The sequence below is a fragment of the Chelonoidis abingdonii genome, chromosome 1 (assembly GCF_003597395.2).
Source record: "Chelonoidis abingdonii isolate Lonesome George chromosome 1, CheloAbing_2.0, whole genome shotgun sequence".
Classification (NCBI taxonomy): Eukaryota; Metazoa; Chordata; order Testudines; family Testudinidae; genus Chelonoidis; species Chelonoidis abingdonii.
The window spans coordinates 243,562,036-243,633,932 of record NC_133769.1 but is presented as its reverse complement, the minus strand read 5'-3'; the positions used below and the strand labels follow the sequence as shown (position 1 = coordinate 243,633,932).

General features: G+C 44.3%; 1 protein-coding gene across 2 annotated transcripts; it reads left to right on the top strand.

The window, feature by feature from the left end:
* The first annotated feature begins 14,725 nt into the window (after positions 1-14,725).
* On the top strand, positions 14,726-51,882 carry LOC116820191 (CD99 antigen). 2 transcript variants are annotated; one of them, XM_032772496.2, is made up of 9 exons: positions 14,726-15,130; positions 36,289-36,327; positions 36,762-36,806; positions 41,160-41,207; positions 42,142-42,192; positions 44,672-44,713; positions 45,242-45,352; positions 46,736-46,792; positions 48,948-51,882. In XM_032772496.2, exons 1-9 carry the CDS (start codon positions 15,070-15,072, stop codon positions 48,971-48,973), a joined length of 480 nt encoding a protein of 159 aa, XP_032628387.1. In that variant the 5' UTR covers positions 14,726-15,069; the 3' UTR covers positions 48,974-51,882. The 2 variants fall into 2 exon arrangements, with proteins under 2 accessions (XP_032628387.1, XP_032628388.1); XM_032772497.2 differs by having other exon boundaries at positions 14,728-15,130; positions 41,163-41,207.
* The last annotated feature ends 20,015 nt before the right edge of the window (positions 51,883-71,897 follow it).

Sequence of the window (71,897 nt, the reverse complement as noted above, 5' to 3'; positions counted from 1 at the left end):
ACACAATGACTAAAATATCTACTAACATATTTATAAACAGGATGCAGCCATTTAGTAATAACGATACTTACAAATACAAACAACGCATAACGGAACCAGCAAAATGTAGAAACTTTCTGTTGAAACACGTGAGCTGAGAGAGAGGCTTCGAGGTTGATTTCAGGCTCGGTTACAGGGGGTACACAGGGGTACACAGGATTCATTTTTCTTTCTCCTCTCCCTGCCTGCACATGGCAGGGCCAGCCTAAAGTACTCACTTAATGACATACAGAAGTGTCATAGGGGATGGGGCCCAAAACCTGTGTGTGTTCGTTTCTGAATTGGCACAAACAAATTTACACCAAGTAAGGGAGCAGGTGGCCTAAAATCTGGCTTGCCCAAAAAGGTGAGGTAATGATATTGTGTAGAATGCATTCAACCTGGAATGACAAAAGAAGATGGCCAGGCAATACGGTATGGGCAAGTTCTACAGATGCAGACAGGAAACTCATTCTTAACAGACACTTATCAGTCAGTTGGGAATCAATTTGGAGTGGCAAATCTTACTTTGATCCAAGTAGCCCAAAAGCAATCACTGAGCTGCTGCCTACCAAAGGTAGTGACTCTGGGAAATGTGCAGTCATAGTGGATGGTTTGCTTGCAATGGGTCCTAACTGTGATGGGGCGATTAGAGGAACCCATTTCCCTATCTTGGCCACCGGAGCACCAAGGCAGCCAGTACATAACCGGCAAGGGTACTTTCAATGATGCTGCGAGCACTGGTGGAATCACAATGGCGTTTCACCAACATCAACTGCGATGGCCAGGAAGGGTTCAGACAGCTTCGGTCTTCAGGAATACTACTTCTGTTAAAGCTGAGCAAGGGAATTACTTCCCAAACCAGAAAATAAAGTCGGGGATGTTGAAATGTCTATAGCTTCCCTTTGGGGGACCAGCCTACCCCTTGATGCCAGGTTCATGATGAATGCCATACACAGGCAGCCTGGAAGTAGTCAGGAGTTGGGTTCAACTACAGGCTGAGCAAGTGCAGAATGGTGGTTAGAATGTACATTATTTGGATGGTTAAAGGGATGCTGGCGCACGTTACTGACTTGCTCAGACTTAGCCAAACCAGTATACCGTTCTGTTATTGCTGCTTGCTTGTGTGCTCCACAATCTCTGTTGAGAGTAAGGGGAGGACCTGTTATGGTGGGGTGGGAGGCTGAGCAATCAGTGGGCCAGTGAATTATGTGCAGCCAGACACAGGGTGATTCAGAAGAGCACATCAGGAAGCCGGCTGCACATCAGAGAGTTTGAAACCAGTTTATGAGATGCGCCAGGCCTACAGTGTTGAGAGTTTCTGTTTGTTTCTCCTGATTGAAAACCTGCTTCCTTGATTGACTCATCCCTGTAAAGCAACCCACTCTCCGCCTTCGATCACAGCTGGCTTTTCTAAGGAAATAAAGTCACATCATTTAAAAATATGTAGTCTTTATTATTAACTGATTATAAAAAGAGGGAGGAGAACTTACAAGTACCTGGGTTAGGTTGGTGGAGGAGGATAGAGATGAAAAAGACACTTTAGAAGTCAAAATAAATGACCAGCCTTTTTGCTTGGGTTGTCCACTGGGTTGATGTGGGCGGGTGCACAGGAGCCTCCACCCCCACCCACGTTCTTACAGATCTGAATGAGGAGGGCTATGGAACTTGGGGAGGTGGGAAGGCAGTTATACAGGGGCTGCGTGGCCATTCTGATGCCTACTGCCATTTCCGAAGCTGCCACCAGATGCCGGATCATGTCAGTTTGATCATGCAGCAGCCCCCAAAGCGTTGCATCGCCAGCTCTGATCTCCTGCCGCCCACCTCTCCTCTCGAGGTTCCCCATAGTACACAATAACACAAGATATTAAGGTCCTTTCCTTCACGTTCATGCATTTTTCCTGTCCAGATACCAGCGTCCTTCCACTCATTCAGATGAGCTCTTTCATTGCAGGTTGATTCCATATTTCAGAGAACATTTCATCTCGCGTCCTTTCTTTGTCCGCGGCCTTATTCTGAGATAGCCTTTGGGATGGAGGAGGAGGCTTGAAAAAATTGCAGCATGCTGGAGGAAGGAAAAAAAGTGAGAGAAGTAGTATAAAAAGATACATTTACAGAGCAATTGCTTATACTCTTTCCGGTGAACAAACACTATCACATAATAGCACATGTGATTTCAGTACAAGGTTGCATTGCATCTTAATATTGAATGCCTGCGGCTTTGGGTGTAGAGATCACAGATGCAGGTCCGGCGCAACAGGATTACGGCTTGCTATGTGACCAGGGTAAGCATTGTCTTTTGCTTCTGCAACCTTCATAAAACCAGCACCCTCCTTTCCTACATACCAAGCAAAAGCCCGTTGAGTGCTGTTGGCTTTCCTGTTTCCCCCATCCAATTATCTGGATGATTGCTTTTACCCTCCCCCCACCGCATTGGACTGGTATCAGGGAGATCCCTGGCTAGTCAAATGCGAACATGCTCAAGCACCAATCCCCCTCCACCCCTCTCGCTTTGAGCTTTAACTGCAGGGAAGGATTTCTTTTTCAGCCAGAGGCAAACAGCCCAGTAGGAACGGCCGGCCTCTGTCCCCTTAATTAAATTCCCGTATTTCAACCAGACGTTACCATTGACACGATATCACTCTTCTGAGATAAGAGAGAGATAAAGAGATGGATGTTGCTTGAATGCCAGGCAAACACCGGGACCATTACTCTGCCAGGCTTGTATGCAATGATACCAGATTTACTTGCACTAGCATGACGTTATAGTCAAGTGTCCTACCATGGAGACGGAATAAGGCTGCACTACCAAGAAACCTTCTGGAAAGGGCTTTTGGAGTACCTTCAAGAGACATTCATGGAGATGTCCCTGAGAGGATTTCCGCTTCCATCCCCAGACCACGTTAACGCCTTTCCAGTAGCTGTACTGGCCTGCGAATGCATCTCAAGTCCTCAGGCCAAATTAATCATAAAAAAAAGCGTTCTTTTAAACCATGTTTATGTAATTAACAAAGGTAGCTCACCAAAGGTCCCTTCTATGGCTTTCATGGTCTGGATAATGCCTTGTTGAGGATTGACAGGGTGCTTCAATCAGGCTGATGAAAAAGATCCTGACTGTTGGGGAGACAGAGTTGCTGTGTGCTCTCACAAGGTCGTCTTCCTTCCTCCTCCTTCTCATCTTCCCTGTCTGCAGAACCTCAGTATGGCTCAGATACCCCTTCCTCGGAATCCACGGTCAGGGGGGTAGTCAGGTTGGCGCCCCCCTTTGATTGTGATGCAGCGCTACTCCCCTGTCGGGAGGCATAACAGATATCGATATTAAGAGCCCTTTATATCGAAGTAAAGGGCTTCGTTGTGGACGGGATGCAGGGTTAATTCGGGTTAACGCTGCTAAATTCGAGAAAACTCGTAGTGCTAGACCAAGCCCTAAAAGTATGTGTAATCTCAGTTTATCCACTAATTCCTAAAACCTTAGAAACAGTCAGGATTGGGTAGGAGAGCACCCTGGCTAGGTATTTACTGAAGGTCAAAATAGGTGAGGGGGTTTTTTAACTTCATTTATTCTGAGTGCAGCTAGGATATTTATATAGAATATAAGCACAAAGGTCTGTGGCACCTTATAGACTACCAGTGTATTGGACATGAGCTTTCGTGCATCTGACGAAGTGGGTATTCACCCATGAAAGCTCATGCTCCAATACATCTGTTAGTCTATAAGGTGCCGCAGGACTCTTTGTTGCTTTTAAAGATCCAGACTAACACGGCTACCACTCTGACACTATATAAAGTATGAATTTATTACAAAAATTACCTTTAAAATCCAGTGCTTCAACATAAATAATTCCAATTTAATTCAAGCTTTTTAAAGGCTTTAATGATGGTATATAATTTTAGCTTCTTTTGACTCTTGGCAAACACAGAACTATGCCCCTTAAATCCAAGTTGACCTATATACATCACTGAGACTATTTTTAAATCTGTTGGCCAATTTAAACTATTTAAATCTGGCCAGTAACTAGCACATTAGTCATTAGGTCAACCTTCTGTAGAAGTTAAAACTACATCATTTTCATCAAATTACCTTAAAAGAACGTTGCATGTTTCACTTCATCAAATGATTCTGAAAGATTGTTGAAATGAACAGTCTTTTCAAAACAGGATTTAACTTCCCTGCCAATGGTTTATAAAATTCTGTGGGATAGCGCTTGGGTCCTACTGCTTTCCCCAAACACATGGCATTGACTACCAGTCTAATTTTTTCTTCAGTTATTTCCTTTCAATAGGTCACACTGGAAAAAAATAGACATTCTTTTATATGAACAAAGGGTTCAAAGATTAGAACACCCTAGATTAATATAGAGATCCATGACCCTGATCCAAAGCCCCTTGAAGTCAATTGAAAGACTCTCAGACCCATATGTTCACAGGTATTTAGGTGTCCAACACCCATTGATTTCCATGAGAGTTAAGTGCCTAAATACCTTTGAGGATCTGGGCCTCATTGACTTCAAAAGGCTTTGGATCAGGCCCTAAATAACTCCAATATAGTTTTTATTCATTTTAATGCCTTGCTATTTGTCATAATTCTGTCTCTTTTAAATTCTTTAAATTATCTACAATTCTCTGTACTGGATCTTCTTTTTTTTTCTGCTTTATTAATTTTGCCATAGGAAAACCTTAATACACCATTTTAAAGGTTTCCAAAGAGTTGATTTCAGATCCAGTTTTCTGTAATTCTTTTTAGAAACAGACTTCTGACCCGTTTTCATTTTTTTTTTCTAATTCACATTTTTACATCCAGTAGAAAGTCAGTTTTAGTCTCTGATCTTGCAGAGGTCTAAGTACATGCTTAACCCTTTTGAACTACTCATGTGTATAAAGTTAAACAAGCACATAGGTTTCTGCAGGACCTGGGCATTACATATACTTAATGCAATGCACAAAAATCACACCTTAGTCCAAAAGATGAATAGTGGCTAATAAAAGTGTAAAAATAAAAAACAGATACGCAGGCAAATTAGTGCAAATTCATCAAGTGTAATAGGGTCCTCTGTGACTGGGCAGCCTAGTTGCTAGATTGCTGTTCTATGAGTCTGTGGGGGAGCTAGGGGGACCTAGACCCTCCCTCTCTACTGAGTCCCAGCCTGGGATCCTATATAGACTGACCCCCCCCGCAAACAGGGGAGATGGAGTCTCCCTCCTGGCAGGGAGTCAAGACCCACTTCCCTGGGCTACTTCCGAACCCTAATGTTGCTACTGAGGCCACGTCTAGACTACGTGCCGGATCGGCGAGTTAAAATCGATTGCTCGGGGATCGAAATATCGCGTCTGGTCTGGACGCGATATCTCGATCTCAGAGCGTGCTTAGATCGATTCCGGAACTCCAGCTAGACGACCGGACTTCCGGATTCGACACAGCGAGCCGCACGGTGAAGACGGGTGAGTAAATCGATTTTAGATATTCAATTTCAGCTACGCTATTCTCGTAGCTGAAATTGCGTATCTAAAATCGATTTAATCTCGTAGTGTAGACCTGGCCTGAGCCGGACCAACACAATGGAAAAAAGAAGAGAGGAAGAAGGAAAAAAAAGGAGCGGGGAGAAAGGAAAGGAAGAAGAAGACAGAGGAGTGATAAAGAAAAGGAAAGGGACAGAGACTAGTAGAGAGAAACAAACAATAAGACATGGCAGTACTAAGAACTATGGGTGAAAATCTGGCCCCATTGTTATCAAAATATCTTGTAACTAATGTGATTTCAAAGCAATAAATCATTCCCCCCCTCCCCCCGTTAACTAATTTTAACAGGTGTGGGTGGATGACTAACAGGACTGTGGGATACATTGCAACAACATATAAAAAGGGAAGGAAAATGGGTGTGACGATGAGGCAAGCCCTTCAATTCTGCTAGATTTTTCTTTGTATCATTGCTTCTTGGATGACACTTACTATGCACCCTTTTTATTCCTAGTGAAATTGTTCAAATTGTGGTCCCCAGGCAGCTAGAAACAGAGCCTAAATAATGATAGTCTGTATTTCTTTACACAAATTCTGTGTACCTTTAACGGTATTGTTTGCCTTACTCGCTTTTTCCACCCCACTCTTTTTGAACTTGAAAACAGGAAAAGTATGTGCTATATAACTTGTGTTTCACATACATAGCTTTGTTTTCTGTCTTATCATAGCAGTTACTTTTCTGCCGGATAGTAACTTCTTAATAAGCTGGAATTAAGTTTCTGGGTTTTTGTTTTTTGTGTTGTTTTTTGGGTGGGGGTAGAGAGAAGAATGAAAACACCAGAAGAATACAACATTAAAAGAATACAGCATTATGACTCTTTTGCTGAGCAGATTACGGCAGATTTGTTTTATTCAACCCCAGTATTAGCAACAAGTCCACAGACAAAACAGGTAAAATGTATGTAAGTAAAAAATTATGGATCTAGCTGCAATTATTACAAATGAATGGATTTTCCAAATCAAACTGGGAGGGCACAGACTATAACACAAAGAAGCCATCATTAGCTGTGAATTGGAGGAAAACTATTTTCTTTTCCTGGTATTAATAGACTGAAAAATGTGACAGGAAGCTTAGTCCTTCTTCCTTTCTTTAATTGACTTTTAATCTGTAGACAGCACTTTTCTCACAAAATAAAACTGGGGCCCAAGGTTTCCCATTAGTCTATCTATGTTTATGTATGTTATTGCTCAGCATAAATTTATTATGGGGTAATCTAAAACTTGTATTTGCTTGACTTCTTCTACACTCCATTATGATATCAAGATCAACAGCCACTCAGCTCATACCATTAATCCATTCTGTCAAATATATCTCAACTGTTTTAGATTTAAAAATTACACTACCTCACCTGCTAGCTTCTTCTTGTGTCTACCAGCACTAGAGCAGACTTAGCCAATTAGGAGAGTCTCTTACATGTAGGGCTCTACCAAATTCACAATCCATTTTGGTCAATTTCATGGTTATAGGATTTAAAAAATAATAAATTTCACAGTTTCATATATTTCAATCTGAAATTTCATGTATTGTAACCGTGGGGGTCCTGACCCAAAATGGGCGATGCGGCGGCGTTGCAAAGCTCTTATAGGAGGATCATGGTATTGCCACCCTTACTTCTGAGCCGCTGACTTCAGAGCTGGGCAGCCAGAGGGCAGCTGCTGGTCAGGTGCCAAGCTCTGAAGACAATGCAACTTCCAGCAGCAGCGCAAAAGTAAAGGTGGCAATTCCATGCCACCCTTTGCTTCCAGAAGCAACACTGCCTTCAGAGCTGGGCTCCCAGCTAGCAACCACAGAGCTTCCTGCAGCTGGGAACTTTCCTAGCTTCTGCACTACCCCAGTGAAATGGGCTAGTGGAAGGATTTGAGTCCTTGCTCCCACTTTCTTTACCCAGAGGCCTCCCTACCCTTGAGGACTCCCCTTGCACTCTCCTGTCTGGCGGAGTCCTCATAACTTCAACAAGGCTGGGCTCAGGATTCCTGGGGGGCTCGACCCCCAACCTTGCTGTGGTCACTGAGATCAGGGGCTAAGGTGTCCTCATTCCGGGTTGCTCTCTCTGCACTGGATGCTTTCCTGACCCACTGATCATTATATACGATTTAAAGCAATACAGTTTATTTAATTAACGATTAGTTTAAAAAGGAATAAGGAAAAATGGGAAAGATTAAAGGAAACACATCAGCCCGCTCTGTGGCAGGGAACATCACAAACAGTGTCTCTGGAACGTCAAGGCAGTTCACAGTCTGTTCCTTGTAAGTCCCAGGTCTCTTTCTCAGGATCTGGCTGTGCTGTACGGATGCTGCAGGTTGGACACTTGCCCTGGCGGTGGCCACATGCTCTCAGGCTCTACGTGGCAGGACCCTTCTACTCAGCGTCACCCCTGCCCTGTCAGGGTTACGATCCCCCTCCAAGTCTGGCCTGCAGGGCCTCTTGGCTGAGCCATCTCCCTGTGCTGGGCCTGCTGCCCAGGGTCCCTCTCGCTCTCCCCAGCTGCTCACCGCACCCAGCTCTGGACTGCTCCACTCTGCCTCAGTACAGCTGCTGCTGCTGCTGCTGCTGCTCTGCCTCCAGCTCCTTGGGCTGCTTGTCTGACCCCTCTGGCTCCTTGGGCTGCTTGTCTGACCCCTCTGGCTGATTGCTGCAGCTCCCCTCCCAGGGCAGGTCTCGCTCTCTGGGCTGTGCTCTGGCTTTTTGGGCTGTAGCTCTGCTCTTAGCAGCTTAGCTTGGGGCCCTGCTCTCTCCTTAGCTCGCCCCACTCTGTCTGCCCCAGGCAATTCCAGCTCACACGGAAGATGGGACCCTCTCCCCTACCCCCCCCCCCCGCCTCCTGACTCCTTGTTTAGCCTGCTTGTCCTGTCAAGTCAGGCTGACCTGGAGGGTTGGCCTCTCCCCATTGCCCCTGGGGACTGTCAATCTCAGGGTTTTGATTTCCCATCAACCCTTCCCCTTTTGGAACTGGGAGCTAGCCAACCAAAACACCCTCACTGAATGTTAGTAAGGGGATAACAGTCCCCTTACACAAATGCAGGGGACTGTAAATGTGGGAGATCCCTGAATGCAGAAGACTGTAATTTTTTTCCATTGGTTGTTGCTGCTTATGATTTATGTTACTTGCAGATGACAGGTTTGATATTAGGTAGTATCTATGCATGTCTCTTATGAAGTAATAATCTGATTATGCATGACTTTGGGGAGAAAGTTTATGAGATAGTGAAGTAGTCAAGCACCCAGCAGAATCTAATATGACAAAGTTTGGAAGGTGAATGGTATTCTGCCTAATGACATGTTGACAGAGATGAATGGTGAAAACCAAGTTTATTTAATACACAATGTGCAGGCCAACTGCCATATATAATCATATATGGAGTGATCGAAGCAGAGCAATAAAAAAAAATCACACACAGACCAAAACATGGCTCATTACCAGGCTATGCAGTGTACTGTGATTGGGTTACTGTTCTCTTCCTGGTTAGGGCATTGGGGGAATGCTGTGGGCTTGACGAGGAAAGAAGAGGCAATAGTGCAAAAGTCCAATACACACTGTTAGTGTCCCATGCCAGGAAACCATAGGGAGGAGTTGCTATATGGGGGATTTCAGGGGGAAGGTGCCACTGTTTTTTGTTACAGCAGTGCAGACAAAGAGGAGCGGGGGATTTTGTCCTCATGTGATGCTGCAAATGCCCATCTAACAATAACAGCGCCATTCATGGAAACCTGGAACTTTGTTCCCCCACTTCTAAGTACACAGAGAAAATCAGTAAAAATAATAGTAAAATGACCTATGTAAAAAGCTCCATTATCTCCCCAGTCCTTCTCCTCCCCAACTCATTCCTCACCATATCTGTGAGAAGAGATCTGGGGACATTTGTCGTAATCTCAGCTGCATCCTAGTTCTTGTTCTGGCACTCGGTGGTAGTGCCTTCTGCCTCCTGTTCTCTCTGCTATACGGTACAGATTGCCACAATCAAGACCGGATCCTGTGCACTAAAAATCAGCTCTCATTAGACAATATAAAAAGATCAGGCCTTCCTCCCTGCATTGGAGTGCCCGTTTATGGCCTAGGCCTTAGGTAAAGCACCTTGAGACTGTTTATCTTCTCTCAGCACCACTTTCTGGTACTTAGGATGCCTAACTGGATCAACAGTTCAGACCCCTGGTCATAAACCAAGATGTTCTGCATACAGTTCAAATTAGATTGTATCTCCTTATCACCACACACCTGGAGAAGCATGCTGAAGTGGGCCTCAGGCTAGCTTGTTGCATGATCTACTGGAGGCATCCTCTGTGGTGTGATTCAAAAGCGACTTTGGAAGCTAGTAATGAAATGCAGTGATTGCACAGGAGGAGTGGATGCCAGTGGGAGATTTAAGACTGCTGTAGCCCAGTTTTTACAGGTGAGAAATTTCCAGATAACTTTACCTTAGGACATTAAGATTAAAAAACAAAAACCAATCAATCAAAAAACCCACAAAGAAACAGCTGAGGGGGAAAAGTTTTCAATAACACCTAAGTGCCAGTGAAAGTCAAGGGCCTTCAGCACTTCTGAAAAATCTAACACCATAAGCAGCATGTGTGGCAGGTGAATCACAAAATCAATCAATGTCAACCAGTAAAGAGAGGCACAGAGAGAGTGACAGACTAACTCACTCCCTGAAAAGTTAAGTATGAGTAAAGGCTTCACCATTCTCAGAAATACACGCAGAACTCTTCTTTCTGACTCAGTTTTCCCTCAGTAAGTTCTCCACACACACAAATTATAAAATCAAGCAATTTCTGTTACAGACTGGCACAGAAGTTAGAGATTGTTATTGTTGCTCCTTTTTAAGAAGTCAGGAGTTGCTCTGATATTATGGTAATGGGAGCCAGGTAAGTACCTAAGCAGATAGAATATATACTCAGATGGTTCTCTTTTACACAATGTGTTCTCTGCCTCTCTCTCTGGTGATGGTTATTTTTCTTCTTCCTTCCTTTCTACTTAAACACTTGCAAGTTTCACATAGACTTTGAGTCTAGGCACCTTACCACAGGCAGGTGCCAAGACTCAAATTCTATGTGTAAAAGTTTCTTTTTAAGCAACATGTCAGTGTTTAAGTAGGAAGGAAAGAGGAAGAAAAATATAATTTAATAGCAGAGTTGGAGAGAAGAGACACATGCACAGTAAGCTAAGTTAGCAATTTTGTTTCATATTAAAATTCTATTATATAGCTATACTATATATTTCTAATTCTGGTGCCCATTACAGATTTGCAGAATGGGGAACATATCCTGTTACTGAAGAAAGAGCACCATGCCAAAAACAAAAGCAACTCCAAATTCTTTCTTGCTCTTATATTAGTCACGCTCAGATATTTAATTACATTCAAATTGAAATGATTTATTACATTAAAAATAATACTTTGTGGCAGAGTAGGATGTATGGGCTGCAGGTTTCAAAATCCATACAGTGAATTAATGGAAATTGAATTACAGTAGCTCACAGAAATAGAGAATGCTCCAATGAGACTGGTAATGCACCTTATAGACTCTATAAGGTGCATCACCAGTCTCTAGAGGTATGCTAGATCTTTCTGCCTCTGTTATTTATTTACTTGTCTTGTGTATTAAAGGAACCAACAGCAACTGGCAGTTTAATTGGAATGGTAAAGAAATAATTTAATTGAGTGCCTGACTTTAGTAATCCCTAGACGTTTATCATACCCTGAATGTAGGAATAGCAAGTGAATCTATTTAAATATGCACCGTGGTTTGACAAATAATACTTGAGGTCATGTTATGTACTAAAACAGATGGCAAAAGAGAGCAGCGTATTATCGTGCCATCATGGTGCTCTTATCTTAGCCAAAGAGGAACGATTTTTAGCTGGTATAAAACACCACTGTCGTCAGTGGAGCTACGGCAATTTGCATCCATTGAGGATCTAGCCCAGTGTATTTTGTTTTCAGAGAGACATATCTCAGAGCAGCTTAAATTACTTACAGCGTGGAAACTATAGTTCAATACAACAGGAAGCAAAGTGAAAAGCAATTCCTATAAGAGCAACCTTCTTCCTTCCGATAAAGTGACATTGTGGTATGGAGATATATTTCTTGTGAGAAAAGTGTTGGCAAGCTATTTCATTTAATTAACACTGTAATTCATAGAGCAGTATGGTAACTAAGTTCTTAATAAAATTCCTATTGTATATGGTTCACCTAGATGTGTTCTAGGTGATTTTTAAATGATAGATCACTTATACCAATACAATGGGATCATAAAAGGACAACATACAGAAGAAAAGATTACACTTTTTTATAGTGAACTCAGAGATCATTTATAAAGCTGTGTAAAAAACATGGTCTCAAGAAGGAATCAGAAGACATTTTTGTGGTGTTCAGAATCAGAGAGTACATTTCTGGTGTAAGGGGCAGCATGGAAAAAAAACAAATAGACTTTAAGTGGAGAAGGACAAAGGGGACACACACTAAGGCTATGTCTACACTAGAATGACATTTAGCTTCCATGTTAAAATCCTAGTGGAGAAAACACATTAACTAACACCACTTTCAAATATACCCTTTTTCCCTAGCGTAGACACAGCCTTAGGAGCAGATACAGCAACAGTAGGAACACTAATGAAAACAAGGTTTCTGTGGCCACAGATGTTTTTTCTATTGCATTATGTACACTGGTGCCTTGCGTACAATAGTGTTCCTGCTGTTGCTACCCTTGGGGGAGTGGAACAATTGGTAGCAACAGTGGGAAACTTTCTGTAGGCTTGATATTCTGCATTCACATAAGTAGGTTACTCTTTTTCTATAACTCTTGTGCATACATTTTTCCTAACAGAACTTTGACTATGTAGTTACGAAGTCCTTGCTTTTGTAGAGAGATCAGATCTGCTTACTTTGTGAACTACACTTGAGCTGTAGTGTCTTAATATGTCTGAGGTCATGAGGCAGAGACCACTAGAAGAAATCACACAACAGAAGAGATTAGCAAGGTTGGAACAATTCAGTCCAAAATTTGGCCTGGGGTTCCATTCTGTATGCACCCCTAGAACTAGCAATGTTTTTTCCATAGTACAGTTGTCTGACAAGATAATACAATTGTCACAATCTTTCTGTTGCCAAAGCGAGGGAAGGGGATTGTTTACAAGTAAGTTATGTTTCAATATATGTTTTATGTCCTGCCCTCAAGGATCAGCTGCTGATCTGACCTTCAAAATCCTGGGTGCATATACTGACTGAAGTGTCGCAGCTACTCCATTTGGATCCACTGCTGGGGAGTCCTGCTGAAGTAAACAAGATTCTGCACATGCACAGGGGTCTCTGCTAGCAGATTGAAATGCAAAATCTGTGTCTATCCCCTTTCTCTCCACTCCTAAATAAATAAATTTTAAAAGAGAGAAAATTATTGTAGTCCAGCTTTGTCTTTATTTTAAAATTTACTTGCAGTAAACTATAAACATGGACGTCCCTACAGCCTGGTTGCACAGAGGAATAAATATAATTAGAGGCCTGAATCTGTGCCAGAAGTAGTTTCAGCAGAGGCCACGGCTGTTCTTATTTGAATGTAATCTTTATACATTGATATTTATCTTAATATAATTATTTTGTCATAAAGACTTTCATATTGTTTGTTAGCTCTACCTGGAAAGAGGTATGGTTCAATCATAGAATATCAGGGTTGGAAGGGACCTCAGAAGGTCATCTAGTCCACCCCCCTGCTCAAAGTAGGACCAATCCACAGATAGATTTTTACCCCAGTTCCCTACATGGCCCCCCCACTGAGCTATCTCTCCCATCTGCAAGTGATGAGTGGGATTACTGATGTATGGCAGTGCACATTACAGGATAGGCTTTTAATATTGTATAATATCTGGGAAAGCAGGCAGAGGTAAAGGACTATATTCTTTGTGGCAAAGATATAAAACCTCTAAATTGTAACTTCATGAAGAAATATGGATTATTTAGCTGTGTTTAAATAAAAAAAGGCTTATATTTGTAAACAGTCCACCCACATCTGAATTCACATAAAACCCAAATATAGCACTTACATACTGTGACGTTGCACAAGAGAATTTTAATTTAGATTTGTGTCCTTTTAATTTAGTCATAAAAAGTCCAATCTTGCATTGCTTGTGCATCCCAAATTCTTTGCAACATCAAGGAGAGTTTCTGATGTCCAAGCAAAGGAGGAGCCAGCTCCCTGCAGGCAAGATTGGCAGGCTTCTTAACATATGTTTAATTTTAGATAACCTTTATCAGAAAATGTGGCTAGATGAAGGTGTGGTCTAGCCTAACAGACCTGTATTTCAACTATCAAAGCCTGAGAGAGGATTTAATTCACCTAGTTCATCTCTGTTGGGGATTTATTTTAAATATCTCCCCTCTTTGCAAGTAGGCCTGTGAGAGGTTTTAGAGCTACAAAACACAAGTCCCGATGTCCAACATCCCCCCCTCCATAAAAGTTTGAGTGCTTTTCATTGTTGGATTCCACCCATCCCCAGAAACAGCCCCAAGCATGAAATCTGAATCTGGCTTTTGACCCCTCTCCCCTTTCACTTCCTACAATGTCTGTGATTCAAGAGTTCCTCTCTTTTTTTCAACAGGTATGGAGACAAAAGGAAAGGTGTTTCCATAGCACACTAACCTGAAAGAAGCCAACCCCTACCAATTCACTATCTGGAGGCAAGAAACTTATACCTAGCAGAGTCATCTGAATCTGGAAGGATTAACAAGATAACATATTTTATTGTACAAATAAAAGATATTGCCTCACCCATGTTGTCTCTTAATAGTACCCTGGGACCCATATGGCTATAACTACACTGCATACAATCCAGGGAGGAGATTAGTTTCTTTGCATGTCCAGAAAAGCGCTCCCTGCTGCCGCTTTTGCCAGACAGCAAAGTAAAAAACCGGTTTTGGCACCTATTGCGTTGAGTCATTGCTCTCTCTCTGCACCAGTTTCTGGCTCAGATCTGCATTCTGACAACCTTCCTCCCCTCCCACTGCAAACCCTCCCTGTGCCCGTTAGCAGCCTAACATGCAGGCTGCTGCACTCTCACGCTATTTTCCGCAGCCCGGGGACAGCCTCTCCCTCTCTGCAGGGAGAGCCCTGCTGCGCCGCGCCGCGCCGCACCCCACCCGCTAGTCTCCCGTGACCTAAGGCGTGGCATACCCTGGCAGAGATGCACTGTCTCTTCTCGCGGCCGGGGAAGGGGGGTTGGCTGCCAGTTCGTCTCATTGGCTGCCTGGGGCCAGCTCTCCCTGCGGATTGGCTGCCTGCCTCTGGTAGGCAGGATTCTTGGAGAGACGGGACAGCTACATCCCCTTCTTTGGCTGCGGGGCTCGCGCTGGAATTGCTGGTTGTGCAGCAGGATCCCGCGCGTGGGGAGGGCTGTGGCTGCTGCCTGTGGCGCACCTGTGACCCACTCCTGGCGGGAGTCTGAAGTTAGTGGCTTGTTGGAAAGCAAGTTAGAAGAGTGTGTGTGTGTGTATTGGGTGGGAAACCTGTGGGGAAAGTTTGCACCTTAGTGTCCGGAGCGGCAGCAACGGATCATGCAGCGGGGGAGACTCGCCCTCCTAGTGTCTCTGGCTTTTCTTCTGCTCCACGTGAGAGGTAAGAAGGTGGAGCAGACGCTGAGGGAAGAGGGTCGCTGCAATGCACCTCGCCCCTCTTTCCCCTTGCTCCGACGGGGATCTGTGGCGGGGGTTTTTCTGTGGGCTGCGCTCCCCTACAGAGCCCTCCCGCCCTCTTGCCACCTAGGGGTGGGGGCTGGGAGCTGTGGCCCGCTGCCAGCATAGCCTGAACAAAGGAGGGGCTGTATTGGGGGCGGGCAGGAGGATGGTGGGGCGCCCAGGCCCCGCATGGCTGTGTGGCTCTCAGGGCGGGGTTGTAGCGCAGACTGGACAGTACGCGGAGCTCTCCTTTGTCGATACGGAGGTGCGCGCCCAGGGAGGCGGCCCGTGCCGGGACCCCTCTCGCTGTGTGCACGGACTGGCCGCCGCTAGGAGAGAGCGAGCAAAGAGCGGAGCTGCGGGGTGAGCCCCGGGCGTGGGTGTGCGCCCTGGGTCCGTAAATGGCTGGTCCACCACCTCCCACCGCGGCGCTGCTTCCCTAGGTGGGATGAGCCTGGTGGTCTGCCTCTGCTCCCCCCCGTGACAGCCGCTCACCTGAGAAGCCTTCGGAGGAGGCAGCCGGATTGGAAAAACTTCCTTTTCTGCGATTGGGGGCGTGCCACGTTTTAGCTGGCAACTCGGTTTTGTTTGTTTGTTTTTGCGGTGGAATTTAATCTCTGGGAAAACTGGATTTGCAGTGACGGCGGGGAAATCGCCTTAACCGTGGACACTGAACGTGGCGCTACTGGAAATGAGGCAGAGGGTGATGGGGAGGATTTACTAAGGGGCTGGCACATGGAAATAAGCCAAGTATATTATGTTGGGCCGGTTGGCCTGCTCATTGTCTGGTTTGGGAGAACTGAAAGGATCTGGGAGTTGTCTCTTCATGTATTGGTAGCCTGGGGAGGAGAAATGCTACATACTTGTGAGGCTGGGAAATCCTTAGCTGTCTTCCTGGGTGGAGTATCTAGCTGACATCTTTCAGGGAAGGTGGGATGCCTGAAGTGCATCTCATTCTCCCATTAGATCTGCACAGAGTAGTCCTCCTCACATTTGCCTGATGAACCATAGATACAGAAGGGGTAATGGGGTCACTTACAGAAGAGGTAATGTTGTCCTTTAAAAAAACGTGTACAGTATAAAAATGTTTATTTTTTTCACCTCTCACTTCATATATTGTATGTACCAAATTAGTTGATGTGTTTTCATTAATTTGTGCATAGGAGGAGGCAGCTTTTCTTGAATGCCACAGAAAGTTTTGGCACAGTCAGAGCTCTAAAACAGCTTCCATTTTAGGAAAGAAAGAGGAGTTACTTTAAGTCAGAGCAACAGTTACCCAGTTGCAAGTTAGCTTTGAGTTATCAGCACAATTACTATCCTATGGGGAAACTTCAAGGTAAACAAAAAAAAGTTGCTGACAATTTCCCTTTGATTTTAATATTCTTATGAGCAGACTTTTTTTAGCCTTGAAACTTTTGGCCACTTTTTTTGCACAGAATATTTATTTAAAAACAATAAGTTGAATGCTGGGCTTCTGATGCATTATTTGGAGAAGTGCAGCTACAATAGCTAAAACTACTTTATCCAATAAGAACTTACGTAAACTCTATGGCAGGCCTGCACAACATGTGGCGTGTGGCCCGCGGCAGGGAATCAAAGGGCTCTGGGCTGCCCGTAGTGGCGGGGAGCCAAGAGCCCTTTAAATTCCAGCTGCGGCCGGGATTCATAGGGCTCTGGGCTGCCCGCAATGGCGGGGAGCCCAGAGCCCTTTAAATCTCAGCCGTGGCTGGGATTCATAGGGCTCTGGGCTGCCTGCAGCAATCTCAGCCACGGCTGAGATTCATAGGGCTCTGGGCTGCCCGCAGCCGTGGGGAGCCCAGAGCGCTTTAAATCCTGGCCACGGCTGGGATTCAAAAGGCTCTGGGCTGCCTGCAGTGACGGGGTGCCCAGAGCTCTTTAAATCTCAGCCACAGCTGGGATTCATAGGGCTCAGGGCTCCCCGCAGCTGCAGGCAGCCCAGAGCCCTTTGAATCCCAGTTGCAGCTCCAGCGGATGGGTTGGGGCTGGGATTTAAAGGGCTCGGGCTCCCCTCAGCCGCAGGAGCTCTGGGCCCTTTAAATCCCTGCCCCAGTCCCATAAAGCTCCGGGTTCCCCCAGCCACCAGAGCCCTGGGTCCTTTAATTTGCCCCTGAGGGCTCCCAGCCACCTCTTCAGCTGGGAGGCCCTGATTGATTTAAAATGAAGTATCACCTCCCCACCCCTAACCTTCCTTTTTGGCCTACAGCTGTTTTGGTGCGGCGGTGCTGGGGAAGGAGGCTTTGTTTCTGTAGGGCTGGGCGGTGCTGGGGCGGAGTGTTTCCCGGGAGTGGAAGGTCCTGGGGGGGTGTTTCCACGGGGCCGGGCGGTTTCGTTCCTCAGCTGTTTTCTTTGGAGTAATGTGGCCCTTGCCGCTTTACAGTTGTGCAGGCGTGCTCTATGGGCTAAGGCCTGATGTGATACAAGGATATGTGATACAAATTGTCACTTACTTTGCACAATGTGTCACTTAATTACTTCTTGCAAGTATGGTATTATTTTTGCCACACCAAAGAAGGCTAGTTGATGCTACATAGTCATATATTTTTCCTGTCAAATATTTAGCAAAACTGTTAGTTTAGAATCACTTGTTGCCTCAGAGCTCCAGAGGACATGCCGTAGAGCAGGGGTGGCCAACCTTTGGCTTTGGAGCCACATGTGGCTCTTGAGAAGTTTAATATGCGGCTCCTTGTATAGGTACTGACTCCAGGGCTGCAGCTACAGGCGCCAACTTTCCAGTGTGTCGGGGGGGCTCACTGCTCAGTCTTTGGCTCTGCTCCCATTCCACCCCTTCCTGCCCCCTCCTCTGAGCCTGAAATACTCTTGCTTCTCCCCCCTCCTCCCAGAGCCTCCTGCATGCCACAAAACAGCTGATTGGGAGGGATGGGGGAGGTGCTGATTGGCAGTGCTGCCGGTGGGTGGGAGGCATTGGGAGCAGGAGTGGGGGAGCCAATGGGAGACTGCTGACCTATTGCTGTGGCTCTTTAGCAATGTATACTGGTAAATTCTGACTCCTTCTCAGGCTCAAGTTGCCCCCCCATGTCATAGAGAGAGAGAAGGATGTTAAGTGTTTGAGAAATCTTTGCAAGGAAGTAAATTGTTCTGACATGACGAGTAACCTTAACTCAGCTTGTTGTGCCTGGGGTTACAGTTCATAATGTGAGTGCATTATCCCAACCAAATGCATAAAAGACACAAATAAGATCTTTTTTTTTCAAACAATACTTGTATGCGAAGCTACTTTAAATAAAGCAATTTACATCAGTTTTCTAAATCATTTGATTTTAAAATATCATCAGTCTAAATCAGGTGAAGGTTTTGCAAAACTAATTTGAAAACTTGTGCTCTTACAACATTAGGCTAAAATATATCATAAATTTTGAAATGGTTTTTAAAATGCCACTGTCTGTAGGGTATCTTATTTGAATTTTCACTACTTTGTCAGTAGCAGTTCTGTAAGCGTAAGGCTCTGATCGTGCAAACACTTAAGCAGTTGTGTATCTTATACTCACACGAACAGTCCCATTAACTTCGGTGGGGACTACTCCTGTTCTTAAAGTTAAGCATGAGAGTTTGCAGCATTGGGGCTGGCACTGTATTTTTTTTATTAAATGTTGCTCTAAATGGCATAAAATATTTGTCATTCCAAAGGAAAATTTCTTCAGTGTTAACGATGTTATAAACACAGGCCAAAATTGTTTTAAAATAAGAGCCTAAAGTTAAGATCGCATTTAGACACATGCAAGTGAGATTTTCAAAGTGTGGAACTTCATAGCAGAAAAAAATCTTTGTCATAGCTGAAATTTTACTAACAATTAGAAAATTTAAGAAATAAATACAAAACGACAACCTCATCACTTTAAGACTATAAAATAGGAAGAATGTAATTGTGATTTTAACTGCCCTGGCCTCAACTGTTTACTGGTTGATAGTTGGTTTAAATTCAGACATTGAAAAAAATGGTCAAAATACAGTTAAATTATGCATTTTAATGTTGATAGCATGTGGGTCAAATTCCCCCATACATCATTCTGCAAATGTAGTTCCAAGTTAAATGAGCAGTTAATGATTGCATTTCCTTTGGATATTATTGCTATTTGCCAATTTCTGGGGGGGTATCATTTTATAGAGCCACACATACTGTACTATGAAGCTGAAAATGTTCAGCAGGCTGTTCTTTACCTCTGTCATTGAAAAGAGTTCAGTTCTATGACTCAGACTCTGAAGGCTTTTACTTTTTAGACTGATAATTTATATAAAAAGACAACTGTGCATGCTAAATCAAAATGACTTCATTGCAGCAGTGCAGAAGTTCTTTGAAGTCATGACTGTGTAGCTTGGCAACAGTTGAACACTCCTCATCTCTACGCTGCACAGTAAGAAACAATTTCTAGATATTAATGTTTGCTGTTACTACTTTGGCATGTCAGATGGGGTTAGGGTGACCACACAGCAAGTGTGAAAAATCAGGACTGTCCCTATAAAATCAGGACATCTGGTCACCCTACATTGGATGGCAACTATACTTAAAATATTTGTCCTTGTTTGACTCTTGTTACTGTGATCCATTTACTGAGGAAGGCATTATTTGTTTGGAGGATACAGTTTAGTACAAAGCTACTGTAATTGCCATGTCCTTTATTCATTTAGTATTGCAAGAAGATGAAAGTGTACCCAGAAATCTACTAGCCAGAGACCAATAGGACAAGAGTGTGTAAAGAGTATGAGGGGAGGGAGGAGGAAGGCAAGTCACTAGGAAGTTGCAGGGGTCAGGGTTCATCTTCAGCGGGTAGAAAAGGGGAGGGTACATGGGTTTGTACCTGGTTGGATTTACTTTTTTGTTAGAATGTGGGAGAGGGGAACAACACTTCATCTTCCATATGAATCTCTGGCTAGTGTTTAATAAATTTGAAATCTCAGGGCTACTGGTTGGGAAAGGAGCAAGTGGTAGAAGCAGCAGCACTGAAGTGCTCTGTCTGCAGACTTAGACAGCACCACAACGCTTAACTTTTGGAGGATTCTTTGCAATCATAAGGAGACTGCTAATGAAAGCAGAAATTATGTAGAAGCTGGTAAATTGCCACTTCTCAAATATCCAGTCTTAATTCCCTTCCCCTAAGTAGGTTTCTATCATCGATGTACAAAATGTCAAATGGACACTTAAAAAGAAACATATTTAACTGTACTTTTTAGAAAGCAAAAGTCATTAGTAACTCAACTAGTAATTCACTACACGTTAGTTGGTCTCTATCCTTCTCACATTTTGAGTCTCTTAATAGTCTTTCTTCTTGGATCTCTGCTAGCAATTTTATAGATATGCCCCACCCGACCCCAAATGTATGCTTGTGTATGTACAGTAGAACCTCAGAGTTATGAACACCAGAGTTATTAACTAATCAGTCAACTACATACCTCATTTGGAACTGGAAGTATGCAATCAGGCAGCAGCAGAGACTTAAAAAAAAGAAGAGAGAGCGAGAGAGGCAAATATAGTCCACTACTGTGTTAAATGTATACAACTACAAAAATAAAGGGAAAGCAGCATTTTTCTTCTACATAGTAAAGTTTCAAAGCTGAATTAAGTCAATTTTCAGTTGTAAACTTTTGAAAGAACCACCATAATATTTTGTTCAAAGTTACGAACATTTCAGAAAAAATGAAGAGTCCTTATGACACCTTAGAGACTAACACATTTATTTGGATATAAGCTTTTGTGGGCTATTTCAGAGTTACAAACAACCCCCATTCCCAAGATGTTTGTATCTCCGAGGTTCTATAACTTTCAGCTTTGTGCAGGATAGATGGTGAGAATACTTCATCCACAAGATCTGTTCACGAGAAATCTTTTAATCCCAGGTCTTTTCTTTTGAGTAAGAGAATTTTGGTCTAGGTAAAAATAAATTTTGGGGTGGGTTTTTGTTTTTGTTGTTGTTGCTTTTGCCCCCTCACACAGGATATCCATTGCCGTTTTTGTTGTCTGCTAAATCTTAGTTGTTTATCTGAATAAAAGATTCCAGGTTTTTATTAAACAAAAGATGTTTGTAAACTCCAGAGCTTATGTTGTCTGGATTTGATCTGTTGGCGTTTTAGTTATAACATTCTCTTCTCTCGCTGGTCCTTTTTATTTTAGTTTTAAACTAGACCATAGACATTCATTTCAACTTTTTCTTTATTCAATTTTTACTCTAAACTACTAAATTGTTTTACAAATAGAAATTAAACTGTGGGGTGTTAGAATGAGTTCCTGTCTGCATCCTGTAGAACTTGCCATACCGGTATTGCCTTGGCCTCTTCCTTTGTCATTCAGTGTTGAACGCATTCTACAACAATATGCATTACCTCACCTTTTGGGGGCGAAGCCAGACCTTTTGGCACCTGCTCCCCTACTTGGTGTAAACATCGCTTGTGCCAATCAGAAACGAACATACACAGGTTTTGGGCCCCATCCCCTATGACACTTCTGTGATGTCATAGTGGGTACTTTAGGTTGCCCTGCCATGTGCAGGCAGGGTGAGGAGAAAGAAAAACGAATCCTGTGTATCCCGTGTACCCCCATAACCGAGCCTGATCACCTCGAAGCCTCTCTCTCAGCTCACGTGTTTCAAACAGAGCTTCTACGTTTGCCGGTCGTTATGCGTTGGTTTGTATTTGTAAGTATCAGTTATTACTAAATGCTGCATCTTTGTTTATAAATATTGTTAGTAGATATTTTAGTCATTGTGCGTTTTAGGGTTTTGTTACTCTATAGCCTAATCAATCGCTGCTGCCCTACGCCTGTAAGCTATCCCAATAATTTAAAATTGATTAAATTTTAGTTGTGTGTGTGTCTGCAGTTTGATCGTGCGCCAGATTCTTCCTGTGATCCTCTTACTTACAGTCTGGTTGCCACGTGCGCCTGGTAAATAACAGGCTGCGATTCTGTGGCCTGGATACGTGGCATTCTACTATGGGGATACAAAAGTTATTTAATAAAGAGTTCTCTATCTAAGCTGGATCTGCAGTTTTAAACAGGAGCGTTCTGATAGGCTTCGTGGTTATGATGCCATTGTTAGTAGTACTCTTTCAATCTGTGGTGCTGTGCGACAGGCTTGAGGAGTGGACAGTACCGATATCAACCCTTATTTTGTGCTTCCTACTCCCTGCCCCACATTTGGATGTGTAACCTAAATTTGGGGGGCTGGGTATCGTAGCTGCTTAAGAGGTGCATAGCTGGAGTAGGGTTTGTGAAAAGTTCTGGGAATCTTGTGCAACGGCCTTTGGAAGCTGTGTTTGAGAGGAGTCTTTGGTCAGACCCACATTCTCAGTTTTTAATTCTTCCTCTTGTTTGTTCCTTTTTTCTGTTACACTCTCTTCACTATTTATATGTTGTGTGGGCCAAGGCCATATGGCTACAGTAAGTACTGGAACAGGTCTTGTTGCCCCAGGCTAAACAACTCCCTAGTTACCCTGGTAACCAAATGGCAGTTGCTCCAGGTTTAAATCAAACACCTGGAGCCAATTAAGATCTTTCTAGAAGGCAGTAGAGATAGCTACTTTAATTAGAACACCTGCAGCCAATCAAGGCAGGCTAATCAGGGCACCTGGGTTTAAAAAGGAGCTCACTCCAGTCAGGCAGAAAGGAGCAGGACCGTGTGTGAGGAGCTGGGAGTGAGAGAGTGTACTGCTGGAGGATTGAGGAGGACAAGCATTGTCAGACACCAGGAGGAAGGTCCTGTCATGAGGATAAAGAAGGTGTTTGGAGGAGGCCAGGGGGAAGTAGCCCAGGGAGTTGTAGCTGTCCTGCAACTGTTACAGGAGGCACTGTAGACAGCTGCGATCCACAGGACCCTGGGCTGGAACCCGGAGTAGAGGGCGGGCCCAGGTTCCCCCCAAACCTCCCAACTCCTGATCAGACACAGGAGGAGCTGACTCAGACTGTGGGTTCCACAAGAAGGGAAGATCACTGAGGTGAACAAATCCACTAATAAGCGCAGGACCCACCAAGGTGGAGGAGGAACTTTGTCACAATATCTTTTCCTCCTAACACTACTCATCTGCATTCTCCCTCTTCCACCAACCCCCAAACCTCACTGCCAAACCCCAACACAACGTTGTCACCCACATCTCCAAATCTTGTGCAGCAGTCCTGCATCCCAGTCCCTCTTCCAGCATCCTCCCTCCTAACTCCCACACATACATAGCCATCACCGCTTGAAGCAAACCACTCCATGATTCCCTCCCCACAGCAACTCTGCACCAAGGTTTCCCTTCTCACATATACTGCAGCCCTCTATCACTCTCCCATGCAGCAGCCTTCTCCCCTCTGCAACCCCCCTTCATTCCATCTGTCTCCCTGCCTTTCCCACAATGCACCTGGGAACCCCCACTGCTTCCTACAGCCACTCCCTACAGCAAATCCCTGGTTTGCTCTTGCTACCGTCTCTGTCTTCCACTGCCTTACCATTCATGTGGCTGTGACCAGGAAGGTAAGGGACTGCAGCAAGCCCTTTTGAATGTCCCATGTCTGCAGCCAACAGTGGTGAAATTTGTGGTGGGAGTTGCTTTTCCTTTGGTGACTAATGAGATTATCATGTCAAAGGCTTGAAACCTCATCGTGTTGCCTTGATCAACATGTATGCCATATTTCACAGCTAGGACATTTTCAGGACCACAATAAATCCCCTGGTGGCCCCAGGCTGTATCACACTGTGTAGTGTAACCCCTACACTTGCAACCAGATCATGCAAATTGATCTTTGAGAGTGGATGCTTATACCTGTATGGAGTCAGTTTCTGGGTATATGCAAGCATCTGGCCACACCTATTGATGGAGTCAGAGGAAGAGACTGGGGGATGGATTCTCAATTTATAATGGAGTAGAAATGAGTTAGGATTGTCTGAGTGACTTGCCATATATTTTAGTAGTTCATTGTAACTTTTGATTGTTTTCGTGGAATAATATTCAGAGTGTGGGATGGTTGCTCCTGGAGAAATCAGAAGTGGCTTTCAGAGATAAGGATGGAAGATTTAAATGCACAATTGCTGTAATTTCTGGGCAAGAGCCAGTAGTCAAGGTGCAGTTCCCTAGTAAGTGTTAAAATGTTGCAGTCACTTTCTTTGGGGTGGGATGTATGTTTACTGATCACAAAACACTTCATAGCTACACAGATAAAATCTTTATGGATATGGAAATTAAACTATCAGGATCTGGGTGCTGTCCTTTGTTATCATGAACCATGATTTACGTTAAATCATGGCTTATGACTTCTTACCACCCGGTCTTTAAAACACATAATGTTCTGTTCCCTCTCCCTAACAAACGTGGGAAAGACACTGAAGTGTATAGGAGTATAAAATATTCTTTAGTGGAATGATAGGCCATGCCAGTAGTTAGCTCTCTAGTGAAGAAAAATTGGCATAAGCCACTCAGTGTGAGTTTTATTTTCCTATCTGCAACAGGATTTGTCAGTCTCATTCTGTTGTGTGGTATCAGGAAGTTAGCTGCTTGCTTGAGCCAAACATTCTTCTTTTGATGAACCTGAATTTCCAACTGATTTTGTAACTGTTTATCTGTTAATTTCCTTTGTAATTGTCACAATTTGTCAAGTTGTAGAATTCTTATGAGTAGCTTTAACATTCATGTGAGGAAACTGCTGATGCCTGAGATGCACAGGGCTAGGTATGCATGAAGTACTTGCGAGAACACTGAAACTTGCCCCTAAACTTTTCTGTCCTGGTTTGAGGAACGTGCTCTATTGCCGTGAAAATCTCATGGGGAATAATGTTGTCTGCTTGTGATCTCCACATGAGGAATACAATACATTAACATTCCTTGAGGAATGTGTAATGGTCCTGCAAGCTCTGTAGTTCCAGATATTTATATAGTTTTACTAAACAGAAATGGAAAAGAATATTGCTGTAACTGACAACATTCTTGTTGCCTTTACACCCAGAAATTGTCAATGAGTAGCATAAGGATATGGCTACACTGGCACTTTACAGCGCTGCAACTTTCGCGCTCAGGGGTGTGAAAAAACACCCCCCTGAGCGCTGCACGATACAGTGCTGTAAAGCCTCAGTGTAATCAGTGCCGCAGCGCTGGGAGTGCGGCTCCCAGCGCTGCAAGCTACACCCGTAGAGGATGTGGTTTACGTGCAGCGCTGGGAGCGCTCTCTCCCAGCGCTGGTGCTCCGACCACACTTACACTTCAAAGAGCTTTGAAATTTCAAGTGTAGCCACACAGGGTATGGCTACACTTACAGCTGTACAGCACTGGGAGTTACAGCTGTCTTCGTACAGCTGTGTAGGAACAACGCTGCAGTGTGGCCACACTGACAGCTACCAGCGCTGCAGTGTGGCCACATTTGCAGCATTTGCAGCACTGTTGGGAGTGGTGCATTGTGGGCAGCTATTCCAGCGTTCAAGTGTGCAACGTGCGTTCAAACGTGGTGGGGTGGAGTGTGACAGGGAGCGGTGGGGGAGAGCAGAGAGAGGTGGATTTTTGACTGACATGTGCTTCACTCCTGCTATGCAAGTCTAAGGACTGGAAGATTACTCAAGGCACTTACTTCAATCATTTTAAAAAGTTTTGACCGTCCCTTCTCACCCCTCCTTATTGCACTAAATGCAAATTATGCGCACCCTATATAGCCTTCAGACCACATAAGCAGCTGCTTCAAACACTCTCCTCCCTCCCCTCTCTCCTCAAGCAAACAGCTGTGAACATTCCAAAGCAATTCCCCTGCCTCTGCTCGCTTGCTGGCTCACTGGAGCAAAGAGCAGCTGTGTTTGTTTTTAGATAAGTAGCTCCGGGGAGCTCATAGTTCAGCCATTCTTCCGGTTTGTTGTGGACAGGAATTCTGGGATACCTCTTAATACCCTGGAGGCTAATAAAAGCATTTTTGGTGGCCACACTTGATGAGCACCAGTGCTGCAATCGTTACACTCCAAGCAGACCAGGTGTACAGCCAGTGCTGCAGCCAGGGAGTTGCAGCGCTGGCTGTGCCTTGCAAGTGTGGACGGTGAGTAAGTTGCAGCGCTGTAAAGCCACCACCAGCGCTGCAACTCTCCAGTGTAGCCGTACCCTTAGCTTTGGAAAGGGCAGAATGAACAATGAATTTACATTGACAGTTTCTTCTTTGGTGTTGATGGGATGTGTGGAAGAATGAGAACTTTCTAGTAAGTGTATCACTGGTTAAGGAAACCTGATTATAGCAAGTTCTGTTCATTGTTTATCACAAGTCTTTGTTAGGTTTGTGAAAGTTTAAAATACCAGCCCTTGGACAAGTTAAACTTGGAAACTGTGTGCTGTAGATGTTATAAATACTGTGAAGGTTTGTTTGTATGTCTTTTGGTCATGGAAGATGAACAAGGCTATTATAGACTTTCAATACCTGGATTTTCAAATGCCAGGGGTGGAATTTTCAAAGGATACTAAGGGAATTAGATGCCCAATTTACATTTAATTTCATTGGGATTTGAGTGCTGAATTCCCTGAGGTTTTTGAATTTATTTATAAATGATGCAAAACCCATACAGAAGAATATAGGGACTTCCAAAGAGCTCTAGATTTGAAAGTCTCTTGCTCTGAGGAAAAGACTTCCAAATCCTGTGACTTGGATGTGTTATAAAAGCACTTGGTTTTGTGCACTTATCATTGTTGCGAGTATTTTCCTACTTATTGGCAACATGTGGTAACTTCTTGGATAATCTAAATTGTATTAGCACAAAATAAGTCCTACAGTTTTTTCACTGAGAAGAAGCTTATGGAAAAAAAATCTTTCCACTATATTTAACTCTTCCCTGCAGAAATTGGGGATCATTCCCTGTACATCAGCTATAACCAGTACCTAAATTTTAACAGTTTTACATTTGGAAAGTGAACTTTTTCTCGGGGGAGGAGGGCCGAATTACAACATTCAGCTTTTTAAAGGAAAGCTGAATGTTACATTTGTTGTGGAGATGAACAGAAACAAATACTGTCTAAAATAATAAGATGACTTAACCTTAAATTCAGTTCAGGCCTTTTCTACACTGCAGAGTTTTGTCGCTAAAAGGCAGCTTTTGGTGACAAAATGTGGAGGTGTACACATGAAATTCCACTTTTGGTGACAAAAATCTTCAGTTTCAACAACAAAATAAAACCACCTCGACGAGAGTCATAAAGCTTTTTGCAGCAAAGTTAAAATGACAAAGTGTGAGTGTAGATACTGCCATTCATTATATTGCCAGAACTGTCCTCCCCCAGTATCCCACAATGCCTGCCGTGACTGTTCTGCTCACTGTTTTGAAATCTGCAAGCATGTGCCCCTCCCCTTTCAAAGCTCTGTTCTGACAGCTGAGCGTGCAGCGCTGCTCTGAGCAACACAGAGCAAATCACTAAGGTGGAATGCTGCTCTGGGAACACAGAGGCAGGCAGGCAGGCAGGGGCGGGTGTATGTGTGTGTGTGTGTGAGAGAGAGAGAGAGACTGCTGTGAAAAGCCATGGAGGGAGGCAGAGGCTGAAGCCAAGGGTGTCCCTCCCAGTGCCTCAGGACTGGTTGCTTCCGGCTGCTGTCTGAATTTACGAGACAGCATGCCAGCACACTCACTCTCCTCCGATACACACTCTGTCTCCACACACACACACACCAGACATGCCAAACCTGTGGAAAAAACGCAGAAATTGGGCTTGTTTTTGGCTTAATTGGCTTGTGAATTGCTTGTTGGCTAGTTTTGTTACTTGTGTGGTTTGTAGCTTGTTGCTTCTTTGATTGGTTCCTGGCAAGCTGGGGCAAGGGGTGGGGGGAGCAAGCAGGGGCCAGCGAGGGTGGGGAGAGTCAGGGGTGCACAGTGGGTCCACCACAGTCCCAGACTACATGCCGGGGGGGGATCTAGTCACAGAGAGTGTTGGGGTTCTTAGCGATTGGCTTGGTTTGGCCTTGTTTTGGAATGGGATTAGCTTGATTTTTGGCTTATTGTGAAAGTCGAGGTGCTTATTTACCACGTGAAAATTGGTATCTGTGACACACATGCTCCCTGTCACACACTCTCGCTTCTCTCTCCCCACACACTTCATTTGAAAAGTGACTGGCAATCTAGTAGGATGCTTATGGAACAATGGGATTGAGAAACCTGCATCATGTGACGCTGTACCTGCCCCATGAAGCACTGCAAACCCTTCCCAAAACATCCTGTGGCCAGTTGCACAGGGGGATAGCTACTCACAATACACTGTTCTCTGTGTTGATGCAAGAGCTGCTAGTGTCGATGCACTCCACCAGCACCAGGAGCATAGTGTGGGCATGCAACAGTGCTTTAATTAAAACGTCATAACTTTTGGCAACAAAACTCTTCAGTGAAGACATAGCCTTAGTGTGACTGCATTGTGGTTGTGACCTAACTTTATAACTAGGGGATACTAAGAGCTGGGTAGTACCTACATGTGCTCTTTAAATAGCCTTACATTAGACAGTGTTGAAATGTGCCCATTGTGGGATGTAATAGTTGTATATGCTCTCTTGATTTTACACTATGTAACAGGGTGGATTTGATTTAAATTGTGATTTAAATCTGGAAGACTCAATTTAATCATAATTTTCTACATAAAAGTGGGGTCTTGTTGGTTGTTATAACCTTAATACATATTCTTCACAGCTCAGAGATGTAGGTTTCATTTTTAGAAGGTACACACTATACATTTGTAAACAGTGATTTATTTTGAAAACTTTTCAGATTAGTTTTACAGCTGTATCAGAACATGAATGATTGTTTGGTTATTTCATTTACCAAAGGTAACTGAAGCAGATATTTATGAAGTCACTGGGAGGTGAAGTATCTCCAGTTCAACAGGTTAATCATTAATATTTGGAGGATTTTCTTACCATCTGTATTAGGAGAAGAACATCACCAGACAGACATTTAAATTGTTTTATTTAATTACAACAGCAACGTTAAGTTTTCTTCAACAGCAAACATATAATATTATAACAAAACAAGTGTATGTCCCTCGCTTCTCACATTTATCTCCAGACTTCTTCTCCTTGTCCAGCTCTATTCCACCCCTAACACTCTTCTATTAATTGAACTTTTTGAAACTTGGTACTCTTAGAGAGAGGTAAGGGATTGACTCTGTGTACACAAATTGCAGAGGGACAATAGAGTTGAGGTCTGTTGTTTCTCACCTTTGTATATTTATTTGTTTATTTATTTTAAAACATTTTTGCTGTTAACAAGCATGTTACCTCTAGAGACACAAATCCACAGTTTGAGAACTGCAAAACTAAGCATCTCTGATGGTATCTTCTAGACCGGGGATTGGCAAATAGTTTTAAATGAGATACCTTTGAGCTATAATGTATCTTATCATGGAATTCTATAGCATGAGACAATATATTCATGTAATGTTTAAGAAAAGTTTTGTAAATGAGTTCCAATAGTTCATGGATTAGAAACCCAATCTTCCGTGGTTCCACAGGCTTCCGTATAGATTATTTAGGTTAATCTTTCTATCTACCCAATGGGACTCAGTGCTCAGTCTAGAACAGGGATTGGCAACGTTTGGCACACGGCTCGCCAGGGTAAGCTCCCTGGCGGGCCGGGCCAGTTTGTTTACTTGCCGCATCCACAGGTTTGGCTGATTGCGGCTCCCACTGGCCTGGGAAGTGACACGGGACGAGGGATGTGCTGACTGCTGCTTCCCGCAGCCCCCATTGGCCTGGAGTGGTGAACCGTGGTCAGTGGGAGCTGCGATCAGCTGAACCTGTAGACGCAGCAAGTAAACAAACTGACCTGGCCCACGAGGGAGCTTACCCTGGCGAGCCGTGTGCCAAACGTTGCCAATCCCTGTTCTAGACTGAGCACTGAGTCCCATTGGGTAGATAGAAAGATTAACCTAAATAATCTATACGGAAGCCTGTGGAACCACGGAAGATTGGGTTTCTAATCCATGAACTATTGGAACTCATTTACAAAACTTTTCTTAAACATTACATGAATATATTGTCTCATGCTATAGAATTCCATGATAAGATACATTATAGCTCAAAGGTATCTCATTTAAAACTATCTTTAGGTAAGTTATTCCTCAAAAAGCATTTTATCAAAAAAATCCAATTTAATAAAAAAAATAATTTGTTGTTTTTTTTAAAAAAATCATTGACTTTTATCCACTCTGCTATGTAAAGTGTACGCACACATGTTTGCATCTGCAAAGTGCACTTTGTGTCTGCAGTTTTGTGTTCACACAAAAGGAAACTGGGTAGAGGCCATTGTGAAATATACATTCCTTAAGCTTTGAAAGTCTTTATTAAAAGTTGTCCATTTCAGTAAGCAAGTGAGATGTTTTGCCGTTGAGAATGTCCTGATTGTGTCAGGTGCTCAGATGCCATGGCAATGAGTACATTATACAGTAGTGTCAACCCCACGCCTTCACTGAGTATAAGAATTTATGTAGAATAGAATCAAGTGTGGTAAGCTCACCTCTGGGGGGAATAACTTTCCCAGAAACAAAGATGGCAAACATTTTAACTCTATGCTAGCTGACTGTGTGCTCTGAGACAATACTGAGGTCCCTAGGGAAAAATAGTCACCTCAGTTCTGAACCTATGTCCTTACTGACCCTAACCTTGTGGAACTAAACTGTGGTATAGAATTAGTTCTGGCATTTGGGTAGTGATTTGAAGATTGGACACTGGATCTTGGGCCTTAATCTACCCAGCCCAACTGAACTGCTTCAGAGGCTCCCAGATTTGTTGTTGCTACGCTGCAGGACTGATTTTGGTTTCTGGATAACAGCTGTCATTAGCCTTACTAAATGCTGAGCTCCTTGTGCCAGATTCTGTAACCTCCTGTTTACCCTACTCTTGTGTAGTCTCAGACATTTATCTGGTGATTCAAAGCACTAACTCTTTATTCCTAAACTAAATGCTTCTGTCAAGCCATCCACATTATCAGCACCAGAGCTTGTTTTGTTTGTGATGCAATCCCTCAGTGAATAGATTTCTTGTTACAAAATGTGCCATAATTCCTAATTTCTCTATCCAGTCTTGAATGGATATTAACGTAGATCGACATAATTTGTGATGCATCCCCTGAGTTCCAGCATGCACCACAAACATATGTGGAAACATGGAATTGAAACGAAGGTATGTGTTGGAGAAAGGTGGTCTCTTGAATGGATGTTCACGTCTGTCAAAGGATCTTGTGTACATTTTCACTTCTGTTCAGTGGAAGGAATGGTCTGTTTTGAACTTCAGCGTCAGGAGCTGAAAAGTGATAATGGACAGCTGCTTATTTGCTCCTTGTTTAGGTACCCCATCATTTAAAAAAATGTCATTGCTACCTTGGAAGAGGTGTCTAGAAACCATTCTTTTTGCATAACGGCCTGTTGGGAAACTTTTGTATGTGAACAAATAACCTTGGTAAGTCAAACACATCTTGAGCAATATGAAAGAAATGTAGGTTTCTCTTTTTTACCGGTCCTAGAGGAATATTAACTGTCATGGTCACCAATGTTTTCTGACTGTAAACATGCTAAATCCAACAGGACTGAATATGCAGCAGATAGCTGCTTTTTTTGTATTTAGAAAATCTTCACTTCATATTCTGTCTGTATCATTGTCATACTTAGAATTTAAGCTCTTTGAGGTAGGGTCAGTCTTCTTTTTGTATAGTACCTAGCACAGTAGGGTCCTGGTTCATGACTGGAGCTCCTAGGTGCTACCACAGTGCAAATAATCAGTAGAAAATAAACTTAAAGATTTGATATGTGAGCAAAGTTTTGATAGATGAAGTCTTTTAAGAGAGTTGCAGACTGAAAACTACAGTACAGGATTTCAGTTCAGAAGATTTCATGGTATGCTGCTGCAGAGCTAATTATAAGCTGCTGCTTGGCAATGTCTGTAAACATCTTGTCACAGTTTTTGCCCACAACTCTGCCTAGAATGAGATGACTAATGCAGCTGCAAGTTCTGCTCCTCCCGCAGTGAGTCATCATCACATTCAAATTTCTCTGCTTAAAACTTAAAAAAAGAAGTTTTTGCAGAGGTATAAAGGGAACAGAGATTTAAGAGGAATAAAAAAGTTTTTTCACTTTCTCCTGCGCTGCTTGTTGGTAAATTGTTTTTCTTTTTTGGTTCTAGTTGTTTGTGACATTCACTATTTTGGGGAAAAAAAAAAAAGACTGTCAGAATGTGGGATATGCAGTAGATGGTTTTTATTCTTGGATCACTGTATGTTGACAGGAGGCAGATAACTGATTTGGAAACAAATGCCATGAGCTCAGAACAGCAGTTCCTAGGTTTAAACTTTAAAGTATTTTGCACAATTTTATTTTTATTTGAAGCGTTGCTTTTACTAATTGCATATGTGCAGACCTACCTACCATGGCACTAGTCTCTCATCGCTGGGTAGAAGATATTCCCATCCTTCTTATAGGTCCACTGAAGGAAGGGGAAAAATGGAATTATTAGTGGGATATATAACTTAGCCAATTAGTTTATTTTATCATCCATTTATCATTGTGTTATTTGGCATTATGGTTAATTCATATGAAATTTCATAGATTGTCAGTGTATGCAAAATAGATTTAAATTGTAGAATAATAGAAGTGTAAGACTGACAATTATTTAGAGTGATGAGTGTGTGTTAAGTATATAAATAAAGCATAGCTGGAATACAAGGCCCATAAGCTGAAACCTGTACATTTTTAGCTTAGTCATCCTAGGCCAGGCTTAAGAATGCTTGACATTAGTGGGTGATCTGGGAATAACCTTATGCCAGGAAGATCACAAGATCACTATAAAAGATGTGCCCGTTGTTACAAAAAACTAGATTGAAATACACTGCAGGGTATTGTTCAAGATCATGAGACACCGGATTTTTAGATCGTGGAATGTCCTGTCGTGACTGCAGCATACATGTTATGCATAGATGCTAATAAGAATAAGCGAAAGTAAGAAACAGCCTATGAAAAATGGGGCACTCCAATATTCATGCGGTATAAGGAAAACCCTCATGCATCTGCATAAGGTATTAGGTGTGATCAGACCAACAATATAAAAGAGGTTCCCTGATTGGGTAAAAGTGGGAAGATCCCCACCAGAAACCCCAGCAGGAACCATCCCTCTATTGACAATAGTCTGAGAGGTCCATCGGGGACCCTAGGATATCTTTGAGGATGTGAGGATGACGGCAGCCTTAGTCATTGCATGTATTTTTGTAGGATTTATATATGTATGGGTCATTGTAACTTTATTGCTTTAGTAAAACTTGTAGTACAGATAAGACTTTGCACTTGTGATTGTGTTTGTGGTCACTCTCCTTGGACTTTATGTGTTCCTGGAGTCTCCAAATTTGGGAAAAACACCAGAGGTAATTTTCACGCCATTGAGCTCGAAACTGTAGCGACAGCAGCTGAACCCATGGTAGCTTAATACAAAATTACTAAATTCAATTTAAATTTAAAAAACGCTACAGGAGAATAGGAGTGGTATTAAATATGACTATAGGGAATTGTGCAGCCTGCTTGGGACAAGCTGTTTTACCCTCTGTGGAGAGGCATCATAATAAATCCTCAATCTCATCCTGTACTCCTGCTCATGACCAAAGCAGGAGCTCCTCTAAATCAGTTGTCTCATGCCAGCTTCTGGAGTGGAATGTAGCTCTGGTTGTCATTTCCTTTCCCACCCTGTTCAGTGAAGAAGCTTCCATGAGTCACAGCAACAGAGTTCCATTTCAGTGTCTGGCCCTCTTCAGTGGCCTTCATTTCATCAGCCCTTCAAAGCTTTATATTTGCTCAGAAATAGCTTTTGCCTACCTAGTGCTTCAGATGTCATATTTTTAAATTCATTTTCCCAGCTGTCTCCAGCAACTGGCATAGCCTGTGTCAGTCAGGGCATCAAGGCTGGCAGCTTCTGCTCTGTTAGAGGGGCTAGGTTTTTTCACCCTAGCTCTCTGCTCATGTGCTTGAGAACACTTCGAACTCATGGATTTGTATATTGTGTGTATGGAGAGGAGGTAACACAGCAGTTTCAAAAAGTGCTCTAATGCTGCACTATGCCTCTCATAGACAGACACAATTGATGCAGTCTTGATCCCTTATGGTTTCCAATAGTAGTTGCTTCAGAGGAAATTGCATGAAATGCTGTCCATGGACAATTATAAAATAACCTTTTTTTCCCCTCCATTTGTGCTGGGAAAGAAGCTTGCAATCTTTTCCTTAGTATCTAAACCTCATCCCAGTCATTCATACCTCTCAGCTCAGAATTGGATTATTGCAGTGCATTCACCACTGGGGCCAGATTTTCATTTTGAAAAAAGTTTAACATCTGGGGATCCTGACGTAAATCTAGCCCTAAACAGGACTATATCTGAAGACCTCTCAGTAACTTCAGTCAGGCAAGGCTTCCTGCTTTAAGTGGTTACCCAGAGCATATCATACATGTCCAGCAGTCAAAAAGAGGCTTCAGTCTTATTTGTGGGTGATGTTTACAAGTGAAAATGATAAAACCTTAGCATTACAGTAGTTTTTTGGATCTTGGGTCTCTTCGACTGCTTCTCCCCTTCTTGGGCAAACCACCGCAGAGGCAGTGAGCTAAGATGCTCAAACGAACAGTTCCCTTGTGTTAAATGTCAGGTGATGGTGGAGGCAGGGAGCTACCAGTGAATAGTCCTCTTCTCTGCAATTGGTATCTCCCCTCCAAATATACCTTTTAGTCCACCAAAGCCTAGATTTAATTTAACTATTCCTCGTGTGATGCTTTTTGTGCTTCACAAAGTTTTTTAAGTTTTTGTCTGTCTAGGTTAGGTCCCATTTTCTGGCTATTTTGCCTTTCTGCATGTCCATTGTAAACAGGCCAGTTTATCTGCAGACCCTGAACGGAAGAGATTCTCTTTGCAAAATGGATAAGCTTCGGCCTTTGTGATCCACTTTTATGCTGAATTCCTAAGATGATATGGATGCATCTTGCATTCCTTTCTAAGGTGGTGTCAGTTCCCGCTGAATCATTCTGGCAATATGTCTCATGGGCATGCTCACTCCTCTGAAGTAGTTTTTCCAGGAGTTGGGTGTTTAAAAGGTCCCACAGCATTTTTCAGGAGTGGAGTAAAGGAAAGTGGCTAGTGAGGAGATCCTCTCCTCTCTCTGCCGCTCACCCCTGTGGAGACTTGGAGTACCTGCCTTGTCTGTGCAAGAGCCAAGCCACAAACCCAGTGCATTCATTATGATGGCTATCTCCAGAGAGCAACTACAACTGAGAGCTTTTTTCTTCCACCCCTTCAGATTGCCTGTTTTTGTCTGTTTCACATGTCTTCTGTTCTAAGGCTATGTCTGCACTAGGAGCTGGGGGTGTGATTTCCAGCTTGCATAGACACACTTGTGCTAGCTCTCATCAAACTAGCATGCTAAAAATAGTAGCCTAGCTGTGATAGCATGGGCAGCAGGGAGTGGTGGCACAGACTAGCTGCGCCAAGTATATACTCCCAGGATCCAGGGCAGCTAGTCTATGCCACTCCTTGCTGCTGTCTGTGCTACTGTGACTACACTATTACAGTAGAACCTCAGAGTTACAAACACCAGAGTTGTCTCCCACTCCCCTAGTTCCTGCTCACAGCGCTGCCCTGTCCAGGATGCTGGAAGTTCTCAGCCCTCCAGAGACACAGTCCTTCCTCCCTGGGCTCCCAGCAGAGAACTGCCCTCCTTTGCCCTGCAGCTCCCTGTAGATATGGGCCTGCTTGGCCCTGATGGGCTGCTCCCTTCAGCCCTTCTCTTATTGGCTGCCTCTAGCACAGCCTCCCTAGGCTGATTTTAAACCCTTTTCTGCGAGTGATGGGGTGTTTGCCTCTCACAGGGAAGAGCGCATTTACTCCATGGAAGACTGTCTGACCTTACGGAAATTGTCTGCAGATATGGCCCTTATAATAATCCCATATCTCTTCTCTTTCTAAAGGAGTGTTTTGGGGGGAAGTGCTTTTGCTTCCTGACCATAGTACTGAGAAACTCCCTGTATTCTAGCTACATGTGGGGCAACATTGACCAGGATCAGAATGGCATATTTCAGAGTGAGAAAAGTCTCTCCTCATTCTGCTAATTTCTGGCTTTTTTTTTTGTGTGTGTGTGTGTTGATAGGTGAAGATGACTTTAACTTAGAAGATGCATTAGAGCCCGGTAAGTAATATGTTCTTGCAAAAATCCCTTCTTGTGAGATTTTTCTTTATATAGTGTTTAGCATTAATGTTAAAACATAATTTAAACACTTAGGGCCAGATTCTGACATCCATACTGAACATGCGTAACACCTTTCTCCATGAGTAGCTGTATTAACTTCTCTGGCACAATTTAAGGTAGATGGTGCCAGTTAGTATGACTAAGAGTGTACCAGAACCTGGACCACATAGAAGTAGAGCAACCTGTCTGGTGGCAATACTTAGATGTTTAAGGGCAAATCATACAACTATAGAAGACTTGAAAAATTATTGGTCTAATACTTCCACTTATTTTAAAAGGAAGTTTATTTAAACTTGTTCTCTAAGTACCTTTGTGCAATGTATTCATCACCAACGTTTCAGTTTGTATTAACTTCTATGTCCTTGACATACCAGGGCCTACAAAGAAGCCTGATTCAGTTACCAAAAAGCCGGAGCTGGGTGAGTAGTGACAAGCAGAGGATCAAATAATAGAACCAAGCTGTCTTTAATAATACAGTAACTCCTCATTTAAAGTCGTCCCAGTTAACATTGTTTGGTTGTTACGTCACTGATCTACTAAAAAACATGCTCGTTTAAAGTTGCCCCGTGCTCCCTTATGACATTTGGCAGCTGCCTGCTTTGTCCACTGCTTTCAGGAAGAGCACCCCTTGGAGGTAGCTGGTGGGGGCTTGAAACCAGGATGGACCTGGAACCCCCCTATCAGCTTCCTTAAGTTCCCAGCAGGCTATCAATTGCCGGGCAGTTCAGGTGTCCCTCCCCCACTTCCATGTGCTGCTCCCGCCCTCTGTCTTGGAGCTGCTCCCAGGAGCCTCCTGCTTGCTGTGCAGGGAGTGGGGGGGAAAGAGGGGTCCTGATGTCAGGGAGTCCCCCTCCCCCTGCTCCTGTACCCCATCTCCACAAAGCAGGGGCGAGGGACACCACAGGGCTCAGGACAGAGGGAACTGCTGTCTCAACTTGCTGATCTGCTTAAAAAGGCAGTGTAGTTAGAGTGGGGTCAACATACTTAAAGGGGCAATGCATGTCTCTCTCTCTCACACACACACACGCACACACAATGTGTGTCTCTGTCTCTCTCTCTCTCACACTCACACACACACACATATGCACCCCCCATCACTTTGGAAAGTGGAGAGGGTGGTGCGCTCTAGTGGAATAGCATGGGTTCATCATCATGTTCAGTTTCCGCAGGAAATGTTTGCAAGCATTGCTGTTGTCTCGTCCCTCTATTCGTGCTGCCTAGTAGAGTGTGAGGCTACATTAACAACTTGTTAACCCCTGAGGGCTCAGCCGTGTGCTAGTTCATCATTTAGCATCATTTTTTTTCATTTACAAGAAACCGTAAAAGAAAAAAGGAAACAAATAAGTATGGTGATTTACTTTGCCACTCTAATGCCCTAAAATGTCATGAAATTTGAACAGTAAGGTTGAACATTTTGATGTAGTGATAATTAAAGATTTAACTTCACAAGTGTATCCAGTACCCTAGAAAACCATGATGTATAACCTGAGCAACTTTTCACATAAAGAGCCTACATCCTAACCAGGCATCATTTAGCAGTAAGGCATTCCCTGGGAAATATCCTGACCTCTTCCGCCCTCTGACTCCACCACCTCAACCAAGTGTCACAATCATCATTGCTGTGTACAGTATTAAATTGTTTATTTAAAACTTACACTGTGCGTGTGTGTGTGTGCGTGTATGTGTGTGTATAAATATGTATATGTATTTTTTTCCTGAAACCTAACCCCCCCCCCCCCATTTACATTAATTCTTACGGGGAAATTGGTTTCACTTAACATCGTTTTGCTTAAAAGTAGCATTTTTCAGGAACATGATTACATGTTAAGCGAGGAGTTACTGTAATAATGACTCTTTTAGGCTTTAGGCAGTGTCATGGCAAAACAGAGTTATTGGCTGACAAATCTTTTGGTGATGTCATACATACCTCAGTCTGCAGGAACACATTTGTCTCTGACATCTGCTGAACCACCACATTGAAATTATATTTTACTATATCTAAGGGTTGAATTGTAGCTTAACTAGCATGGTGGAATGAGAGCATACGGACACCCTAACACCCTTTTGCTGGCTACATGCTTTGCAGATAGTAGAGAAAGCAGGCTACCCAGAGCTACTACTTCTCTCCCTCACACAGGTGGGTGAGAGGGGCAGAATATAGGCTTCACCCTCTCAATGTGCTTGTTGGCATGGCTGTGCTGGGGATATATGCTGCAACAAATATAGTGCAGTTGCTGCCTCCCTGGAGTCGAGGAGGAAACCAAGAGGGATACTGAGACTGAGTCACAATCTCCCTCTTTTGCTTCTTTGGGGGCAGTGCAACAGCACGCTGTCCTTTGCTCAGGACTAGATGTTAATCATGATCTAGTCCATAATCAGGAAAACAATAATTAGAGCCTTCAGAATGTGCATTTAGATTTGTCAGTGGATTAAAAAAAACTCAATTAAAAGCAGTCTCTTAAAAACAAATGCACGTGCAGCCTCATTGGGGTTTTGTACTAGCTAGCAAAATGGGACGAGCAGGATGGTCACAGCCCTAGGACTTGCTCGCAACCCATGAATTAGACTATAACAATGCATAATAAATACGTAAGTCTTGTATATCACTTGTCATTAGTAGACCTTAAAAATGCCTTGCAAAGGACATCTGTGTCATTATCCCCATTCTACAGATGAGGAATCTGAGAGCTTGCTCCTTTGTAAAGCACTTTGAGGTCTTTTTGTGAACAATGCTATATAAGAGCTGGGTATTATTATTCTGAGTTGTTAGAGCCTAGTACATGGGTTGCGGACAAACCTTGTGGCTGTGATCACCCTGCTCATCCCATTTTGCTAAATGGAAGGGGATCCTCAAAGGTAAGTAGGGAATCCTAGTAAGTAGAACCATGGAATGTTAATCTGCATATTTTGTATACTGAAGCCTTCATAATTAGAGTGGTCTGCAGTGGGCCCTGGGGGTTGCCTGGGCAGAGCTCGTTGCAAGATCAGGTCTAAAAGATATCCAAGGAACAATTTCATGGCTTTTTAAAATAGGGGTGATGATGGCATTATATTGAGGTGAGTTAGAGCTTAGAGGGCTACTGGAAGAAGTGAATATCAAGAGGGATTTAATTAAATTGAGGTCAGAGCAACACACAGAAATTGATGTAGTAGAATTTGGTATTGATGATCCATGAGTTTCTGCTGTTGAGTTAGAGGCCACGTTTGAGTGCATTAATGGCTTTGGGTTTTTTGTTTTTCCAAATGGCTTTTGATTAGTTGACTTTGGGGATGTTTCATCACCTTATTTTCACTAGATAGCACTAATTGACTAATATACCATTCCTAGAAGTGGTTGTAAGTTGAAAATATCTCCTTTCCAATCATTCCCTAGAAAGAAGGGGAAAAAAAGATGCTCTTTATGCCAGGAGGTGGGAGTCTGTTGTCAGAAAGAAAGCCTTTCCCTTTCCTCTGGGATAATCTCTTTGCAAAGTCTTTAATATATTTCAGCTAAGTCACATGAGGAAACTGTTAGCAAACTGCAGTATCCTTGCCACACTCTCACTGGTGAAGTGGAACATAGTTTGGCAGGTAGTGTCTGTTAACTTTTTACATTGCTGAACAACACCCGTAAAAGCTGGTATAACACTAGCATTGCTGTGCTTCAGCATTACTGGCAATTGTTGGGAAGGGGGACACTTGTCTGTGGGAACTAACAAAGGGCACAGAATTCCAGAACTGTAACAAGGTTTGTTCTTTTAGTTTATTTAGTCTTAGGAGAGGCATGGCATTATACAAGGCCATAATGTCTCTGTTAGAAGGATTTTGGCCAATTATATGCACGTTTGGAAATCTGTAAAGTTTATTGCCTGGTTAGGATGCAGGCTCTTTATGTGAAAAGTTGCTCAGGTTATACATCATGGTTGTCTAGGACATTGGATACACTTGTGATGTTAAATCTTTTATTATTGCTACATCAAAATGCTCAACCTTACTCTTCAAATTTCATGACATTTTAGGGCATTGGATTGGCAAAGTAAATCGCCATATTTATTTGTTTCCTTTTTTCTTTTACTGTTTCTTCTAAATGAAAAAAAAGTCTTCATTTTTATAGAATTGCCAGTCAGAACAGATGAACTGGTGGCCTTTGTTAGTTAACTGCATGTTTGTAGACTCAACTTTGTGTGTAAGTTGTATGCAAAGTACACGTTTCCATATGCATTTATTGCTGTGTGTATATATAATTAATATGAGATGAGGTTGTCTTGGGATCTTGCTAATTTTAAATGTTCATAACTAGAGTGAACTCAAAATTAATCGATTTTCTTCTTCACATGGATTGATACTTTTTTTGAGACTGAGATCTGTAAAGCTGCCAGACTAAAATAAATTCAGTTTCATAGTCTTAAAGTTGATGCATACTTGATGCTAGCTACCTAGTTTTAAAAATTCCGCTTTAGTGCCCAGGCCTGCTTCCCATTCTATTCAATGGGAGTTTTGCTATTGACTTCAGTGGGAGCGGGAGCAGGCCCTAAACTTCAGACAAACAAATCAAAATGAGGTGGGATAGCTGGAAATAGAAGGATTCTCAAGAGAGTCTTATTTACAATCTTGAACACAGTGGATGAAGTCAGCTGCCATAATATTAGTAAACATAAGTTATGGAGGGGCTTTGTAGGAGTGAGAGGAGGAAGACAGAGAAACATGGGAAAGGTGGGTATAGATTATTCAGCTTGTTTCTGCACTTTACTCATTTGCAATTTTAACTTTCCCCCCCTAACAATATTTGTCAGTAGATGACCGCCGAAAACCTCAGCCTGGAAGCAAGGACAATACTGGTGGTAAGAATTTTGTAAATGTTTTAAATAGCATTTGTCAGCCATCATACTCAGATCATTCTATTGACTTCTTTTTAAACTAACCATTCATCTTTAAATGATTTGGTACATCAAGGCGTTTACTTCTGATTATGCAAATAATGAACTTGATGAACTTAGACATGATGAAAGAACAGTTGAGAACTAAGAGAAAATGCTTGATGCTTGATTTTGCAAACAAATCATGCAAGGTAATAAATGGCAGAGAGTCAGTTTCCTTTGTTTTCATTTTTTAAAAAGAAAAAGGGTGAGCATAGGTCAATATTTGCATTTGAGTGCCTAAAGCAAGGCACCTAAATAAGTGATCTGATTTATCCTCTCCCGACCTTGACAGGATGAGCTCTCAGATTTCATTCAAGTCAACGGGAACTGCAAGGTCTTAGTGCTGTTCTGACCAAACTTGCTAATTGGTGGAAAGGTTGTTTTTAGTATCTCATATGCACACTTTGAAACTACTTTGTGTTAACTTGGAGTCTGCTCTATTTTACGTTAATATGGAATCTGCTCTATGGAAATCACAAATAAACTCCTAAAGTTGTTTGGATTTTGAAACTCTGATAATATATCTGAATTTTTAATAGACCTTTGTGGGGGAGAGACAAACCAGTGAAGGAGAATAGTTGTGGCATTGCACTAAGTTTGTTCTTGAGAGTTTGCCTTAAACCTTGGATTTTGTCATGTAGGAAGTCAAACATAGTTTTCAGCATGTCCTGGATAAATGTATGACACATGTATTCCAATAGTTATTTTTCAGGTGGCTCAAGTTTCCTATCAGCTTATAGAAGCTAAAAAGGGATTAAGAGATCAAGGATGAACGTCATGATAGTTTAAAGGAAGAGTCAATATCAGGTATAAACACATCAATAAGGAAGGATAACCATTTTATTTACTGTTACAGGCAACTTTAAGGATGAAGACTTAGCTGATGGTCTTCCACCAGAAAAAAGGGGTAAGATCACGTCCACCACTTCACAGTGAAACCCATTGCTATCTTGTTTTTGCCTAAGACTTACGTGTCAAAAGCTGATTATAATGAGTTAGGAATGCTAGATTTTGTCTTGGTCTCTTTAAGGCATGGAAATTGATATCTTCCAATTTAACCATTATATACTTTGTTCATTCAGAAAAATTGATGATCCAAGGGAGTGGAATTGATTCTGGAATCCTAAACAATAGGTTTAAAACTACAGTGATGTGAAAGTGGTATTTGTTTCAGCATTCAGAATGGGTAAAATTTCCAAATTCACCTGAGCACCATGTCTAGTGACTTAGGAGCTTACGTCCTATTGACTTTCAGTGAGATTTAGGTTACTAAAAGCCTAAGTCCCTTCTGAAAATAGGACTTGGGTGCTTTTGAGAAAAAAATCCCCCAGCTATTCTCTTGAGAAGCTCTAGTGCCTTGCTTTGGGACAGAGACTTGAAATTTGGCATAGGAATATCCCTGGTGCGAGGAATGTGCATCTTGCTGTTCCCATGGGGAAAAAGCCCACTGGTATTTGGCCAAGTTCTATAAGCCTTTGAAAAATCTGTTTGCAAACGCTCAGTTAAATTTTCTTGAGAATCCCGTCTGCACAGAACGTGCCCAGCCAAGATCTTCGCTGGGTGAGCAGGACTTTCCCTGTGATTACTGCTCCCAATTGCTGCATGCTGCCGTGGTGCCAGGTATCAAAATGGAGAACAGGGAGACTCTGTCCTATCCTCTCTGTGCTGGCACCAGGCAGCAAGGATGATGAAGCCACCTGACTTGAACAGAGGGGACAAGAGCTGGAGTGGAGGTGGGAAAGAATAGATTGGGACAACAAGCTATGGAGACTAGGAACTTGAGGGTAGAGGAGAAGTCAGGTGTGGGGAAGAGACAGGACTGGGACATGTTAGAGAGGGTGGGGCAGAAGGGTCTGTGCCCACTAGAGCGCAGACCTTCAGCACCTGAGATTCCTCAGTGTCAGCATTCCTAGCTGTCAGAAGATATCTGTGAAATGCACTGGAAAAGAGTGTCTCCTCATCATCTGATTCGTCCAGAGAGAGGATGGCAACTTACTACTGCTACCAATACTCCATTAGCTCAAATGGCAGAGGTCTGTGTGGTGGATTTAAAGGTTCCAGCCTCTGAGGTGTCACCTAATGGCATTTACATTTCAGCTTGCTTTTCAAATGCCTAGGAAATTATACACACAACCATGTTAAAAGAATATTAAGGTTGCAAAGTCAACCATTCAAAAGTTAAGAAATACCAGAACTAAGGTTACCTGTGTACTTTGATAGACTTCAATTGCACGATCACATAGGATCCCTGCATCATTCAGTGCAGAGGATGGGTGGCAGTCTGGTAGAATGAATAAGAGTTCCTAATGAGTAAGGCTATTACTTATAGCACCCTTACCTCACTTGTTGCAGAAGTTGGAAGGTGTGTAGTGAATGAGGCAGGGGACTGCAAGAACGGAAAGAAAAGTCTCTGATGGGTAAGGCAGTTGAATGCTGCAAAGGAGAACTGGATTCTATTGCTGCCTCTGCCACAAGGTTAAACTGCACTTTTCACAGGTGGCCACTGATTGTATTCACTTTCTTGATTCCCAGCTTTGGACCCCAGGGCCTGATTTGGAGAGGTGCTGAGAACTTAACAGCTGCAACTGAAGCAGTGGGATCTGTGGAGCTTTGAGCACAGAAAGTGCTATATAATGTTAAATACTCTGGCACTCAAAATTAGTATCCTTAATCTCTGAGCCCCAGTTTCCTATCTGTACAATGAAGATGCTAATACTACCTTAGCACACAGAGCTGTTGTGAAACTAAGTTAATGTTTGTGAAACACTTAGATAATTTGGTGATAATCACCATAGAAAACCCCATGAGGAAATCTAATAATTTTGTATTTAAAGCAGAGTTTTAGTGGTGTGCAGGAAATTAGGCCTGGGGCCTCTATATTGAACCATGAGAATAAGATAAAATATTGTATTAGCTACTCATTGCCTGGGTACCATCTATCCTAAGCATTTGGAACAGGGTCCTGTAGAAAAAAATGGTCTGTGATCACGTAACTAAAGAGTGTATCACAATAAATACACCCAATGGGGCTGAATTAAGTTTGCACAGGCAACCCTACGTCTGGCATTTCCTACTTTTGAGTGCTTGACTTTGCAACCCGAGTATTCTTTTAACATAGTTTGTGTAATTTCTTTATTATTTAAACTTGAAGTCTGTTTCCATTGTATTGACTTTGTTAATGTAACATCTGGAAATAGTGATGCATTGACATAGCGTGCGGATTCTCATTGTGATAAGGCTGTTCTCTAAAAAGATTCTTCTAGCAATGAAATTATTTGTTCTACATGCATCTGACGAAGTGGGTATTCACCCACGAAAGCTCATGCTCCAAAATGTCTGTTAGTCTATAAGGAGTCACAGGATTCTTTGCTGCTTTGTTCTTACAGGAGAAGATGATACCAATCCCAAGAGTGGAGGAGATGCAGCAGGTAAATGCATGGATTTTCACATATCTATGGTATCTGTACATCATCTTTAAAAAGTTAGATATTTAACATTAGGCATTCCTTTTATTGCCTGCAGGTTTAGAATTTTAATAGTGCCAATAAGCACTGACGATGCTTTTCAGCTTCAAAATATTATACAAAATCTAGCATTTTTATTTCAAGCAGCTTTGTTCCTGCCACCTTCTTTTAAATACTTCACTTCTGATGGGTCAAAAACTGAGTTATTAGAGTATAAAAAGTGAACCTTGCACACAGCATTTCACAAGGTTTAGATCCAGACTTCATAGTGCCCACTCATTTTTGTATGAATGTACTTCATACCATACCAATCACCATAATGGAATGTGCTCATGCTGCTTAATAATATGTACTACTTGAAAAATTAACTATTCTAAATCTATGCTTGACTCTTCAAAATCCATGAAAAGAAAGCAGAATCAATGTCTAAGATTACTTCAAATGTTAGTGCTGTTTGGAAACATTCCGAGTTTGTATATCTTTTGTTTATAGCCTCTCAAGGAGTGATACCTGGAATTATAAGTGCTGTGGTTGTAGCAGTTGTTGGAGCAATATCTAGCTTCATTGCTTACCAGAAGAAGAAACTCTGTTTCAAAGCAAGCGGTAAGATTTTAACTAGTTTTTTTTTTTTTCCTTTGTGATCTGTTGTACCTCTTAATTAGAAAGTTTATATGGAATTTAGTAATGAATATAAAACAGAGGCCACAGTCTTAGTGGCCCAATGCATTAGCACTCATCATGGAGGAATAATGTCTTTTAAGTGAGGCTTAAAACTAAGCTGTTTGAGAGCTGCTTTGGCAAAAAAAAAAAATTAAAGATATAGGAGGGTATCTTCCCCTCCTCCCCCCAAATCCCATAGCTCCGAAAAAGCTGGGCTGAGGATTCTCAAATTCTTCCAAAAATTCTCTACTTGCCAAAGAGCAAGTATGGGAGAGTTTTAAGCAACACTTTTGAGGGGGAAATAAAAAATTAGAGGAAATGGGGAGTGGGAAGCAGAAAGTTTATAGTGGAAACTGCCTTTCAACTTTAACAATAGAGTCACTATCTTGGCTCTGTAATGTCACTAGTGGGCCCAGGCTAACCCCCAGTTTGTAAATTATGAAGACTAAGTACACAGCTGTTTCCCACACATTAGGCTTCTAACAATAGCACAGGAGAGTTTATTCCTTTTTGAGATGTTCATCTCTTCCCACCATTAGTTTCTTTCCCTTTCTCCTCCCTCACTGTCTTCCTCAACCAAAGATATGAAGGCCAGGACACTACGTGAAATGTGTCACAGCATAAAACTTCCCCCAAATAACTTGCAAGGGCAATAACATGGTTACTTGATGCAACTTAATGCTTCATTTGCTCTTGGTGACATTCTTCTTTCTTTTAGTTGTCTAGGCCAGGGATCGGCAACCTTTGGCATGCAGCTCATCAGGGAAATCCACTGGCAGTACGGGACAGTTTGTTTACCTGCAGCATCCACAGGTTCAGCCGACCTCAGCTCCCACTGGCTGCGGTTCACCATTCCAGGCCAATGGGGGCTGCGAGGAGGGGCGGCCAGCACATCCCTTGGCCTGCACCGCTTCCCACAGCCCCCATTAGCCTGGAACGCTGAACCGCGGCTAGTGGGAGCTGCGATCCGCCGAACCTGGGAACAGTGCAGATAGACAAACTGTCCTGGCCCGCCGGCAGCTTTCCCTGATGGGCCGCGTGCCAAAGGTTACTGATCCCTGGTCTAGGCTATTGTAGAATCTCTGAATTACGCACCCACCATTTAGAGAAGCCTCTGCCGAGGATGATCACTTTGCCACCTAGTCAGTGTAAGGAGGCTATACCCATCCATCAGTGGTTTCACAGGCCTTACCTTTTTAAGTTGCTTTGCTACAGAGCATTCCCCGCCTCTCTCATGTTTGCTCTTGTATCTATCTTTACCAGCCTTAGGGAAATGCAAGTAATACAAATGCCTGATGTCTTACAGTGTTTGTGTTTGTATCTCAGGAGATCAAGAGAATGTTAATATGGAAAGTCAGCAAGGAGCACGTGCAGAGCCACCTGGTAAGAAAAGGATCTGGAGGAAAGAGCAGAATTTTTGGCAGGAATCTCTGTGGACTTGCGTCATAGAAATTAATCTCATAGAGAGACTTTTTACTTGCACTGTACATTCTTGTAGCCAAATGTTTATAACTTCTAGAGAAACTAATTTTGGACTGAAACAAGTTTCAAATTGACTTTCATTTATATTAGATGGTAAAAATGTAGAACTAAAGCAAATTACTAATCCCCTTTTTTTTTTTGCATTTTTCTTTATGGTGAAATATTAAAATGTGTAAGGCAGTAGTGGGAATGTAAATGGGTATCATAATTCTGAACCAAAAGAACACAAAGCTGCTACTTTAAATCAATTTTTTGAAAAATGATATGGAATGGTAGCTGTCTGGTGTGTTTAATGGGATGTGTTGGGAGTCTGACTGGAGCTGTAGCTGTGCTGTGTGACACAAGACCAATAAAGCTCTCTCAGAGTTGGCATTAATAAAAGGTTAATAGTATTTGAACAAAGATGCAGTTACATAAAAGCAAGCAGGGAAAATTAAACTCACTAGTATACTGTTGTGCACCACAAAGAATCTTTTATAAAAGAGAAGCATAAAAGAGCAAACTTTTTTTTTTTGGTCTGATCATGACCGCTAGGAGTTTTTTTTTCAATTAGCTCCAACTCCGTAGTGCAATGCAGACGTGGCTATTTAAAATGATTGGCTAGGGAAATTGATGTATTGACAGAGTAGGAAACCTGGCTTCAGGAAGCCCTAGATAAATTTGAATATAGGAATTGTTGAAGTGATATAGGTGACAGCCAAAAACAAACTTGACTTGTGTCAGTTTCACCCTTCTGACTGACTGACAAAGGGATGAATGGGAGTACTCAGCAAGGCACTGAAATTTTGGAGAGGATTCTGCATGTACAATATGTTTAAAACAATAAAGTTGAGCCTCTCACAGGAGTGTAGGTTATGAGTAACTATATGTCCTCCTGTGTGCTTAGTTTAAAACTAGCGTCAGAGCAGAACTAGGCCTCTTCTACCTTTTAAATCTGGGCAAAGAGTTACCTGCCTTATTACTCCAATGCAGTCAGTTTGTCCCCATCGACTTGTTAGCTTATACAAGAGATCTTGAACCAACTTTTGTCATACATTATCAGTTATTTTATAAAACTATAAAGCAAGTACCTTTCTCTCCAACAGCTTCCTGAAATCAAGAGCGCAGTTAGTTCTAAATATCCACCTCAAACCTGAGATATTCAGACAAATAGTTTAAATACAGATATTAATTCTAGCCCTTCTAAAATTAATCTGGTTATATTAGCTGAAGAGAAGAGCAGATTTAAAATGTCTAGATATTCATTAGATTTTAGTTTAACACTGTATCCTATCTCTTTGCCCGTAGTGAAATACACCTTTATAAGGTCCTGGATTAGGTTACCATTGTAATCTAGATAAATATAATACTGTAAGAGCTCTGCAAAATTCAGCCTCATATATGAGTTATAGACAGAGTAGGTTAAAAGTTTAAACTTAGTTTAGGATTCCTGGACTTGGTTGTGATTTGTCACAATTGTTATAAAATTAGTGATTTTTTTTAGGGGTTTAATAAAACCCCACAAAACCAAAAATTTTTGTATACATTGAAATCTGACCATTTTCTCCTAGATGCGTATGCACGCATGTTACATTCCAGTCTGAGTTTACTATAGCTGCATATTATATATACTATAACTGCATATTGCATAGATAAGGCCATGACCCAAAATCACTCTTGTAGACACAATTTGTGTCTGCAAAAGTATCCTTTTTTTTTTTTTTGCATCCACAGTGAATTGTAGGGGCAATTCTTAGAAGTTGTATTTCTGAATACTTGACTGCAGATGTAAATTGGGTAGCCATATATGTCACTATAATTTATGTCTTCGCGTTACTCGTGGGTGCAAAAACATGCAGCCACCCTGTTTTTTGCAAACAGAATTCTGCTTACAGACAGATTGGGCCTCAGCCCACTCCACCATATCAAATGCCCATTTATTTGCTAGGATTAGAGTGTTCACACTTTTAACAGAAACACTGTTCTACATGTTGGATTCTGATATATTGATAGAGTATTGTACTAAGCTTGATTTGATTATTTTGTTTGTATATTTGTTTCTTTTTCTTTTTTTCAGTTCAACGAACACTTCTACAGAAATAATCCGGGGAAACTCAAGATGAAGAAAAGATGAGCAAAAATGGATAGAAAACCTGCATATTTGCCTGAAAAAAACACAATGTAAACAGCAGGGGCTTGAGTTTCAAAATTGCACGAAAAAAAAATGTAGTCCTGTTGAAATATCCTTGGAAAGGATGGGAGGGATGCTTTCAAATACCTGAGCATTTTTAATGTGGTTAGCCCTGTGAAGTGCAGTGTTGCCCACTGACAATTGGCCTTAAAATAGTGATGTTCTGAAACAACTTGTGCCTTTTTAATTCTCAACTCTGCTCTTGTGGCAAGAACTGTCGCTGGTGTATATCTGAACTGACTACTATTCTGGCTAGCCCCTTTTCCTTACCCCTTAAAAAAAATCAGTATATCTGTTAATGTATCATTGCTTTGACACAGCTCTAACATTGTAGCATTGTATGGGTACATCTACACAACCCACATCAGGGAGCCTCCCACTCTGGGCTGACAGACTGGGGCTAGCAAGGCTCACGCTAGTGCTCTTAAAAACAACAGTGGAGGCAGTGCTTTGAAGTTGCAGCTCAGACTATTGCTCGGGCTCTGAAGTTTAGAGAAGTGGATGGGGTCCAAAGCCGGAGCTCCCACCCATGCTGCGACGTCTACCCAGCTATTTTTAGTGTGGTAGCGCAAATCCCAGGAGCCCAACTCTGTTGACCTGAATTGAGAGGCTCACTGCTGTGTGCTGTATATACTTACCCTAAATTGGGTAATCGTACTAGTGAAGACACCCATACAGTTCACTTGAAAGTGAAGTTTAAAAAAAAAAATCTAGTAAATGTTACATTTTGTGGGCACCTGAATACAAATGTTACATAACTTAAAAAAGTTGCCATGTCATCTGAAATATTTGACCAAATGAGTGTGTGTGTGTGTGTGTATGTGTGTGTGTGTGTGTATTTGACAATGGTGTTGCCCGTGTAGCTGCATGGGTCAGCTTAGCAGGAAGGAGGTACTTATATCTGTCCTCTAAGGAAAAAAAAGTGTTTCTTTTTTTCATTTTTCTTCACTACATCTGTCTGGTACAGATCCAGAAAGCCCCAATGTGCTTCCGTGCATCCCCCAGAGTCTCAAAGTTGCTTTTCATACCGATTAACTGAAATAGAGTTGATCAAAAAGGAAAAGCCTGACTTACAAATCAGAACCCTACATTGGCTGCTTTTCATTTGACTGGGTGTATCTTTCTGGTGTTCGTGAGAATTCATACAGCTGGCAGAAATTAATTTGTATGTAATTTGGGACTGACAGATATTTCCATGACTGCTCACCTGAAAGTTTTAACAGAAGGTCATTATTTATAGTTTCAGTTTTGAAAGTTTTGTCATCCAGTCAGGAAGCAGAAACAATACAACTAACTTATGTGGTAACTCTGCAACATGGATAATCAAGAGCATTCTAAACTAGGGTGACCAGATAGCAAGTGTGAAAAAATGGGACGGGGATGGGGGGTAATAGGTGCCTATATAAGAAAAAGTCCCAAAAAACCTGACTGTCCCTTTAAAATCGGGACATCTGGTCACCCTACTCTAAAGTGAATTCCTAAAAATTACTCTCCACACGATTCAGCAAATGCTTGTGAAAAACAAACACATTTGAGGACCTCTATTAGGTTCATGAAGGACTGACAGCAGAAAAGAACTTCAGTCCTGCAACTAATATCATGCAGGGGCTGCTGCACTTGTATGGAGCCCTAGTAAAGTCAGTGGTGCCCCATTCAAGCACAGCAGTCTGCTTACATGCTGTCAGTTGAAGGATTGGGGCTTAGATTTGTAACTAATACTGGTTACAATGAATAGTTTGACCAGCTGTACCAAAGAGTTTTTGTTTGTAATATAACTTCAGTTTTTGTGCAATTTTACAAAACACTGTGTAACAATTTTACTTAAAAGTGCATCTGGTAAGTGCATAGGTGAGAATCTGGAGAATTACAGTAATTCATATAGTAAACAAGTGAAGCTTTTTACATAAGGTTATAATCTGGACTAGCGCAGACTTTTTTCCTGCCAAAACCTGCAAATCTCTGTTCATTCAAATATTAATGCATCTAATGAGAACTCATTTTAAAGGGAACGTGTACATGTTTATTTTAGGAAGTTGATGACAAAGAGCTTTAAATTGATTTTTTTTTTTAATTATGAAAATCAGTAAACCAGTTTGCCCCATTACGCTTATTTTTTTTCCTGGATGAAAATGTTAAAACATGCAAGTGTGTTGTTAATGGAAAAGTTACTATATTGTAGGTGAGATTCTTTGACTGTAATCATTAAACTAATGAAATGCCTTGCTTACCTTCACCAACAGATGTATTACATATGTATCATTGTCAAGTGTCAAGCACACTGAAACATGCCAATAGCTGTTTTGGGGTTCTTTAAACAAGCTTTCAAGAGTATGGATCCTTCTTTAGATTTCTCAAACATCTTAAGAATTAGTCATTAAAACCTCAGACTATTAACATTGTGCCTTTTTTTAATAAACATTTGTAAAGTTACTTTGGTTAAGTATCTTAAAATGGACTCCCATTTATTTCTTTGAGCTGAAAACAATGTTAACTCTACTTCTGTGTTTGGATGTTCTAAAAAAAAGAAGTTGGAGACAAGATGGGAGTAGTCTACAAACTTGTTAGTTTACCTTTTGTCCTAAAGAGTTTAGATTTATTTTGATAACATCTAAGTGTACTAGAATACATGTGTTTAATTTTAAGTAAACAGTGAAAAAAAGTACTAGCCTGTTTTTAATGTCTAGTGTGCAACATTTTGGAGAAGAGACTGCAGGATGTGATTTGTTGTTTCCTTTTTTGTACAACGGCTGATTCATACGCACTCAAATTTCGGTAGGTTTGTTTATATTATAGAGCAATTATTAAAACATCCAACATAGAATGACATTGTTCCTGTGTTTCCAGTTAGGCAAACAAAGACAAGTGGATTATATCAGTTTTGCTTATGCAAGTTGAAGATGTTCTCCATCCTAATGCCATTGCAGCTCCTCCTAGCAGTAGTTACTGCAATGATACTTGTACCACTTTTAATCCCAGCCTCTGAGTGAGGAGTTCATTGAAACTGAAATGAGTGAAAACAATATGGGAGGGATTCCAAGTAATATTGTTTTAACAATAGTAAACTTACTGAATACCTCAGCTTTGGAGGCTGCAAACTGATATGTGAAATTCAAGCACAGAGAAGACTATTCCATCACAATTTCAGCTGCATTATGTAGCACTATTTGAGTGGAAAATCTGTGATTCTCTTAAAGCTGATTTATTTTTTTTCACCCTGCTGCATCCCACACACTGCTGTGTGCTTGTTTGGTTTGTGGCTTTACGGACTAGAAGTATGGGATAGGGAAGAAATGTGGCACATTGCATATTTGTGATACTACTGGAATGTCTCAGTGTCACTATTGACAGCCAGAGAGGAAAGGCAAAAAAAAAAAAAAAAACCAAAAAAAAAAAACCCCAAACCCTTGAAGGCTTAAACTCTCTGATGCCATTCTGGAATGTGTGAGCAAGGAGCTGATGTCATGATAGAGGTCCCTGTCAGCCACAAGGTGACTGTGGGAACAAGTGTTCCTACATAGATTCATAGACTCTAGGACTGGAAGGGACCGCGAGAGGTCATCGAGTCCAGTCCCCTGCCCTCATGGCAGGACCAAATACTGTCTAGACCATCCCTGATACACAGTTATCTAACCTACTCTTAAATATCTCCAGAGATGGAGATTCCATAACCTCCCTAGGCAATTTATTCCAGTGTTTAACCACCCTGACAGTTAGGAACTTTTTCCTAATGTCCAACCTAAATCTCCCTTGCTGCAGTTTAAGCCCATTGCTTCTTGTTCTATCATTAGAGGCTAAGGTGAACAAGTTTTCTCTCTCCTCCTGATGACACCCTTTTAGATACCTGACACCCTTTTAGATACATGGCCCCCATAAAGCTGTTAAGTCAAAAATTTCAAACTTTAGTGGCTGAAAGAAGGCACTTAAATATAGTCACTTGGTTTTGCAAATTTTAGCCATAGTGCTTAAGTTTCCCACTATCAAAGTAATTTTGCAGGCAAAGCTTTTAACATCAGAAAGAGTAAAACTAGCATTAAACACCATCCACCTGTCCTTCAGAATGCTTCGCACTTGGCCATTTGTTTCCCTGCTTAATGGCTTGTCTCATTCCCTACTTTAAATCCCCACCTAATTTCTGTATTGGGTTTTAATCATTCTGGTACCTAGGATGGAGTACCAGTCTCCAGCTCCCTCAAGCATCTCTCCGGCCAAAGCAATTGCCAGTTCAACCATGCAAGAGATCTTCAATACTGCAACAAAAGTTTAATTATCATTAAACTATCCAGAGATGAAAACACTTTTGGGATGCAAGCAACTGTATGATCTATCTCTCTGACCTCTCACAAGTCTTCACCCTCTTACTGTTTCGCTCTGGCTAACCACCTGGCTGCATTATATCCATGTTATCTTAATATGCCCAATCCTTCTCTTACATGAAGATATTATCCCTAAATCTCTCTTGCTTTACTAGCATGAGTTTGTGATCAGTTATCACCAGGCTATTGTATATCAAACAGGAAAGCCCAGTTGGCCCATCTAGTTAAAGAAAGACTTTAGGATAATAACTTAACAGGGTTTTCACACACTGGCATTGATGCATAGTGCTTTTATCCCATTAGCATCCACGAGAGCTGAACAGCATGACAATTTGAAGGGCACGAACACTTTTGAAAAATAGTATTTTTGACCCATGACTACTCTTTTTTTTTTTTTTACCCCATAACTCCCACTATTGACTATTTTAAAAACTGTGCCTTGTTTAAATCTTTCTGAACATCACTTTTAATATAAAACTTTCAGCTATAACATGGATCAGTGCAACCACTTTGAACTGAATTACATTTTATTTTTTAAAGTCAGTTTTCATCCCTGCTGTCAAATCCCGTAGGCAGCTGCCTAGTGCTAACTAAACTCTATGCCATGGGAGAGACATCAAGATGGGGAAAAAAGGAGAGCAACAATAGGAAGGAGTTAAGTAACAGGGAATGAAATTTAGGGGAAAGGAAAGACAGCTGTGGAGGAAGGAGAAAATAATGCTAGTGACAATATTACAGAAGGAAGTTGATGAAAAGACAAATGGGAAAAGGAGGAAAAGAGAATTTGAGTTTGAAAATGCATTCCAAGTTCAACACTTAGCATTTGAAAAAATACTTTGAGATCTACTGATGGAAAATGGTTATAAGCTGTGTATTGTTGCACTATTGTAAAAAGGCAAATAGGGCCAAGCAACATTACTTATTAAGCACAACTTCTTACAGGAAGATGTTATTTTTTTAATGCATTACAGACAATGTAGAAAGAAAAACTATTATGGGGGACTTCAGTTTGGGACACATGCTGGAGGACTCATGTAGCCAGTAGTAAAATATCGGACTCTGTTTCTTGTTTGTTTTGTTTGTTTCTTTAAAAATATATATAATTGTCTAACACAAAAGGTATTTCACCACGATGATGTATCTCTGTTGCACCTCTTTATGGTGGAGAACCATTAGTGACAGAAATGGAAATTGGTAGGTTGCCTAGGGATCAATTATCATGACCTGATTACATTCAATATGGGAAGATAGAGCACAGTCCAACCAGTAATGTATATACTTGGTGCTTCAAAAGGGCTAACTTCCCAAAGCTGAGGGATTCAGTTGATAAAAAATAGAAATATAATTAATGCCAGTGCACACAGTTTTATGGAAAATAGATCTTGTCGTGCAAACTTGACTTGATTCTTTTAAGCCTATAAGTTTGGCTGATAAAGGTAATTGCATGGATGTAATATACTTAAACCTTTATAAGGTATTTGACTTAGTATCCAAAGACATTCTGATTTAAAAAATAAATTATATATATCAATAGAGCACATGGATTAAGAACTGGTTAATCTCAAAAAGTAGTCAATGGGGAAACAACAGTGAATGAGGATATTTATAGAGGGATTCCACAGGGAGTGATACTAGGCCTGACGCTATTCAAAATTTTCATCAGTGATCTGGAAGTAAATATAAAATCACTGCTGATAAATTTTGTGGAAGACACAAAGACTGGCAGAGTGGTAAGTTCTTCGAGTGCTTGCTCATATCCATTCCAGTAGGTGTGCGCATGCCGCGTGCACGTTCGTCGGAGACTTTTACCCTAGCAACACTCGGCGGGCCGGCAGGTCGCCCCCTGGAGTGGCGCCGCTATGGCGCCGGATATATACCCCTGCCAGCCCGTCGCTCCTCAGTTCCTTCTTACCGCCCGTGTTGGTCGTTGGAACTGTGGAGCGCAGTCTAACTGTTTCTCCACCTCCCTAGCGATTCTCTCGTTTTTTCTGTAAATTTGTGTATATAGTTGATCTTTAACAGTAGTTAGTAGTTAGTTTTTTAGTAATAGTTTTTGTAGATAGTTAGAAGGATCGGGGTTAGCCCTTCCCCTACCCGGTACCGGCATCATGCCCGATACCGGGCTTCAAACCGTGCGCGGCCTGCCGTAGGCTGATGCCCACGGGCGACCGCACGACTCTGCCTTAAGTGCTTGGGCGAATCTCACAACGGACAAGTGCAGGATTTGTAAGGCGTTCAAAGCCCCGAACTAAGATAAGTAAGCGGGACGTTCGCCTGAAGCAGTTGCTGATGGAGGCAGCGTTAACTCCACCGTCCTCGCACCGTCCGCCGGTACCGGGAACAAGCACTCCTCAGCACCGCACCGCACGCCCTCTGAGAAGATGTCGTCTCACCAGTCTCCGGCACCAGCTTCTGGTCGGCACCGCTCGCTCTCACCGCGGAGCAAGAAGCGCAAGCCTCCTGTGGCCGCTATACCCGCGCCACAGTCTGAGCGCTTACCCAAACCAGACTGCCCGGCATCGACTCCACCTGCCGCGGCACCAAGGTCTGCTGCACCGTTGATTCTGGCCTCGGAAGGGCCGTCGAGTCCGGTGCCTACCAGCTCCCTGACACGTGCCGCGGTTGAGCTTGTCGTGCCCTCCACCCCGGAGACGTTCTCCGCTGCACGAGACCTGATCACAATGATGGAGCCTGAGCCACCTCGACCCCCGGCACCGCCGGTGCGGGTCCTACAATCTATTGGCAAGCCGGCCCTCGCACGACCTTCTCCGCCCGGCACCATGGGACTCCGTCGTTCTAGGTCCCAGTCCAGGTCCCGCAGACGCTCACAGTCTCATCATCGCTCTCGGTCCCGCGGCCACTCGCAGTCCCGGTACCGCTCCCCATCAAGGTACCGGTTGTACTCGCGGTACCGCTCAAGGTCCCGGTCGCCGTCCAGACATTACCGGCACTGCTCCAGATCTTGGCACCGCTCGCGGCACCGCACTTCCCACAGCCAATCTCGGCACGGCGACTCTCGGCACCGGTCAACCTCCCGGCACCGCGCTGGTCGTAGGTCCCGTCCCGGTCAACCTCACGGCACCAGCGGGACTCCCGGTACCACTCCCCGGCACCGCACAGGGCCGGTTCTACTGGCCTCAGAGACGTTCCTCACACGGTCTCTGCCCCACCGTGGCCGTCTCGCCAGCCATCGATCTCCTCTCATGCCGACACTACATCTTATGGAGAGTCGGACAACCAAGGTCCTCATCAGTGGCCCTTTTGGACTCCGTGGGCTTACCACCAGAGCCAAGGTAGCCACCATCCGCCGCCGCACTCCGCCCCCTCCGACCATCGGGCACCGGAGTCCACGGTGAGCAGACCCCCTCCAGCGAGCACAGACCAACCTCCTGCCCAGAGCATGGACCAACAGGAGCAGCCCCTGGATGCCCCACAGGACCAGGAGTCTCTCCAAGACCCTTTAGTCCCTGGAGTCTCTTCCTCATCTTCCCCGGATGAGGCTGTGGCGGGAACAGCAACGTCAGGACCACCCCCAATCGACCTCAGGTCTCACCAGGACCTCCTCCGCCGCGTGGCCCTGAACATAAACTTGCCTGTGGAGGAAGTTCCTGAGGTGGATGACCCAGTGGTCAGTATCCTCTCGGCAGAGGCCCCAACGAGGGTAGCGCTCCCCTTCATTCGCTCCATCCGGCTCCCAGTCGATAACGATCTGGCAAATCGCCGGCAGATCGTACCCTCCTACAGGCAAAGGGGTGAGGAGGTAAATAGTAGTGGAACACCAACGCTCAAAAAAGGAAACAGTAGAGGAGTAGCTTTAATGTTGCATGCCCTCCAAACTCCTTGTCGTCTGTAATCACCAATCCGATGAACGGAGCGGGAGCAACAATGACCAGAAGGCTCTACTGCGCCCAAATGCCAGAGAGCCAACGCGTATGGAACTCCTGTTGGGCATAGCCCCGAAAATTCTCTCTGGGAGCGGGGAAAAAAAAATAGGCCCGGGCCCCCCCCCCTACGTCCCCAGCCCCCCCTTGTCAGGGGGGGGTGGGGCCCCCGGGGAAAAAAAAAAATCAAACCAATGCCCTCTTCTTCCCCCTCTCCCCCCCTGATAGGATAACAAACTTTCATACACAGCCTGGGAGGCAGTGGGGAAAGTTTGTAGAGCTTGTCCACCAGGAATCCTCGCCAGATTCTAGCTCTCCGTGCCTGGAAAAGGGGAAAAAGCGTTGCAGAGGGACACTCCCTCGCAGGCCTCGTTGATGCCGGCGAGCGTCGCGCGGAGAAAGCCTCGCGCTCGGGAAGTTCATTGAGGGCGATTATCGTGGCTGCAAGCGGTCAGGTTCGCCACCTGAGGTGCAGTAGTACTATACAGGACTGCCTTTGACTGTCAGGGGTCTCTTCTCCCAGAACAGACAGCCTGCCTTTTCCAGCGTCTGAAAGATAACGGGCGTGAATCATGCATTCTGGGAAATGCAACACGCCGCAGACGTTCAGAGATGGTCCGCATTCCGAACCCAGCGATCCGTACCGCCCACTCATCGACGAACAGGATCCACATGGAGGAGAGGGCGCGGGACCTCTCGTAGGCGCGCAGTCGTGCCTCAAGGGGTAACAATTCCGGTCCCAGCCAAACAGCTTTTGGCGCGGACCAAAGGCCCTAAAGCGTTTTTTTCTGGAAAAGGTTTGCCCCCCCGCACGGAGAGCAATGTACCAATTTCCCCCGGGGGTTGCCGAGGATCCCGTCCTTCGGTTCGCCGAACTGCCTGCTGCTTTTCTTCCCGCTGGTCCAGCTAACAACGGACCACTGGTCCTCGCAAGGTGGATGTGCGACCGTCTTCAGTTTATTCGACCCCGCCTTGTCCCACCTTCCCTCCTCGTTCCCTCTAGGGACCCCTCTCACATGAGCAACTCCTTCTGAAACGGAAGTTTCGAAGACTGCCGTCAATTGGGGAGCCATAGTGGAGGATTCACGAGGCTTCAGAGGCAGGGGGTTCTATTCCTAGATACTTCCTAATCGCCCAAGGAGAAAGGGCGGTCTCAGACCCATTTGGATTCGTGCGAGCTCTTGAACAAGTTTATTCAAGAGACTCTAAGTTTCCGCATGGGTATCCCTGGAAACATCTTTCTCTTCCCTCGAGCCGGAGGACTGTGTACGCTGTCTTCTCGACATGAGGGACGCATTTTTCATATCGCGTGATTTAGCCGCACGGGCACAGGGAGGTTTCTTTGCTTGGTGGTGAATGCGTCATCACTACCAAGTTTGCGGTTCTTCCGCTCGGCCTTTCGCTCTCGCCCTCGGAGTTTTTACAAAAGTGTATTCGGCGGTAGTTGCGCCTATCGTCCGCGTCGCCATTCTTGGAATATGCTCTATTTCGACGATTGCTATTCCGCTGACTCTGATGGTCACGGTAAAAGCGACCGAAGACATTGTTGACTCAGGTTAAACGATCCAAGAAAAATAAAGGGTCTGTTCTCTCGGTCTAGGTCTAATGCATCAGGTCTAGACAAATCTATTTCTGCATCCTACGGCAGCGATAGAATTCATAGTGGCGTGCGGACTCTCAGGCAACAGCCAGCTTGCCTCCACAGAGGTGTTGGCAATCTATACGTCTCGCTCAGTTCAGGGGCTTCCCACGTACTTCCCGCATACAACCCTCTGTCGCAACCGCCGCTCCTACTCTTACTCGGTCACATGGCGCATGCACTTGGCGTGACCAAAGCACGCGGACTGACGCATGGCCCTCTGCATAATCTGGCTCCTCAGTCTATCGTCCACGCAGGGATGCCATGGACCATGGTATAATCATCAAAATCCCGTGCAAACACGTGCTGGGATCATCCTCATCAACTGGTGTTGACCCCCTCCATGGTGTGTGCCGGTCGCGCTCCATCCTCCTCACGCCTCGTGGTCCTCTTCCACCAATCAGCAGCGCACGTTCTCTCTCTGGTGGTGGGCGGCGCACCCTGGGGGTCATCTTGCCGTACCCCAAGGCCTTTGTCTTGCGGAAGCTCGAAGCTACATCATCAATGTACGCCACGAACTTCATGAGAGTTTACGATTGGTCGTGCCTAGGACCTTTTCCCGGCAAATCTCCATGGCCATTGTGTTGCCATTTTCACGGACAAACACGCCATGTAATTAACGCATAAACAAACAAGGAGGGCACACGATCTTCTTTCCGCTTTTGCCAAGAAGCAATGCAACTGTGGGATCTTTTGTATAATCCAGTCAAGTAGACTGGTAGCTCCTTCTCTCGGACCAAGGGGGTCCAGACACACAATAAGTGGACTGCTGAGCCGGTCGTTCTCTTGGCACACGAATGGTCTCGCATGCCGTCAACAGTCCGCTGCTTCACTGTTTTCTGCGGAAGTGGGGGCTTTCCCTCTAGATCGAACATTCGCGCTCCAAGTGTAGAACAGGAGTAAGCGGCAGGATGTTCCTCTCCTAAAAGGTTTCGCTCAGTCCCCCCGCTGGGGGGGGGGGGGGCGGGGGGGGGGGCGGGGGGGAGGGGGGGGGGCGGGGGATCTTTTTCGGATATGCGTTCCTCATCCCGTTCCTGGATATTGGGGGGTCTCCTCTCATGCGTCTTTAGGCAACGCTTTCCGAGCTTAAGTCCACAAGAGTCTTGGCAAGCTCCGGCAGAGAACAGGGACAGATGGCTGGATCTAATCATATTTTGACTCCCTCCGGCATGGCCGGAGGCAAGCACTGGTACATACATACATCGGCATGCACCTCGACCTGTCTGGTGACTCCATAACACTGGGCATCCGCCGTGGATCTTATAATAAACGCACGGACTTCAGCAGGATGACCTGCTTCATTATCACCAGACCTACATCCTGCAACCTGACGGCGTGGCTTGTATTCTGGTTGACACGAGTTCTGAGCGCTGATGCTTTTCACAGCGAGATTCAACAGGTCCTCTGGGGAGGCAGGAACCCTCAACCCGGGACAGACTATTCGGGCTAGTGGAAAGCAGTTATGCTACTGGTGTACACAGCGTTCCTGTTTCTGAGGTCAGGGGCCGTTCAATCGGCCTGTTGTCTTGGAACTATTTATTGTATCGAAGGGCCATAGGCTAGCCTCCTTCAACTTAGGGTGCAATCGGCCGCAATTCCACTTCCATCTACTTGGAGAGTCCGGCAGTTCCACTTGTTCTCACCCGAATACTTTCAAGATGTCGGCTTAAGGAATTGGAGAGAACTCTACTCACGGTTAAGTCGCCTCTTCCCCGCTACCATGGGATCTCAACCTTTGTGCTATCTAGGCTCACGGCCGCCTGGCCCTTCTGTCTTATTCCACTCCGCTGCGAGCCGTCCTTCCGAGCCGCTGTTAGCCTGCTGTGTACTCTATCTCTACTACCTGTCCCTGGAAGACCCGGCCTTCCTGTCGCTATCTCTGGCAGAGCAGGTATGCTGAGATGCTCCGTGCGTTGTGCGGTAGACATCTTACAAAACATCTTTCAAAAGATAAGGTGCATGTCTACGACACATGCCCACAGCTTTCTTCAAAGGTGGTCTCATGCTTTTTCATATTAGAACCAGGGACATTTTCTAACCGGTCTTCTCCCAAAGCCGCACGCATCCATTCCGCCGGGAACGCCAGCCAGCTACACCCGCCTAGATAGTCCTTCTACAGTCCACAGGACTAAATCCTTCACCCCCACAGGAATCTTGGCCTTTCATTACTATCCACAGGACTAGAAGTCCTCAGACGCTTCGCACATTATTGCCCTACGCTATTTCATAGAGTGTCCGCGGAGCGTATGAAAGGTCTGGGGCCTGTGGTCTTCAGCGGATTTCGTCCATGGTGACTCCTTGTATCGCGGACGTGCTATGACTTTGGCTCAGCGTCTCAGTTGCCACATCACCGCGCCCATTCTAGCACTCTAACCTCGGGCTCTAAGCCTCAGTCCGCCGGCTTTCCTGGCTCGCAGGTTCCATTCCAGGACATAGTGCGGGGAGCTACTGTTGTCCGTACATCCTTTACATTCCTGAACTATGAACGCTGGTTGATAACAATCGAGAGAGCGATGCCGCCTTCGCTCAGGGCGGTCTACCATTTCCGGCATGTCTCCTACACGACTCACCCCACCGCTAGGTAGGCTTGGAATGCACCGATACTTGGATATGGATATGAGCCAAAGCACTCCGAAGAAGAAAAGATGGTTATCTCTGTTAACTTCAAACATGTTGGTAGCTTTGTAACTGTTGTTCTTCGAGATGTTTTGCTCATATCCATTCCACACCCGCCCTCCTTCCCCACTGTCGGAGTAGCCGGCAAGAAGGAACTGAGGAGCGACGGGCCGGCAGGGGTATATATCCGGCACCATAGCGGCGCCACTCCAGGGGGCGACCTGCCGGCCCGCCAAGTGTTGCTAGGGTAAAAGTCTCCGACGAACGTGCACACGGCACGCGCACACCTACTGGAATGGATATGAGCAACACATCTCGAAGAACAACAGTTACAAAGGTGAGTAACCGTCTTTTATGATGAGAAGGCAGTCATACAGAACAATTAGCATTTCTTGGTAAATTGGGCCCATTCAAACAAATTGTGTTTTTAATACAGCCAAATACTTATACATCTAGAAACAAGGAAGGCAGGCCATGCTTACAGAATGAGGGCTCTGTATACCAGAATGCAGGATGTTGAAAAATTGGAGAGGGTGCAGGAAAGAGCAACAATAATGACTCGAGGGCTGCAAAAAATGGTTTACAGTGAGATTTAAAAAGCTCAATCTATTTAGTTTACCAAGAAGAATATTGAGAGGTGATATGATTAAGGTGCATAAGTATCTTCATGAGTAGAGAAACTAGTGGATAAAGCCCCTAACAAGAACCGATGGCTGGAAGTCGAAGCCAACAAAACTCAAAGTAAGGCACAATTTTTTAATAGGGAAGGTGGAACAAACTACTACAGTAAGCGATGGATATTCCATCTGTTGTCTTCAGATCAAGACTGGATGCTTTACCCAAAGACAGGCCCAACCTCAGGGTAACTGGGTGAGAGTTAATGGCCTGCAATATATAGAAGATCAGATTAGATGATCTAATGCTCCCTTTTGGCCTTAAATTGTGGAACTATATATGGTCCAGGTATGGTAGCTTCTATTATAGTCTCTGTGTGTACATGCATACACCAGTGCGCCAAATTCAGAGATCATTGCAATATACTCCCATACCTTCCACTCCCTTCAGCTTGTAAATTGGATCTGTTAATCTCCTCCCTTTGTACTGATTTATACCACTGAATCATCTCTGAAGAGGATTAATCTACCAACTGAGTGGCCACATGAGAGAGAGAGAGCAAGAAAAACAGGAGAACGTAGCAAGGTATTAATGAAAATACTTCAGTTTTTTTGACCAAAAATGTTCATTGTATCATAGGAAGCAATTGGCAGAATGGCCCAATTGATCTCCCCAGAATTCTGATAGGAGTCCACTGAGCAATGCAGATAGAGCAATAAAATAGGAATCTGGCTCTAGTTGGGTAAGGCCTAACTTGCCCTCAGGAGGAAGATACGACTGTGACAAGGGTCTGACTGCCACTCTCCCAATTTCAAGCTTCTCGGCTCTAACATGCTTATTTACAAAATAGCTGGTATGATATGGAGAACACAAAGAGATTTAAATGAAATGTGGAAACCATTTTAAAATTATATGGAGAAAAGAGGGTACATACAAAAGTGCGGTAGGCCACAACGTACACCACATGTACCTGCACATCAGTTATTTATAGAATCGTAGGACTGGAAGGAACCTCAACAGGTCATCTAGTCCAGTCCTGTGCACTCATGGCAGGACTAAGTATTATCTAGACCAGAGATCGGCACCTTTGGCATGTGGCCTGTCAGGGAAATCTGCTGGCGGGCCAGGCCGATTTGTTTACCTGCAGCACCTGCAAGTTCAGCCGATTGCAGCTCCCACTGGTCACGGTTTGCTGTTCTAGGGCAATGGGAGCTGCGGGAAGTGGTAGTCAGCACATTCTGTAGCCCATACCACTTCCCGCAGCTGCCATTGGCCTGGAACAGCGAACTACAGCCAGTGGGAGCTTCGATTGGTCAAACCTGTGGATGCTACAGGTAAACAAACGTCCCATCTCGCCAGTGGATTTCTCTGATAGGCTGCATGCCAAAAGTTGTTGATCCCTGATCTAGATTATCCCTGACAGGTGTTTGTCTAACTTGCTCTTTAAAATCTCCAATGACAGAGATTCCACAACCTCCCCAAGCAATTTATTCTAGTGTTTAACTACCGTGACAGGAAATTTTTCCTAATGTCCAACCAAAACCGCCCTTCCTGAAATTTAAGCCCATTGCTTCTTGTCCTGTTCTCAGAGGTTGAAGAGAACAATTTTTCTCCTGCCTTCTTGTAACAACTTTTTATGTACTTGAAAACTGTTATCATGTCCTTTTGCAGACTTTTCTTCTCCAGACTAAACAAACCCAAATTTTTCAATCTTCTCTCATAGGTCATGTTTTCTAGATCTTTAAAAATTTTTGTTGCTCTTCTCTGGAATTTTTCTAATCTGTCCACATCTTATTGAGTTAGAAAACAAGGTTTACAGGGGATCTACTTCTATTCTCCCATTTATTCATTGTCTGCTCTTGGGCTAAGGTTTGGAAAAGAAAAATGGTTAAATGTTTTTATTGATTTTTTTTTTTAAAGAAAATACTTAGATATTTGTGGTGCTTTATATGTTCAAAGCACTGTGCAGCTGTTAATCCCCTTGGTAGGTAGTCACACTTATCGCCAATTTACAGAGAGGTAACTGAAGCCAAAAAGACAAAGGCCCAGATCCTCAAAGGAGTTTAGGTCCTTACCTCCCATTGATTTCAGTGGGACTTAGGTGCCTAAAAACTTCTGAAGATCTTGGGGATTTACCCACAGGTGCCCAGTACATTAGTAGCAGAGGCGGAATTAGTACTCGAGACATCCTGTCTCCCAACACCGTTCATTATTTTAGCCTACATTTTGTAAAATGCTTTGCCATGCCAAATGCTGCATTTGTTAGTATTTTGTGTTCCGTAGACATGTGGATCTAAAATAGTTTTCTCACATAGGAAATCTTGCCCCATATGACGAGAGGAAAGATATGGTACGTACAGAAAAGACACCCACCGGGAAAATAACTATTGTAAAGTAAAGCCATTAAACCTCAATGAGATGTCCTGCCTTTGCCTAAGATTCCCTATTATTTAACTGCGCTAAATTCTCTGTTACCTTCAGGGTGTCGACAGTTTCATCATTGAAATCAGGCTTAGGACACATACACATATGCATACATTAGTTTGAAGAGAGGCATTCAAAGATCTTATGATGACTTCCTGTTGAGTCATATAGCCTACTCCTTTTGTTGAAATAAGAAATGATTTCCTCAGCCACTTAAACTTAAATGCCAGTAACTTTCTCAGCTTCAATGATTGGGACTGACAAGAATGAATATATTTAGCTGCCTTAGCCAAAGTAGTGATGACAACAATTTTCATGTCTTCCATCATAGCAAAAACAGTTTCAATATTAATTTACATTATTTAAATTCAACTTGCTATTTGTTACTTGTTCAGTTTCCAAAGCTTTTGCTCTTCTTCCCATTCTCAAATCACAGCAATGTACCAAATGTCTTCCTATATACAGATTCCTCTTTTCATTCTAATGGGATCTTCATTTACTATTTCAGTTTAACCCTCTCATGAGTGGAACGTGATCACAGCAACTGCTGTAGCCTGATTTTTCAAAGGTGCAGGCTTCCTCCTTGCATATACCCAAGCCACCCCTCGCCCTTTGATTTCAATGAGTTGTTGAGTGCTCAAGCAGTTCTGAAATTGAGCCATTTGTGCACCACAACACCACCACAGGATACATGAGGACAGGAAGTAAATATTGAATTGAAACTGGAGCAGGAAGCATTAACTCTCTGTACTTTTGCAAAACATTCCAGGAAATTTTTGATGACTGCGAATGCTGCCCTGACTCTCATTTTTTAAGGAACCCTATACTCCTGTGAGTGACTGAATTGTTCTGTCAATGTAGCTATTCACTGAAGTGGCATAATAATAAAAAAGACTTTGACAGACTCATTGAAACTCACCCTAGGGTACTTCAAGACATAGCTGCAGTTCTGGATGTCCCTCTGAGTATATTAGCTATTAAAATCACCAGACTTGACTGCAAATATTAATAGAACAAACATTCAATAATATTGGAAAGATGTTTGAACAACAACAAAAGCTAAATGAATCAGGTGTCTCCATGAATCTGAAAGGTGAATGTGAATTTAATGGAAATCCCTGTCTAGTGAATTTCTGCTCTTCTAAATGTAACCTCATCCCTCTCTCTCTCTCTTTTTTAAAGTTAGAGCAGAGAAGTCTGAAATAATTGAAATTTGTGGTATTGGAGTGCAAGTTCTGATTGATCTGTAGCCCTTTCCATGATGAGATGTTTTTGGCGACAGTCATGAAGGTTCACGATTAAATCTTTGGAGTGAAAACTTGGCCCTGTTGAAGTCAATAGCAAAACTACTGTTGACTTCAAAGGGGTCAGGATTTCACCTGTGAACTTGTTTGTAACCAGTGTAGTCCTACCTGTTTTCCCCTCTTCCACAGACCTCAGTCTTAACAAATCATTAAGCAAGGTTTGCGTGCACCAAACTGTCTCCTCTTTTCAGTATTTTCAGACACCTCTAGGTTATGATGTTGCTTCTTTTCTCTCATTTTCCAATTTTCTCTTTCTTAGTCTCTAAGGTGCCACAAGTACTCCTGTTCTTTTTGTGGATACAGACTAACACGGCTGCTATTCTGAATCCTGCAGCACTGCTACCGTCCCCTCTGCCTCTGGTTCCTCCTACTGGAGTTTCCAGCACAGTGACTCTGTCCTCCAAATCAGCAACTTATTTCTCCTCAGCCAGAACTTTGAGATATAGACCAGTCCTTACTGCCCAGTTTCCACAGTCATTCCCAGACTCAAGAGACAATTGGGTTTTTTTGTTTTTGTTTTTAATTTTGACTTAATTTGCAGTTCTTCAAGTGATTGCTCATGTGCATTCCACAATAGGTGTGCGTGCTGGCCACATTCACTAATGCCAGAAGTTTTTCCCCTAGCAGCACCCATAGGGGAGCACTCCTAGCAACTCCTGGAGTGGCACTGCCAGGGCGCAGTATAAGGAGTGCTGCATGCTCCCCCCATCCTTAGTTCCTTCTTGCTGCCAATGAAGGTGCTTTGGAACTGCTGTGCTCCAGCTCTCTGCTGTAGCTTTCCCTGTTTTGACTATTGTTTAGTTCATAAATAGTTAGTACCTGTAGTTTAAAAAAAAGAGTTAAAGTTATATAGATAGAGTAGAAGACCTGCGCCTAGGTTGGGACGTGCCCCGCGCCTCAGGCTTTAAGTTGTGCAACACTTGTAAATGGCCTGTGCCTATAACCCACACACTGGCCTATAAAACGCACCTATAAGCTTATAATGGCCTATCCCTATGACCTGCATGCTAGCTGCTTACTCTGTCTTGGGGAAACCCACATCAGTGACCGCTGCAAAATTTGCAGATCACTTACACCTTGGACTAAGAAGGAGCAGGACATATGGCTCCAAGCCATATTGATGGAGTCAGCCCTAACCCTGACACCGCTCTGCTGCTCCGAGTCAGCACCGAGCACCGTAGCATTGGTGCACGGCAACCCAGTGGTGCCTTCCACCAGCCGGCACCACTCCCCATCCATGGGACACTCTAAGAAGATGAAGAAGCGGTCTTCTCCGTCAAGGCACCAGGGCAAGGCTGGGGGCAAGACTAGACCCACGCTGTGCAGCTCTCGAACCCCCTTGGTCTCATGGCCTCTGACTAAGGTAGAGTGGAGTAGCCCAGCCCACCCTGAGCTGACCTCCCCGGATGCCAATGGCCACATACAGGTGCCCTCCATACCGGAGGCTCTGCAGATGGCTCAAGACATAATGTCTCTCCCAGTACTGGCTGCACTGACATCAGCAGCTCCCCAGTCCAGAGGCAAGCCAGTGCCTGAACCACCACGGTTGCCACCTAGATTGTACCACTCATGGTCGAGGGAAAGTTCCCGACACTGTTCTCCACAGAATGACCATGCCTCTCGCAGCCCGCACTGGTCCCTGTAGACCTCCCACCCAATCATCTGGCTGGGTGCCAAGCAATAGGGAATCAAGACACCACTCCGCATGGAGGGAGCTCAGGCCTTGAGGTCAGAGCATGCCCCACTGAGAATGGGGCCGACAGTACCGGAGATCGGCAACTCTGAGAAGCCACCGTAGCCCTCACGGTACTGATGTCGATGCTGCTCACGCTCTTCATCCTGGTCAAGGTCCCTGGCATGGCACCGCTCCTGCAACCCCAGGCATAAATCGCCAGCAACCAGCCATCGCGGATCCGCCCGATGAAGCCTTTCATGTAGCAGCCATTACAAGTGGTACTCCTGCTCCGCTACACCAGACTCAAGGTCTCGAGCCTAGCACCACTCATGATGACGCAACTCTTCGGTCGCTCATATGCTAGCCCAGCCTCCTCTCAGAACTGACAGTCAGTGGACCAGGCAAGTCCAGCATGGCAGCCCAGCCAGACAGTGCCTAAGCAAGTGCAGTGGCACCAGGCTCCTTGGCCAGCACCCTGGTACCAAAGGACCCAGCGGCCCCAACGCAGCCCCCAGTGGTGGCTCGCTTAGTGACCAGGGCCTTGGACAGACCGTTCATCTCCCTCTGTCAACCCCCCTAGGAAGGGGTCAGCGGAACGCTCTTCCCCAGCCCCATACTCAGAAGAGGACCAAGCGCTGGGATCTGCGGCAACAGTGGGAACCTCCCCTGATGAGACTATCATGGTGCCTCCTCCTCCTGTTCCCCAGGAGGACACAAAAGCCCACCAACAGCCTCAGTCTATAGGCTGAAGAAGTGGAGGAGCCTTTGGACTCCCTCTTTGGTGTCCTCTCAGCCACAGAGCCAGCCAGGGTGGCCCTCCCTCTCCATGAAGGAGTGGCAAAAATCTCCACTGCTCTGTGGCAGACCCCGTCTTCCTTGCCCCCCATACCTAAGAGGGCAGAGTGGAAATATTTCATGCCCACCAAGGGGCATGAATATCTCTACACCAACCCCATCTCCAACTCCCTAGTGCTTGAGTTGGTTAACCACAAGGATCGTCAAAGCCAACCTGCTCCCACCCCTAAGAATAAGGACTCGAGGAGGCTGGACTTGTTTGGTAGAAAGTTTTATTCTTCCTCAAGCTTCCAGCTGATGGTGGCAAACCACCAAGCCCTGCTGGCCAGATAACTTGTGGGGCTCAATTCCAAAATTTATGGACTCTCTCCAGGAACAAGATAATAAGGAATATAAGGTCCTGGTGGAGGAGGGCACAGCTGCTGCCAGAGCAGCTCTTCAGGCAGCCTCAGACGCAGCGGACATGGCTGCAAGAACTATGGCCTCTGTGGTGTCCATGCAGAGAACGTCGTGGCTAATCTTGTCCGGGTTGTCCAGTGAGGCACAGAGCTTCCTGCAGGACCTCCCCTTCAATGGCAAGGCCCTGTTCGCAGAGCAAACAGACATGAAATTACATGGTCTCAAGGACTCTATCTCGACCTTAAAGACTCTTCGTCTCTATGTCCCAGCCCTGGCCAGGACCAAGTTCAAGCCCCATCAGGCCACTAGCCAAGCCACCCACTCTCAATATGATCTCCTATAATCCTCCAGGGATTATAAGAAGCATCCACAGCGGCATTCTCAGCCTGCCCCCCAGCCTGGCCCCTCTAAGGGCAAGCAGACAGGTAAGCACCAATTTTGATGGGACGCCCAGGGACAACTTACCAGTCTGCACCAGGGATCTGCCCAATCTACCCTTTTCCAGCCATTTATGTACTTTCCTCCCGGAGTAGTTGCTACTGACCTCGGGCCGATCGGTCCTCAACACCATCTCCTGGGGCTATACCCTCCAATTTCTCTCTACCCCACCTACCCACCCTCCCTCCCCATCCCTCTTTAGGGACCCCTCTCATGAGAGCCTACTTGAGCAAGAGGGGAGTTGGCTCCTTCACCTGGGAGTGGTGGAGGTGGTGCCTGCGGAGTTCAGGTACAAAGGATACTACTCCTGCTATTTCCTTATCCTGAAGGCCAAAGGGGGCCTCAGGCCCATCCTGGACCCAGGGCCGGCTCTAGCCATTTCGCTGCCCCAAGCACAGCGGCACACCGCGGGGGGGCTCTCTGCCGCTCGCCCATCCCGCAGCTCCAGTGGACCTCCCGCAGGTGTCCCTGCGGAGGGTCCGCTGGTCCCGCGGCTCTGGTGGACCTCCCACAGGCGTGCCTGCGGATGCTCCACTGGAGCCACGGGACCAGCGGACCCTCTGCAGGGACGCCTGCAGGAGGTCCACCAGAGCTGCCTGCCGCCCTCCCGGCAACCAGCAGAGCGCCTCCCACGGCATGCTGCCCCAAGCACGCGCTTGGCGCGCTGAGGCCTGGAGCCGGCCCTGCCTGGACCTACGGGGCCTAAACCAGGACATGGTAACACTCAAATTTCTCCTGGTCTGCCTGGCCTCCATCATTCCCTCTCTGGATCCTGGAGACTGGTATGGGGCCATCAATCTCCAAGAAACGTACGTCCACATTTACATATTTGACTGACAAAGGCATTTCCTCTGCTTCACAGTGGGACAGGAACACTACCAGTTCACTGTCCTCCCATTTGGCCTCTCGACAGCACCCAGAGTCTTCACAAAGTGTATGTCTGTGGTGGCAGCCTACCTCAGGCATCAGGGGTCCAGATCTTCCCCTACTTCGATGACTAGCTGGTCAAAGGCAGCTCCAGATCACAGGTACAGGGCCACGTAATGCTCCTCCTGTCCACATGCACCACACTGGGACTGCTGGTAAATGACACCAAGTCCGTGTTGGTACCGGTATAATGAATAGATTTCATTGGCACGATTCTTGATGTGGCATCAGCCAGAGCTTCACTCCCACCAGACAGATTCAAAACCTTGAGGGATCTCATCAGGATGATCATGAGGTTTCCCATAACAACTGCCAGGGCGTGCCTCCAACTGGGTCACATGGCAACGTGCATGTATGTGGTATGTCACACCAGACTCAGGATGTGGCCCCTTCAGCTCTGGCTGACCTCAACATTCTCCCAGTCCAGAAACAGGTTGAACAAAGTCCTGACCATGCCCAAGCCCATGCTAGCCTCCTTCCATTGGTGGTCCACCCTGGAGAACATGCTCCTAGGGGTCCTGTTCTGGAGCTGTCCCCCAACTATAGAATTGGTGTCCTATGTGTCAAACTTGGGGTAGGGAGCCCATGTGGGAAACCTCCAGACCCAAGGCCTGTGGTCCACGCAGGAACTAGCCTTGCACATAAACATCAAAGAACTCCAGGTGATCTGTCTGGCTTGCGTGGCCTTTCACTGGTGCCTGACAGGTAGATTAGTCAGAGTTCTCATGGACAACATGGCCTCGATGTTCTATATCAACAGGCAAGGTAGGGCCAGCTCCTCAGCTCTCTGCCAGGAAGCTCTCAGGCTGTGGGACTTCTTCATCACCCACAATATCACCTTGGAAGCTCACCACTTACCAGGCATCCAGAACTCTTGAGTGGATCACCTGAACTGGGACTTCTCCTTCCAACATGAGTGGTCGCTGCACCCGGAGGTGGCTCACATGATCTTCTGAATGTGGGGCACTCTCCAAGTGGACCTCTTCATGACCAGGAAGAACCACCTGTGCTCTCGGTTCTGCTCCAGGAGGCGCCTGGGTAAGGGTGCAATTTTTGACACCTTCCTTCTGTCCTGGTTAGGTCAGCTTCTCTATGCCTTTCCCCCAATTCTGCTGATCAGCAAGGTCCTGGAAAAAGTCAAGGTGGACAAGGCTCGTATCCTCATGATCACCCAGGCATGACCCAGGCTGCACTGGTACAGGACTCTTACGAGCCTGTCCATTGCCCCCCCCCCCCCCCGTGGCCGTGCCAGCCCGCCCAGATCTTCTCTTTCAGGACCAGGGTCGCCTCCTGCACCCCAACCTTGCAGCCCTCCACCTCACAGCGTGATTGCTTTATGGCTAGGCCAAGAGGAGAGGACCTGCCCAGAGGGAATCCAGTGAGTCCTCCCGGAAAGCAGGAGGCCCTCCATGCATCAGGCCTATCTGGTGAAATGGTCAAGGTTCTCTTGGTGGGCCACTGATAGCTGTGTCTCACCAGTGGCTGCCCCACTCCAGCTTATACTGGATTGCCTCCTTCATCTCAGAGCCCAAGGCCAAGCGCTCTATCCCGTCAAAGTGCATCTGGCAGCCATATCGGCCTTCCACCCACCAGTCCAGGGCCACACAGTATTTTCTCAAGCCATGACCGGTCAATTCCTTAAGGGCTTGGATCGCCTCTTTCCTTAAGTTACTCCCCCAGTCCCAGAGTGGGACCTGAACTTGGTTCTGGCCAAGCTGACAGGGCCTTCATTTGAGCCCCATGCCACATGCTCTTGCTCCCACCTTTTGTGGAAAGTAGCCTTTCTTGTGGCAATCACGTCTGCTAGGAG

What these genes read in the sequence shown, in the direction of transcription:
- LOC116820191 (XM_032772496.2), top strand. Translation starts at nt 15,070, where the DNA reads ATGCAGCGGGGGAGACTCGCCCTCCTAGTGTCTCTGGCTTTTCTTCTG. An exon ending in TACCAAAAAGCCGGAGCTGG is followed by an intron (nt 36,807 to 41,159) that starts GTGAGTAGTGAC and finishes AATATTTGTCAG; the next exon opens with TAGATGACCGCCGAAAACCT. An exon ending in GAGTGGAGGAGATGCAGCAG is followed by an intron (nt 44,714 to 45,241) that starts GTAAATGCATGG and finishes TTTTGTTTATAG; the next exon opens with CCTCTCAAGGAGTGATACCT.